The 72,089-nt window shown below is 42.4% G+C and overlaps 2 protein-coding genes across 2 annotated transcripts in view; one reads left to right on the plus strand and one right to left on the minus strand.

The window, feature by feature from the left end:
- Positions 1-13,963: 13,963 nt before the first annotated feature.
- Positions 13,964-48,538, minus strand: PAXIP1 (PAX interacting protein 1). Its single transcript, XM_027879779.1, has 21 exons — positions 48,345-48,538; positions 43,682-43,816; positions 41,986-42,029; positions 37,500-37,563; positions 36,389-36,502; positions 32,767-33,411; positions 29,373-30,090; positions 28,482-28,576; positions 27,442-27,537; positions 26,977-27,114; positions 25,532-25,653; positions 24,821-25,005; positions 24,645-24,688; positions 22,058-22,125; positions 21,598-21,700; positions 19,284-19,452; positions 17,722-17,822; positions 16,362-16,496; positions 16,203-16,278; positions 15,165-15,225; positions 13,964-14,729 (listed from the first exon to the last, which is right to left on the minus strand). Exons 1-21 carry the CDS (start codon positions 48,432-48,434, stop codon positions 14,714-14,716), a joined length of 3,219 nt encoding a protein of 1,072 aa, XP_027735580.1. The 5' UTR covers positions 48,435-48,538; the 3' UTR covers positions 13,964-14,713.
- A 21,686-nt stretch (positions 48,539-70,224) lies between these two features.
- The window catches only part of HTR5A (5-hydroxytryptamine receptor 5A), a 2,980-nt gene continuing 1,115 nt past the window's right edge, over positions 70,225-72,089 (plus strand). Inside the window, exons 1-2 of the mRNA XM_027879800.1 lie at positions 70,225-71,123; positions 72,082-72,089. The exon at positions 72,082-72,089 is cut by the window's right edge and continues 1,115 nt beyond it. Of these exons, the coding sequence (XP_027735601.1) occupies positions 70,386-71,123; positions 72,082-72,089 (746 nt within the window). The 5' untranslated portion in view covers positions 70,225-70,385. The remainder of the gene's footprint in view (positions 71,124-72,081) is intronic.

Here is a 72,089-nt window from a genome sequence, read left to right on the forward strand (position 1 = left end):
ATCCAGGGCTGCTGGGCTGTGGGTGTTACAGCCTGTACTTTGAGTACTAAACGAGCAACTACTCCAGTTGATAAAAAACAATTATGGATTACTCTGAAAACTGAAGACTCCCTTCTTTTTGCTAACAGGAGAACTAATAAGGGACAAGATACTTGCAGAAAATTTTTTTTCTTTTTCTTTTTTTTTTTTTTATGTTGAATGAATTTTTAATTCATTTTTGCAAGAAGAAGTCAGATGGGCCTGGTTTTGGATAGCCAGAACTTCTGAGGAAGAAAAACCGTCTCTGAATTCCAAATAAAAGCAAACAATTGCAGCGACCCAGATGTTCCTGTCCCTCAGAGGTACAGGGTGGGAACTCAGAGACTCCAGATGTGAAGAGATGCTCCACAAAGATGCACATAAACAGGATGAACCCACTGCTTCTTGAAGACACAAGTGCCAAGTATTCCCACCAGCCCTGGAATGATTCCTTCATTGTGATGCTCATTCTTGTGAAAATTGATCTTATTTTTTGAGTAAGCATAATTTATGGCATAGGCTATAAATTACAACTCCCTTTATATTAATTTTTTTCTCTCCCATTTTCATTTTGTGGTTATATGAAATAGTGATACATAGGAGGCCGTTCTTGTGTCTCTCAGCATCCTCACAGCTACAAAACTGCCTCTTGAAGCAGAATTGTTTAAAGTTATGAAAACACAGTTAAGGAAAACCATGATGTGACCTGCAATGTCTTCATAAATGACTAAGAGCAATCTGAAAAGCAGCAGCAGTACATTTGTACAGATGAAATTACACATGAATATGTTTTTAATGTTTTATTCATAGCTGCATCACTCTGATAAATTATAGGGTACAAACTGTGTGACAAGACGTAATTAGGAGCACTAGTTATTTTAATTAAGGTGCATTATTAGATATAGTATTTCAGATCCTCAGAGATGCAGCAGTGTGTCTCTAAAGGGCTGTATGCAAAACATCCTCTCAACATATGAGAAATCTTCTTCACGTGCTGTAACTCCTGTGCAAAACATACTAGCAGAGGAAAACAACTACCTCTTGTAAGTGTTTAGGAAATATTGCTTTGCTGGTGAACATGAGAAACAGAGTCTCAAGGGGGAAAATATTGCTGTAACTCAGGGGTTGAATAAGTGGCAGAAGAGGCTCTCAGCTTCTGACATAATCCGCGCTGATGGTGAAAAAGTTTTGCTGCTTGGTGACGTGGGGACACCCCTTGCTGGCCACAGATGTCTCACCTCTGGGCTGGCATCAGGCTGTGGTGAGAGGCAATGCAGGGAAAGGTGAGTCCTACCCAGTGACTTCAGTTCTGCCCACACAAGGGACATGTGGACCTGGTCTGGCAGCTGAGAGCTCCACTCATGGCTGACCCGGCCACCAGGTGCTCTGTGTTTTGTCCCTTCAAATGCATGTTCCCTCTAGATGAACAGGTGAGTTTTCCAGTGCTTCTTTTGCAGGCTTGGAGGGCACAATTGTATGTGCACATCTTTCTCTGGTGTCAAATAAAATTTCTGCCTAATACAGGCTGAGCTCAGAGCCATTGCCTGGGGAGGTGAGACACCTCTGTGCTTTTGTTTTCTGATGTTCCCAGCCAAACAGGTAGAGGAAAAGCTGCACACTCCAAAATCTACCCATCCACCTACATCTGGCTTTCCACCTGCTGAGCCTGCCCTGGTTGTTCCCTCCCTGCCTTGTCTGGATTTCAGCAGCTTTCCTGGGGTTGGCAGCTGCCGCCCTGCCTGTGTCCTGGCCCCAAACTGCCTCCCGTGCCCAGGCTGCTCCTGGGACAAGGGCAGCTGAACCACCTGGCACAAGGCATCTCCTCAGGTAAAGCCACTCTTGTATGGAATGATACTGCAAGGTCAGCTCAAATAAAGTGTCATTTACAGGGAGAGGTAATAGCTAAAAATGGAGCAGTTGTACCAAAAGCTGAACTTGGACAATCTTTTACCCCACAGCTCATTACTAAATCCATGTTTAGAAATCCTAAAGCCACAAAACTGAGCTCTGAAGCAGGGACTGGGAGGAGCCTGGCATTGGGCAAATGGGCTGAATCAGGACCCTGCCAGCACCCTCCTTCTGCTGTTTCTACAGAAGAGCTGTATCTCACCATCCCAGTTTTGGCCCCTAATCAGTTGACTTTGAGATGCCACACTGGGATGATGAGATTCCTCCTGGAATGCCCAAGGACTTTTTAACTCTTTTTAACAATATTTCAAACATCCTGTCATTTTAAACCACTTTGGGAAAGTTACAGTAGTTAATCATCTCTTCCATGAGTGGAAAAAAAAATGACAAGAACTATCTCTAGAGAAAGTTTCCATCCCTTAAGGCCAGAATCATTGCCGTCTCTTTGCAAAAAACATCAGAAGGAAGGAGATCTCTGAATTTTAATGCATGTTTCTGCATGTGATAAAGCCCATGTGAGAAGATGCCAGTGGGGCTGTTGCCTGTGTGATTGCCTGAAGATTTGTGTTCACAGGGGAAGGAGAGGACAGACAAAGGGTACAGCAAAAGTCAGAGATGTCCTTTATAATATCCACTCCCAGCACACACCGAAGCAGCACTGCCTGAGCTCCACGCTGGGTTATTGCAGAAACACTCAGCCAGTGCAATCCCACTCCAGCACCACTGCTCCAGCCCCTTTGCCGTGACCTTTGGAGTTGATTTGTGGATGTGGAAGAAGGAGCTGCCAAGAGCAGCCATCGAGTCCTCATCTTTGTTCCACTTTCATGTTTATAGTTAGTGTTTTCTTGCAAACATGGGTACTGAGGGACCATGCTGGCCAGCCAGGCATGAAGGCTCCCCACACCTGACACATGATATCATATAATCTTGACTCCCTCACCTTTAAAACCCGACCTGATTAATTAGACTCAGAAACCACAGGTGTCTGCCAGGTAGGTTCTGACACCCAGGAGGGAGCCTGGCTGGATGCAGGTCGAGGCAAGGTGACCTGCGGAGTGATTCTTGAGTTAAATAAACAGCAAAACAGGGCAGATGAGCTGCTCTCCAGGTGCACAGCCAGTCTGGGCAGCATTTGATTGTGTGAGAAGCTGCAAAGGGTCAGCAACAAACAGTATCAGGGCACAGGCAGATGGGAGCAGGGATTCGTCCCTGGGACCATCTGAAGGTAGGAATTATGCCTTAAGACAAGTGCTCTGGTAAACAGGAATGATCTGTGGTATGCTGTTACAATATCTACTCCAACTTTCAGCTCGTTCCACTTTCATTAACACTAAACCAGGAGTAAATATGTGCAAGTGGCTTTGTTAAAATGCAACCATGAATATTAGAAACAGAGGTCTGACGTGTGAGCATCTCTCCCCGATTTTACCAGGAGGTTTCTGCAGGGCAAGGGGGATTCCAGAGATCCCATGGGAGGAGGCTGCACCGCGCCCCTGGTGGGAGCACACGGCATTCCCCGGCTCAATCTCCTGCTCTAACAAAGGGACTAAAATCAATCGCACTGAAAAAGAGAAGTCAAATTAGGGCAGTCCATATTAATGGGCTGCTTATTAAACGGAGAGGAAAGGCTTTTCACAGCCACCTACGCAGATGCACACATCCGCAATTATCTTTTTAAATTCCAAATCAAAGCAAATTAGCAGTCTAGAGCTGAGCAGTAAACATGATTTGATTAGGCATTTCATACCCAGGATACAACAGGATTTTTATTTTTTTTTTCCAAGAACTCAATTACCATCATGATCCTGTGTTATGAAGAGCTCACTGCCCTGGGTGACAGCTCAGCACATGGGGTCAGCTTTTCAAAACTCTCCTTTAGCCCTGGCACACTGAGTGGATACTGAGACAGCAAGGGCTGGCAGCTCTGCAGCTCAGCCCTGCTGAGAAGGACCTGGGGGTACAGTGGGAGATGAAAAACTGGACGTGACCCAGCAATGTGCATTTGTAGCCCAGAAAGCCAACTGCATCCTGGGCTGCAGCACAAGCAGCATGGTCAGCAGGTTGAGCGAGGTGAGTCTCTCCCTCTGTTCTGTCCTTGTGAGACCTCACCTGCATCCAGCTCTAGGACCCTTAGAACAAGAAATACTTGGACCTTTTAGGCCTCTCCTGTGAAGAGGTGAAGAAACATTTTATGGTGAAACACTGGAACAGGTTGTCCAGACAAGTTGGATTCTCCATCATTGGAAGTGTTTTGGGCCAGGTTGGATGGGGTTTTGGGTAACCTGTTTTGATGAAAGATGTACCTGCCCATGGCAGGGGGGTTGGACTATATGGTCTTTAAGAGCTTTTCCAACCCAAATCAGTCTATGATTCTAAGAATAACACAAACTCCTTGGTTCTATAATTCTTATTTAAAAACCTGTTTCTGTAAGTGTGGCTAATAAGAAGAGCTTGAAAACATGCTTAAAGCTTAAGCCCGCCCCCCCAATGAAATGACAATAATATATTTTAAATGTCATAAAACCCAAATCAGCCTCTGGATCCTAAGGTCTCCACAGTTGCAAGTGCTGGTGTTCACATGACTCAAGTAAACCACGTAATTTCAGATGGTGCTTGCACAGACAGCCCCATCTGCCTGATGCTGCCAGACCAATAGAGAAGACTGAGGGTCCAGAGGAACTTTGCAGTGACTTTGTCCATCACTAAGGTCATGAGTTTGTGCTCAAACACTATATGGCAGATGAACCTAAACATGAGAGACAAGGGTGGGTCTTTGGGAGACTCAGCATACAAATGTTTCAACAGTTACATATGCAGCATTAGATAAATATTTACTGCTCATTAGCATTGAATTAATATATTCAATTCAGGGGGAAATTTGTGTCCAGGAAACATCACACACTTAGAATTGTTGTGATGGGGAATACATAGACAGTAAATCTGTTATAAGCCTGTCTGTAAAGAGCTTGCTTCTCACCGACTTTCCATTTACTCTAACCCGAAGCAGGAGGTGAGCATCAGGAACACAATGTTCTGCCAGGCTAAGCAGAGCCTAAGAAAATCAACAAACAAAACAAACCAGCATCAGCAGACTCATTACAGCCATGCCAGAGCACCTCCATGGCACAATTTGGTCCCTCCAAGCACTTTTTTCTGTGCTGTCCTAAAGAAAAACCCTCTTGTGCTCAGTGCTGCCTTTAACAGAGTGTTTGGCCATGAGGAGCATGAGGAGCACCAAGCCAAATGTGACAAGCACAGCTGGGAGGAGAAGTGGGGTGTAGATGACAGATGGATCACAGATGTGCCATGATGAAGGGAGCATCCTTGCCCTTGCCATGACCACAAAGCACAAATGATCTCGAATTCCTTGTCAGAAGCCACAGGACCCTGGGGCAGATGTTATTAGCCTTCTTTAATGCTGCAGAGTTATTAGCGTGAGTTTTCCTCCTTGCTGAAACTGGGATTCACTGAGAACTGGCAGAGCACAGAACCTCAAGGGAAGTCAGCAATGAAAACAGAGGTCTGGCTCTGAACATCTGCAGCCACAAAACACACATTTTGGAAGAAAATTGCCATGAAGGGTAAAAATTAATCGGGAGTAGTGAGTTGAGTTAATGCAGGAGGGTGGGAGCAGATGGCTGTGGCTCTGTCTGGGTCGCTCATTGTTAGGCTGCCCCTCTGGTACCTGGATAACCCCAGCTCCAGGCTTTTGGTGTAGGTCTAATTTTGAGGATAATCACAAGAGGTCAGTACAGCTACTCACATGCTTCATGTTAAACATGTGTTTTCACTCCCCAGGGACTGAAGTTACCTGGGCTTTCTTCATTGTATTCATTCATGAGCTAAAGGGCAAAACCCAGGGAGAGCAACTTCAGTCTTTGATAAGCATATTAAATTATCTCTCTAACAAATCTCTATATAGCACAAAAGGGCTTACTGCTTTCCTAAAACAAAAGGGCTTACTGCTTTCCTAAAAATCCAGGGAGCCACCACACTCACCACAGCAAAGCAACCCAAACTTTCTGCAGAAAGAAGTGAAGCAGCACTGAGTGCAACAGCTCCTTCAACCTCCTTTGTCATTTCCAAATTTGATGAGCAGAGAAGCCCAGGAATCATGTTTTTCCCACTATGAAACATAACCCGGTGCCAGCTGGTGTTTGGTATGGGTATTTCTCAAAGGGGAAGGAATAGATTTAAATATTTATAGGTAGAAAAAGAGTTCAGTTTCTGCCTTTATGTTTCCCACGCTGAGCTTAACAATTTCACAGGATGGTGCTATCAAAGCTCTCATTTTCCTGGCAGTCCTGTGAAGGACACACCTCTCCTTACAACTCCTTTTTCTTAGTTCTTAGAGGCTGCTTAGGACAGAAACTTCACCTGTGCTCAGCACGGCTGTTTTGCAGCTTGTATGGGGAGGGAGGGTGATAAATTTCTGGAGAACTATGTAACTGAAGGTTAAACAACTAATAACACCAGTTACATCACCCAAATAAATGACTGAACTACCCTTAAGTGCTGCATGATCTGCTCGTGATGTTGCTAGAGGTGCTACAGGACGGAGCTGGTAAGTGAGCACTTATGCCTAATGTGGTGCTTGGGGAAAAAACTAACTTGGAAAGTTTCTTTCCTTATTTGTTCTGAGTCTGGATAAACTGCAGTGTTTCAGCAGTTATGAAGTGATGCTGCTGCAAAACTGGAAACAACAATTCCTATTTCAGTTTCCCCACACTGAGCATGTTTGATTATAGTGGTACAAAATGATTTGTTTCTGCTTTGTTTTCTCAATTAGTTTCATATCAATTACTTCATTATTTGATACTTTAATAATTCATTTTGCCTTCCTAGTCGAAAAGCCCCAAACTGATTTCATCAAAATCGAGTTTCTTGCAATACACTTCAATTCAAATGGAATAATTTACTAATTTGCCAGCTCCCAGAGGCTCCCAGCCTTACAAAATCACACACACACACCTCCCCCCAACCCCCCATTTTTGGGCAGGGTACGTTTTCTTTCATTGCTCAGAAGCACCAGCATGAAATTTCCACTCCTTCTTGCGATTATCCCTGCAACTCTTTCAAAGCAAGCAGGGTAGGACTATGTCTCCATTGGATGCTCAGCTGTTCTAGCTGCAGGCTGAGGACCACTGGCTCCATTCCTGGGAGCCACCTGAGCACGTCCCATCACATCTCCTGCATTCCCTTGCCCTTGCTGGCCCAGCTATTGATCTCAACATTTCATTTAGCCCTTATACCTTTCTGAGTTCTTACTCCCTGGGTCTCACATCCACGTGAGAATGGGTTTTATAATGGCTCTGTAAATAGTTTATCATTTGAAATTATCTGCAGAGAAAGGCAGAGAAGCTCCAGCCCCTGGACAGGTTTTATTCTCTCACCCCCTTATTTCTCGTGAGCGACTGATGCTCCCAGGGGTTCCCACAGCCCAGCTCAGTGAATTGTGGAGCAAATATGTCAGAGGGGTGATGTCATTCACTCAATCAGTTGATGTCACCAGATAAAAGGGACAAGTTTTCAACCACAAAACCCTTCCTTCAGGTTCGGGTGACATTCAGAGCTTGGCCACTTTGATCATCTCTTGGAGGAAGATATTGTCTCCCCTTGTAAAGCTTTCTCTAGGTTTCTGTGTCATCACAGCTGTAACAGTGCTTCCAAGGCACATGCCAAAATGTTGGCATTTCACCACAAATGTATACAAATGGATCTTTGATGGAGTTTGCATTCAATCAGTTTGAATTTCAGGTATTTTGGTACCTTATAGCAAGGAGAATCAGAGCAGTTTACAGATATTCTTTTCTTCTACCTACCTTCTGTCCCCAAGATGGAGAGAGATACTTCTGTAATAACTAGACTTTATTACATTGTCTGTTCCATGGGAGCAGAAATGCAGGTCACAATAAAAAACTTGGGATGGTCAGAGAGGAAATGAAGCCACATCAGTCACTGCTGACAGAGAGGGAAAGGCTTCACAAAACAGACTTGTTGAGATGTTCTCTGCAAAGACACTCTGGAGAAGCTGCCTGGTGAGCAAGTGCTCCATTTCCGCTCCAGAGCCATGTCACGACCCCACGTTCATGTGTGGAATGGAAAGCTGAAGAGCTCAGATGGAAATGAGAGGGTTTAGAGACTGACTGGAGGCCAAGGACACAAAATATATTGCTTTTAATGCCCTCAGTAGCATTTTAAATATCCTGGATAGTTTTTACATTGTGCTGGGTCAGAAAGACGGTGGCACTAGGGAGGCCAGGTAAAGCAGGATACAGCCCAACAGCAGCTACAGAGTCTGGAAAGTTACATTTGTGGCTGTTGCAACCTTTTTAGGCAGAGGGAAAAGAAGGAGTCAGAGGTGAAAGCACTGTGGAATGAGAGGGGAAGGAGCACTTTACTGACCAACACACTCTCTGCTGGTATTGCCAGGGAGATGAGAGTCTTGCTCTCCTTCAGTTCAGGTAGAGTCAGATGGGTTTGTTGTGTCTGAAACTCTGCTGGAGAGGTGATTTAAATTGCCTTGGACCACAACTACTGTGAATTCTCCCCTTAGGTGATGTGAACTCGAACTGTCAAGCCCCTCAGCTAAAGGATGCTGGAAGAGGAGGAAGATTTCTGTGTTTTGATTCCCCCCTTTTCCTCCCAGAGCATTTCATTCACATCTGTAGAGTCCCTCCACCACAAAACTGCGCTTGTCTGTAGTATCTCTGTAGCCACAGCAACACTCAGGTTTGGGTGCTGGGTGAGTAACCACTGCAGGGCTCTGTGGATGCACTTCCCCAGAGCAGAACTGTCACTGCAGACAAAACGAAGTCACATCTGGTTTATGTCACACCTGTCAGGGTCTCAGAGTGCTCCTGACTTTTCAACTCCTCATGACTCATCTGCAATTCAGATTTCTCCAAGCTGGCCTGGGGGGCTCCAGTCTGCCTCTCTCCATGCTAGGATGGAAGCCACAACTGTCATGTGACAAATCACACTCTCCTCCCACCCACTCCTTTGAAAATATTTGTTTTAACAGAACATAGACAACTCTAAGCATATTTTTCTTAAGAGGGTTCCTCTGGGAAGGCTGGTTGACTTCACCTGGTGCTATCACTGAGCTCCTCTTCCTTCCTCTGCCCCAGCCTGACCTGACCTCTGCAAGGCTGGTGGCCTCCACCTCTTTTGGGCCCCAGGGTAAACTCAGCCTTCCCAAATGTAGCTCAAGTGACAAAGACATTTCTCTGTCTTCTCTCAAAAAGTCTCTTCGTACTGCAGGAAAGGACTGTACGACATAGTTATTGTCGATAAAAGTCTGAGATTTTATTAAATTTAAATGTCAAATCCCCGAAGCCATGAAAATGGTGAGGATGCATCACTGCTTATTAAGGTATTTTCAGTACCTGGAAGGACAAACCTCCTGTCACCAGAAATTGTCCCCAACACCCCAAGTTAAATGAAACTGAGTGAGGATCAGTCCTATAAAGCCACATAGAGCAGGGAGGGAAACTTCTGTTTCATCTCTTGAGGTAGCTGCTTAATTTAGAAGTCTATAGTTGACATGGTAATAAAATTTTGCCTCTTGAGCTTAAAATAAATTATTTTTTCTTTTTGGTGTAGCTTGCTACAAGGAAACACTCTGGGCAGACCTATTCAAAGCTGTGTCTTGTCCGAGGTGCTCCCTGCTAGTGATGCTTCCTCCCTGACAGCCACAGCCTGGTCTCCTGACAAAACACTGCTTGAGGATCAGAAGAATGTACCCTATTGCTAAAGGTGGGAGTATTTTCCCAAGCATCACTCACTCTTCACACTTGTCTTCAGGTTAAAATTCCCTTAGCGGACCTCTGAGCATCTCCTGAGGGCTCAGTCCTCTGGGGAAAGCTCCTGTATTCCACTGGGGAAGCTTCTCAAGCATGCCTTTCCCTCGGGAGGAGCTTATTGTTTTTCAAAGAGACATTGGATTGCTTTTTTTAAGGAAATGGCAGCACATTCCTAACCCACTCCATACTTAGCAGGTTGTATGGGGATCCTATTCTCTCTTCCAAAAAGCCTGGATGGGCAGCAAGTTCAGGATGGTGACATCATTCACATCAGAATGGAAGGGGCTGGGTAGGCACTGCTGGTCCATCTGCAGCACCAGCCAGGCTCAGGCATTTAGGAACCCTAACAGCTAGAAAGCTCTTTTTTCTTAAACACTACCAGACATCCTGAAGACTAAGAAACCAAGAAGAGGGAGGTGCCTGCAGCCTGCAGAATGAATTTTAGCAAATGAAATTATTGGGACATAAGCCTGCCTTGATTTCACAGCCCTAGAGGTGAAGTGAAGCATCTGCAACTTCCTTCTTAACACTTTTGTATGCATTAATGCTATTCCAAAGAAACTCTAGGAAAGCTTACCCCTATTAAACCCCAGAGTTACTCGTAAAAGTTTATTTGAGGAACCAGCCTGTCTCTTTCCTTGTGTTTTTCGTTTGAGTTCTCTTATTTCTGCTGCTGTTTCATGATTTTGCTCCTCTAGTATCTCTTCACTCCTGCTGTGAGCAGCACGAGGCAGGCAGAGGGAAAGAGAAGGGAAGTGGGGCTCCCTTGTCTGCCAAGATGTGAACTTTGAATTTAGCTAACCTGGGTTTTACTCTCTGCTTCACCACTCCCAGTGTAAATTTCTCTCAATCTTCATTTCCGTCCATTAAAAGGGTAATTCGTACCTAACATACTTTAGTCTATGTGCCCCCCCCCCCCCCAAAGTCTCAGGATATTTAAACATAAAACACATAAAAGTCAACAAAGCTATCACCTCATCTACCCCTTTTACTCTGAGGTGAGACAAACTAACTAAAATGCACTTACAATATGTTTGATGGAATTTTTAGTGGTAGAGCTGCCTAAAGATTAAAGCTGCACAGCTTTCCTAAAAACAATTGTTCAGGTGCTTATTGCTCCACTGAGAGCTTTCACACACCTTGAATTGCAGTTCGTCTTTTTATACATAGATCAGTCCAAGAACAAATTTGCACGAGTTGTGAAAGGCAGAACGAAAGGCTTCTGTACATGTATCAGCAGTACAAAGGAAAGGAAAAGAGAGAAAGAGGAAAAGAAAGAAAAAGAGAAAAAAAAAAAAAAAAAAGAAAGAAAAGGCAAGCCTGCTGCTCCCAGTGTGGCATGAGACCTAGAGATTAAAGACATCAAAAAGGCCGTGGTACCCAGTACCTGTTTTCTCTTCTAACAGTTTTGGGCTTCCCCACACAGTAAGACAAGGCCTTACTGGAGCAAGTCCAGCAGAAGACCATCAGTGTGGTCAGGGGGTGTAAGTACACAGTGCCCAAGGAGGGGCTGAGCTGAGTGTGCTCAGCCTTAAGAAGAGAAGGACTTCTGATGGTTTGTGAGGGGAGAAAGAAGGTAAGAGCCAGACTCAGCTTGGGGGCACACAGAGATGAAAGGAGCATCCACAGCCACTTGTGGAACAATGGATTGTCTGTTTAGATACCAGGATGGTTTATTTATTTCTCTGAGGGTAGTAAAAAACAGAAACAAGATACCCACAGAGGTTGTGGTATTTCCATCCTTTGAGTTACTGAAAACTTGACCTCCAGAGGTCTGATCCAGCTATAATTCTACAGCTGTGTTCTACAGTTCTACTTGATGACTCATGGCAAAGGAAGCTGCAGGGTGACAAGTGGAGACCATGCCTCCCTGACTTACAGCAGATCTCTAACTGATGGAAAGTCTTTGCCGTTACAGACATGTTCTATCTATATTTACCTTTAAAAATCTGCTCTATCAGGGCAGATTTTCTACAAAGAACACAAGTTTGTATTACAGACCTTATGCTTCTGCAAGCAACAAAACATTTTTCCTGAGCAGAGAGGACAGGATCAAATAAGACACTTCAGTATTACAATCTTCCACTAGGGTAAAGGCATGTTCCTAACAGCTTCCTTAATACCAGAACACTTCATCAAACCCTTTCTCTATCCCTAATCACACGCACAGTAACATCTGTGCAAGCCAGTTGGCTCTGGACAGCTCCTGTGGTTCTTGAAAGACTATTTCTTGGCAGGTTGTGTTTTTCACTCTAATTGAAAGGTTAATAAAATCAGTCATACTTGTATGTTAGCTAAATAAACACACTGTCTCCACTGATGATGAAACAGATGCATTACCACTCACGCCTCCCACGGGGTTCATTTGTTCCATGATCGCATTTGGTTTCCTTCAAGCTTCTCTGTGCGGTACCTGACAGCATTTTGGATGGTTTTCATAAGGAAATTTACCTTTCAGATGCTACTGCATTCACATGTCTCAACTCTAGTAGCCTTTGGCAAAGGTATTACAGATCCTCAACATTTCTTCACTGTGGAAAACGTGGAAGAAGCTAATTCTAAAAAAAGTTGAAACTTAGTGACCATAAATGCATTAAGGAGTCAAGCAGCTAATGTTGCTGAGGCTGAAACTGCCAACGCATCCAAACCTGGCTTCTCTCTGCCTCTCCCTCAGGCCGAGGCTCATCTTGCACCAAGCTGTTTCTCCAGGTCTCGTTGGCTTCTACAACCAGTCCTGCAAATTCACGCGCCTCGAGTTTGATTTCAGGAGCAGCTGAACTCCTGACACGTGCACGTGTCTCTTTGAAACCAGCATTTACATTTGAAAGGGCAACACATGGTTGGTAAGGCAGGCAGAAGACATGCTGAATGCACAACAGGCAGAAAACAACATATTCAGCTTAAGTTCTGTGTAGCACATTTCCAAACATTCAAAAGCTGCAACAGCTGGTCCTTGTATGAAAGGAAAAGGCACCTCACAAATCTTTCTGCAACCTGGTAATTGGTACAATGAAGAAAAATCTCAAGCCATACAAAGATTAACAGAGATTTAGATAATTTCAATATTATACTCTGAAGTGGAAAAAAAAAAGGTGTACTTATTTGTCCATTAAAAAATAGTACTTATGCAATGCATCTCTGAAGTTCTTTAGGGTGGGATTCATCTTACTTATTTTCTGTGTTCTGAAAGATGTAGGTAATTAAACTAGTCTGCTGAACTGTTAAGAGGTGTGGTCTCTGCAGGGCTCTTTAAGTTAGGTTTTAGGAGACGTTCTCTTCCCTCCACTGAAAGGGAAACCAGACTTGCCAGGTCTGCATATCCCAACAATTTAAGTGATTTGCACAACTCATCAACCGACAATTAACTCCCACTATTTTTAAAATTAAAGCTCAAAATCATGCCATGGACTTCCAACCTCAGGTCTCTACGTTACAGACTTTCCCTTAATCTGTATCGTAATGAAGAGGAAACTGAGGAAATGAAGAGGAAGTGGAGAGCTGAACATCACACTAGGAAAAGGCATAAAACATATATGTTTATAACATAAAACACTGACATAACAAGTAAAGGGCATTTGTGAAGAAGTACCATTTTCTCCCACACCTTTCTAAGCTTCAATTCACCCAAAACCATCTTGAGCCAAAGCACAACATTCTCATTTATCACATTTCGTCACCTTACCAAAAGTCTCGCTGGTAGAAATTTTACCATTCTCGTGATCCTCACGCAGCCCCTTATTACTTACGACAGAAAAGCCAAATCAGGAGTAGCTCAGGATATGGAAATAGCTGAGGAACCCGAGCCAGCAATAACCAGCAACAGGCACAGAACTGACCTCTGTGGGACGTCATTTATCTTGACAGTTACCACACTGTGTTCTTACAGCAGGAACTTGTCAGTCACTTAAGCTCTTTGTTGAACTGAGGCACTGGGAGAAAGGCAGGACAATCAGTGGTCCGGCACGAGATGGATTTACACTTTAGGCCACAGCACAAAAGAGAGATTTGAAATGAGCAGTTTTCATGATGAGGGAGTACAGATACTCACTTGTCTGTACGGCATCAGAGCTGAATGCCTTGCTGATCAGGGACTAAATGCTTTTAGGATCACTTTTTTATCTACTGGAGTCTAAACTGATATAAATGGTCAAGTCAGATTATTAGAACTGTTGTGTGTTTTAGAAAATACGACTGAATATAGATTTGGGAGACTGTTTTTTAATATTTATTTAGTAAAACTCACTATACAAACAAGAAGTTATCACAACAGTGTAATAGGCAGGGTTGTAGTTTCTCCTTCCTTCAAGCTGCTTCTTTGCTTCAGTAAAAACACATATATACAGTTACAACTATTTCCCTTTAAAGCACTGGGATTCATATATTAAAACATACCTGGTAAAATAAGCTTAAAATAATTTCGCATTGCTTGGAAAAAGATTTGAGTAATTTACTCTTACCAGAGTGCCATTGCTGCACAGTATTCAAAAAAATGAACAACCACTAAAATATAGAGTAAAACATTTAAAAGTACATTTATTTCAAATGTGGGCAAAATATCAATATAAAAGAAAATAGAGTATAAGAAATAAAAATAAAGTACAAAACATTTTCATCTTTGACATCCATAATTTAATAGATAGCAAGCCCTTTCATTTTTACATCCAAATTACACTTTTGGCTGAAGTACCATAATTTATTTTAAAATGCTTAAAAACGGGCTAAACATGATACCTAAACTGGGCTCTTTTAAAATGGTAGTATAATACAAAACATAGTAAATTATGTTTCAGCATAATAAAATTACACATCCTAAAAAAGATGCAGTTTATTTTTGCTTTCCTGCTTTAAACTGCTCATCATCCCTAGGAAAAAAACAGCTGGAAAACAGCATCCACAGGAAGTTCTAGTTGCTTTGTACAATGGCTGAACAGCTAGATATAAGGCTCCAAGGATTCCGAAGCAGTAAGGCATTTTCCTATCCATCAAGTAAATTTATATGTATGCTTGTTAAGGAAGAACAACTGTAAGAAAATGACTGCAAAATACAGCTTTTATAACGACACAGAGGCCTTCCTGGTCTCCCCACTGCATTTATCAAACAGGGTCCATAATTTTCCTCAGTAAAAAACTATTTTCCTCATCTGAAGTAACTCGTGACAAGCATTTTCCTTAGCGGCAATTTTTTTCCCTGCTGCTCAATATTCTATCCCTTTTCCTTTGTGATAACCCTGCCTCCCACCTCCCCTGAAGTATTTCCTATCAAAAAGTAATTCCACTTTGAATTTAAACTAGAGGTTTGGGTGTTAAACTACCCTCCTACCAAGTAAACATTATACATCCTAAAAAATTATGATTAATTTGTTCCTAATTAAAAAAACTTTTGGTAAATCACTCTTCCCTAAGCAGCAGACAGTCTTTACACAAAAAGGATATGATTCATAATCCAGTGTTTGAGTAAGTACTCCAGTCAGGACAAACTCAGCATTGTGGACATCTGGAAATATCAAAAATATAAGTTTACACCCTACATAGACATTCTGCCTCCTTCTGCAGGTGGGTCAGGAGGGGCCATTCTGGACCTTTCTGCCCTTCATGCAAAGACACGAGGGGTATTGTCCCACCACTACCAGAACCCCACTATGAGCCATCACATTTTTTTACTTGGATACAGGTAATTTTCTTCTTAGTAGCCAGTACAGTTCTGTGTTTTGAATTTAGGATGAGAATAATGTCGATAACACACTGATGTTTTAGCTTTTGCTGAGGAGTTCTTACCCTAAGTCAAGGTCTTTTCAGTTCCCTGTGCTCTGCCAGGGAGCAGGTACACAAGGAGATGGGACGGAGCATGGTCAGGACAGCTGAACCCAACTGGCCAGAGGGATATTCCACACCACAGAATGCTGTGCCCAGCATATGAACTCTGGGAGGAGTTGTCTGGGAGCCACTGATCACTGCTCAGGGATGGGATGGGCATCAGCCAGTGGGTGGTGAACAATTCTGTATTTGTGTTGTGCGGCACTTTTGTCACTAGGGGTTTATTCCCCTTTCTCTCTCCTTTTCATTAGTATTGTCATTACTATCAGTTTTAATCTATAATCAATACTATTAATTAGTATTAATAGTAATGACCATGGTGATGAATGTTATTGTCATTAGTATTAGTAGCACATTATCTTATCTTGTTTCAATTATTAAACTGTTCTATCTGAACCCATGAGGTATACTTTTTTTTTTTTTTTTAAATTCTCTTTCTCTCTAGTGTTGGGGTAGAGGGAGCCAGGGCACGTTAACTTAGTTGCCTTCTGGGCTGAAAGCACAGAACAGGTAATTTTGCCTCACATAGGACTGAAGCCCCAAGTTCAAGCCTACCCTTCCAGAGATTTACAGTGACCTCTCTCTATATATACTATTCATATATATATATATATATATATATATACTATTCAAATCACAATGAAAGCTTACACATACCTATGCCCCTTGCGAAATATTCTCGACATAAATGAAGGTCATTTTCACAGGAAATTAAGATTATCTCCGGCAAACTCTAAACGAAAGAAACTAATGGTAAGCTCAGAGGAACACAGGAAGGTATTGACAGTAAATTTTAGAAAGCAACACTCAACACACCTTATTCTGCTTATGCTCCATGAGTTTTCGAAAAGAAGGTTGTTTAGATAATACTTTTCCTCCTGCGCACTCCACAATAGCTTTCATGGTGGAAAGACTGGGACAAATTCCAGGTGTAATGTAAAAATACTTTCCCTAAAGAGAGGAAAAGAAGAACAAGAAAAAACACATTATTTTGTTAACTGATATGTGCAACACATGAAGTTTTATTGTCATGTGACTTCTCTCTTATACAAGCACGGGGCAGGCTTTGAAAGCTGGGGCTGGCTATGGGGGATTTTGGACACAGATTGATCATCTGGTCAGTTGTCCTGATGTTTTCCCCTGGAGGGGCAAACCCACAATTTTGATCAATTTGAAAAGTATAGGTGTGCCCATTTCAACAGCTGTAAAATAACCACCAGGAAATCTTCAAATGACCACTGTGGTTCCCAAAAAAACCCCAAAACCAAAAGTAAATGCATGTGGTAAGACACGTAAGAACAACAATGCTCCTTTGCTTCTTCAAGCGCAGGGACATCTCAAGTGTTACAAAAGAACTTTTACCTTTCAATTAACAGCCAATTTATTACTTCCTGACACATATTATCCTACTACTTTGCTCAGACTGCTACGGGTGATCAGATCATAAAGTAGATTATCTCTGCTTACCAGCTAGGAATAAAAAAATAGAAAAAACTTTGCTATTTACACTGCAAAATTAGGCAAAACATAGCGCTTAAACTTAATAAAAGATGTAGATTTTTACTCATTACAGGTTGAAAAAAAATACCCTTTTAAGGTGGTTTGCCTCAATAAACAGTCTGAAATTCAGTTAGGCTGAACAGTCTCTAGCAGCTCAGATCTCCAGATACCTCTCTGCACTGCAATGTAATTTTAACCTGGGGCATGAAAACATCCCAGCAAACAGCCTGGTGGATAGTGGTGTCTCCAAGAAGAATCAGATCAGAACTCCCTGAGACCGGAGCGCAAGCTCATTCTCAGACTCCCATTTTCATGGGCAAGAGCTCTGACTACCAGGCTGGTGTAAAAAAGAAAAGAGAAAAGAAAGAAGGTTCCTTCCATAGGTGACTTTTTACAAGTAACTGAGCAATGTTCTAAATTTTGTAAGGGAACAAATACTGTTAATATATTGAGCATGTTTTGTTCATACCTACAGGATCCAGTCACTTCCCTTATACCACCCCAATGATGCTTAGGCAGGAAATAGGCATAAAGTCAAAAATAAAATTTACAACAAATGCTTTCTGTTATATGCCAGTCTGTTATATTGCCTTCAGCTATAAAACCTGTGGTCCCAGTGCTGAAACAACCAGGCTGAAAAACTCCGAGTGTTTGAATGTCATGTTAAACTGCATACCTTGAACAGTGGAGCTACTTGTGCTCTCTTTAGAGACTCCTCTAAACTGAAGCAGAAAAGCACCTCAGCTTCAGCATCTCTGAGCACGAAGTTCTGCTCATCTGAAAAAGAAAGACTGAGGATTTAACACACAAAATACAAACATCCATGTGACCCAGGATGTGATCTGTGGGGGCCAGGTGGCTCTGAATGGAAAACATACTGTAATTTTAACATGATTACAATACCCCCTCTTTAATGGCTCCTTACAACGATGACCCCCAACTACCTGGAGAATTAAACTGTTTTACACTTGCATATCTAACAGTGATCACTGCACTATCAAGTCCCTTTTTCTAACTTTGGAGGAACCTGCAAACTTTCACTTGCTGAGAAACTGTCTTCAAGTCCTAACACAGTCTTCACAGAGAAATCTTTCCATTTCTTTCATTTGCCCTGTTATTCAGCCAATTTTTTCATTTTTTTTCCTTAGGGATAGAATTTCAATCTTTATCTTTCCACAAAAATCTATGTCAAACATATTTCTAAATCAAATGTAATTCAAAACCCCTAAGCTCAAAGAATAAAGGAAAAAAAATGTATTTTTATACAGGGAATAAATTGGTCCTTCCAAGGGCAATTCTGACAACCTGCAAGAGATGGTGTTAATACTCTTCTGAAAGACAAAGGGAACTAGTAGGACAATTTTTGTAAACAATTGCCATATTTTCCATCATTGTAGCACGTACAAAACTGGAGGCAGCCCATTAGCTACAAATCAACTCAATTTCAATAGACAAGTAAAGTACTTCAAGTATTAGATGAAAATAGTCATTTTAAATTCCCTGATTTTCTTCATCTTCCAAAATAGCTTTCAAATGAATTGATTTCTCAGTTCACTGGTGCTGAAGTAAGCAAATTGCCTTCTTGAGATTTATAAAAATGTTTGTGGTTTTATTAGCTAATTATCCTTAGATTTAAGTCTTTATGATGGTTAGGCAATGATGTCATATATTTTCTTCTTACAAACAAATCATATAAACAGCACAAAACGATCATACACCAAATAATCAGCTTTCAAGAAAGCTACATAATGGAACTACAGGTAAAAATCTACAAAATGACTACACAAGACAGAAGTACAAGGTTTAACAACATCTAATATTTAATCATCCTAAAGTAAACCTTTCAAGTATGTTTTTCTTTCATTTAAGGCAAAGAAACTGTATCAAATCAAATGAAAACTAAATGAAACAAAATGTTCTGTTGAAAGATAACTTGTTTAAAGAAAAAAAAAATCAAATCAATCCACAGCTTTACACAACCATAGTAACATAACCTTCTAACTCAAGAGGAATACAAACTAGCTGCTAAAATAATTATTTAAAAACGTTGCACATCATTCTTCAAGAGGTGTGAACAATGATAGAGCTGCTATAGAATTAAAATCTCTGCTTTCAGAAACTGAACTCTTTAGAAAACTGGTAGGAAACACCCAAGTCAGAAGTCAAAACAACAAAGTATATTTAAATATGTCAATGAACCCCAAGTTTACTACAGGAATTGATACTAATTTAACTTACCAACAAATTTCTGGCATTTGAAACACTCTTCTAACCACTCTGGAGTTACTATGTGCTTGACTACAGAAATTGCTGTCAGGAACTTGACAGTTCGGGTCACTTTACTGGCAATTAGATGGGTACATTTCTGGGCAGAGTCTGCTACTTCACCTCCAAGGATATACAGTTTCTGAAAGTTGTATCAAACACAAATTTAAATGAAGGAGTTGTTAAATAACTGGAGGAAAAACATAAATGCAAAATCATATCATCAAATAAAACTAAACTCCTAATGAAACAGCAAACACAGATTTCTGTATTACAGTCATTCCTTTACTAAAGCTGATTAATTTTGACAGAATTTACAGCCATTGAAAATCCAGGTATTTCCAGGCATAAACATCACCTGGCAAGACTGAAAGCTATTTCCTGCTTCTGCAGTTTTTTTATTATGGGTTGTGCTTTTTTAAAGCAAGGAAATAACTGTAAATTACAAATGAAAATCTTTTTTAAGTGAGACATGGTATTGAATTGAAGTAAGAAGAGTATTTAATAAGTTTTTTCTGTGGAAGGTGTAATAAACATTTGTTGTAGCTACAGCAAACCTAATTTTGCTAGTATTTTCTTTGAAAAGCATCTCATGCAAAACACATGTTCTTTAAATACACTAGTTCCCCACATATTTTTGATGATACTGAGCAACTAGTTCCTTGGTTTAAACTACCAAACCCAAACTATCTCATCACAGTTGCTATCTTGTCAATTAAGACAGTCATTATCTGAAGGGATAAGTAACAAAGCAAATCAGCTGGTGAGGCACATCAGATTACCACGGGTGTTAAGAGATAGAATGCTCCCTTTTTAAAAATTTCAAGAATGAAAAAATATTTGGACAGCTTTAATAACTATGCACTGTGGATTTCTGATTTTCTATGACAAACGTTTTGCACAAATAAATTAAAAAAACTCCACCAATATCTTAAAGTATAAATATTTAACATACTAGGGTGATTCTGTTACATCAGTCATTGGGAGTCCCCCGAGCCTAAGGGGTGTATTGGAAGTCCTGAGAGGCCTCTGGCAGCCCCCTTTAATGCTCTGATGATGATGAACACACAGGATAGACAGGGACAGTACTTTAAGCTTTTTTTTGCCGTGCTTGCTTTGATGGTTTGCATAAAGATGACACACAAAAGTATTACTCAGTGACTCAACCTCTCTACTGTTTATTTCCTTCAGGGCATGTATAAACACTCTGACAGTACACTGCACCCCTACAGAAGGCAAAGGCTGCTATTTCTATGTTCACCCCAAAACACTTCTACCTGTGAGTGCAAATATTGCAAGATTTCCGTTCTGATGTGCAAGGAACCCTTTGGGCACATAGATAAAAATACTGCCCCTCCATCTCAAGAAGATGAGAAGCAGCATCCAACCCCAAACTCTGCAAAATCTTGATGGCATCAGCACTGCCAGGTTTAGATTCAACTTCACAAGCCTTAAGGCTGATGTCAATTTTTTAGACTTGTGAGCCATAACTGTTACCAAAACAGATTCTCCATACAATTAACCTGGGACCAACATGAACAAATGTGAGGAGCTGACACTGGAACTTTATGGGATACACTGAAAAATATTTTCTGTCCCAAAATATTTAATATCTAGCTTCAAATGCAAACACTGAAAGGGGAAAAAAACCTCCCAAGGCCAACTACTTTAAAAAAAAAAAAAAAGTTTAAGTGTAATAAAGAAAGTATTAGATATTTCTGAGCACACCAAAGTGGTACATATTTCTAAGAAATGAAGTGGACGCAAACTCGGCCTCATTTACATCTCGTTATCTGAATGTTACATATTATTTAGAGCTAAGTTACGAGACAGCTTTATCATGGAACAGAACAAAACCTCAATAGGAACTTCTCTCACACCTGCCATAAGCTTTGTCATGAGATTTCTTTGAAGCATTTGGCACTACAGATAGCAACTCCACCAGAATAAACCTGGGTCTTATCCAGTACAATCATCACTACTTTTCTCACTTAACTCTGGTAATGAAATTTAATGATTTAAATCAAATGCAGAAAGGGCTTTCTTGCTTTTTAAAGCAATCACACAGAAAGTTAAAGCAACTAGCACAGTAGTATGAAGTAGTTAACTAAAGCAGAACAAATAAACTCACTTCACATAAACTTAGTTTAACCTCAAGCCCAGTAAATACAGGTTTTTATCCACACTAGATGGATATATGCTAATCAAGTCTTAGCAAAAATTCAACATCAATAAAAAATTATCAGATGTTTCAGTGTAGTGCACAAGAGATAAGCTTGAAAGTTACCTTAATGTACTGTTGCACTTGCATAGGTTCAAATCCTGTGAAGAGCACCATAGGTGTCAGCTCGGGGGTGAGTTTTTTAGTAGGTGGTGGTAGGTCTTCAATCCTACAAAATACAGGAAATACAGGAAAATGTGATGTTTGGGCCCAAAGCTGTGTAATTAAACTTTTGAAATCAGATAAGCACACTCCTGCCATTTTTGCCAATACAATGACCCAGATGAATGAGAATTAGGCAGGACTTTTTCTGAAGAAAAAACTACCATCCTGAGAACAGGGCAAATTCTCCTATTTCTGTTCTCTCCCAATTCTCCTACTACTTCACTCTCTAGTTATTGTTTTATTCCTGCCAGTTGAGTAGCTGGCAACATACAAAAAACACTGGTAAGTTATTTCAATGAAGCTGAAATTTCCGAGGAAAGTCAATTAAGGACTATGGGCATTGACTACTCTCTGTTCTTACCTCGCTCTTTTGGAAGACGGTTGAAGACTGGATTCATTTTGCTTTGGTTTTAAAGGCAACCTCACCCCCTGAAATCAGACCACGTGCATGTTTATATCAGAATTGAGCAGGGAAACCAACTTCTACTGTGAAAGAGAAAAGCTGTACAACCATATTCCAGACTATATTAAAGACAATTAAACAAATTAAAATGCTGTGACACATGGCACACATGCTGCTTACACAACCTGCCCTAGAGCAAAGCTGGGTGTTGACCAAAGCTTCTCCACAAACCTATGTAACCATGTAAGTGTACCCCAAACAAGATACTGTGGGACTTTTTTTCCTTTAAAGAACACTGACAAACATAAATGGAAAACCCAGTGAATTAAATGAGAAGGAGACTGAAAAGCCTGCCCATTTGTTAAAAACATGAAGACTACAATATTCTTCCTGGTGCTAAATATCATGGAATGGCAATATTCCAACAAATACTGTTTTAAACTCATGTTCCCTAACTACATAAACAGAAGCAGGATAGACACTCCCACTTCCCCAGTACCAGATCAGCCTCTAAAGCATTTGCCCAGGGTAAAGAAATACAGCTTTTAGACTCTCCTTGGCCTGAGAAACTTGAAACCACAGCTCCCAGGTGAGGAGTGTGTGACATCTATTCCTTTTTAACCTTCAAATCGACACCTGAAATTTAATTAGGGCCCAGGACCAGAAAAGACAGGCAGCATTGTTCCAGCCTTACTGTGAGGATGTTCCTTTGGGAGGAACAGGCCATAGGGGTTTGTTCCCTGCTCTCAGGGACAGGCATTTTTATGCCAGACAACTGCTAGTACAAGCAGCTGGAAAGAACAGTGCACACATCCACTTTTTGACAGACATTTCAACCATGAAAATGCAAGAGGTAGGTGGCATCAACTCTGTCTGACAAGACAGCCATCCTCACAAGAGGACCCTAAATCCCAGGACAAATAGAAATGCCTACAGTGAAGGCAATGAGGTACCTTGTCTGACACTTCCACATGCCCAGCATTTTCTATTTACAAACCATATTCTTCCTGTGCAGGCACCCTGAGGGCAGCTGGACAGGATTGTCTCCAGAAGTTCCTTTCAATCTAAGTTACAAGATTCCCACTTCACCTGGGCAAGAAGGGTCCCCATAAAGTAAATACAAAAGGGGAGGTACTAAATTAGGCATCTGACCCCTAAGGTCTCTCCTTTGGATACACAAGACAAGACATTGCCCACTACCTGGTCTGACAGATCCCCATGAAGAAGGCATGTGTACAGTTTTAAGATGAGCTCAACTGCAGTGGGGATGCAAAGGGTGGTGGTTAACAAACCCAAAACAGAGTTAGTTAAAAGCTATTTTAAATACTAATAGTGCATACTGAATCTCCTCAAGGCCTTTTTATCTTTCTTGCAACAGTAGAATGCATCCTTCTCCAGGAAAATATGAAGAGCACAAATTTTTAAAAGCATTTAGTTTTCTAAAAATTAGTTTCCTATGGGGCCACAAAACAATTCCACAGGGGTCTGTAAGAAGAACGTTTTAAACTTATGGTCAGGAACACATTAGTGGCTGTTTCTAAAGCTGACAGGTATTAAAGCAACAGTGTGCTGAATCCTCATTTAAAGCATTAGTACAAATTAAGAGTTACTAAGCACCTCTTTTCGCAAGAGTTTACAGAGTGACTGAGATACAAGTGATCCACTACACCAGAGGTGTGGGAAAATGTTTTTGTGCAATATAAAATGTTATCTGACAGTCCCCTGCCGTACAAATGAACTGAAAGTTCACCAGCCTAAACTGGAATCTACCTACATGAGGACACACTAGAAAAGTTATCAAGTATAAATCTGAAATGGGAAGAGAATTTACGATACAAAAAATGAAGTAGTTTTCTGCATATTCAGAACAGGCTGCCATTTCCACCTCATCTCTTACACTTTTCTCATGTTTTGCATGTTTCACAGATACCCTACAGGACAAAAATTAAATGTCTTGTATCTTTTTTAGGGCACAATTCTTCTTTGTTCATTTCCACTATTTCAGGATGCTTTTTAATGCATGGTGTATGCTTAAAGCCTAAAATACATGGTATATATTCCCCTGGTTTTAGTTCTTAATGTACATCAAAAAGATGACATAAAGTATGATTTAACTTACATTATCTATCCTCTTTAAAATTTAGTCAATATTTAACAAAATTCTTACTGATTTTGGGTGTTCTGTCTTAAAAAACCTTTATGTGGTCTCATTTTCACAGTGTTAGGTACTGACTCAAAAAACACTAAGCCCTTTATAGAGGTCTGATATAGAACTTGAAGAGCGAAGCACTAGCCCAAGATGTCTCAACAGCAACTTTGTTTTGTACACCCACTGCAATTTCTTAGTTCTGCAAGAGATTATTTCTCAGGTTTCTCAAAATAAAATAGAGCCAACATTAGCAGAAAGTACAACCAGGAGCTTCACTACAGGTCTGTGTAAGTCTCTCTGACATGTTGCTCACACCACATACACGTGTTCACACATTAAAAACACTAAGGAGTGATCTTATCAAAATAGCTGTGTGCATACAGTAATTCAACATACCATTAGAAGTTCTGGTGACACCTTTAATGGGACTCTCCAAGCATCTGTGGAATGGAGAACAAAAGAAAAATGAAACCGTTGCCAAGTTATTTGTAACAGAGGACACGCGCTCCTATTGATCAAACAGGCACTTATAAACACTACAGGGCCCAGGATTCTGTGACTGAAACTCTCACCCAGGAGGTTGAGCACCAGATGCTGACTGGGAGAAAGCGGATCCTGGAGGTTGAACACCGTGTAGCGGCTGTGCTGGATCTGCCGCAGCGCCTCGAAGTTTCCCAGCAGGATGTCACAGAGCCACTGCGCATTCACACACGGGATCCTCCACTCCTTGGCCTTCTCGTACTTCAACCCGTTGGGCCTTATTGTTCAGAGGTGAAGAGAAAGGGTTGTATTGCAAGGACATAGGTGAAACGGCAATTTCTAATAACAAACCTAAAATGCCAGTATTTCTATTACCTGCTCTAACTGTGACAGAGTAGACAGTCTGAAAAGTACTTTTGTTCTGTGTGCCAGAGCAAGTCATTAGAGGAGAATTTCTGCCCTAAATGGAGTCAAGTTAGACCCAGATTTACATTTTCCCTCCTCCAATATTTTAAAAAAGTACATATTTTACTTATAGTTGATGCAAGAGTCAGCATCTCTTATAAAATATTATAAAATAGCAAAGTTTGAAATTACTTTTCTTTTGCCTGTCTTCAGAAGGCCAAATTTATCAGACAGCACGTTGTAATTTAGTTCAATAAACAACATCACTAAGCTTATTGCTATCATATTGCAGAACTGACTAAAATCAACACACTTAAAATGAGCTGTAGCCACCACCTGACATGCAGACAAGCACTGCCTGTCTGTGAGAAGGTGAGCACTGTTGATGAAGCACTTACTCTTTGCAGATGAGAACTGTATTGCTGCGACACAGATAGCCCGTGTACTTGGCACCTGCTAGGTAGGCCATCAGCTTGAGGTCATCTCTGTCACTGTCAACAAATCCTGTCACAGAGATTATCTGCAGACAGAAAGAGACTGTTATAAGTACCTGAACAAGGATAGTACTTACAGAACACTCCTGTGGAAATGATTTTTCCATTACTAACATTGTTACATTACAGTGAATTAAGTGTGGTGCATCAGCATATACTGTATACAAACTGCACAATTTAAAAGTGATTTATTTACACTTTAAAATTTCAGGTTTCTAGCACTAGTGCTGACTCAGGAAGAATAATTTCTGTTTTTCTGGTCATGTTTTCCTCATTTACAGAGACTACAGTTTTTTTATGAAAGAGCTCAGAGCTAATTTGCTTCTCACGTGTCTCACTTCTTCCTTCTGCTGCTGTTTATATTCAGGCAGACAGAGAAATGCTTACACTTACTTGCTCTACTCTACTTTTTAAAATCTCCTAGAAGCTGTGCTTTACTCTGCCATGAAGCCAAATAAACTGTGCCAGCTGATCATAGGTGGTGAACTGTAACTCCACATCTTCCATTATTTTTAATCTTGCCAGGTTTCCATTGTCACAATTCTCTCCTTTTCTTTAGGAAAAGGCAACAATAATTTTGTTTAAATTATGTTTATTACATTACATATTATATTTACTACTAACCACTGTGTTCACATGCATGTTGTTATATTCTAATTTTCCCAAATCTTTACTTCTTTTTATGTCTTTCCAAAAAGGTTACCATCCCATATGTCTGCATCAGTACAAAGAAACCCAATGCCAAGACATATTTTGGGCACCTTGTTTTATACAGCACAGTGCACTTTAAGATGCATCTGAATGAACGAAAGTTTTTCAACCCTACAAAATTCCACTTCCCCAGTTCTCCTCATTGCACAGGCTACTGGAAGTGTGGCCTCCTATTCTCTGATTAGCAGCACGGGCTTCCTTTTTTGATATTTGCTAAGCATTGGCCCAGAAAAATAAAAAACCCTCAAAAAACCCTCTCAAAATATTGGGTTATGGGACAGGCAGCACATACTGTTAGATGTGCTGTTAGTAAACAGCTATGCAGTTTGGATTCCTGCCACCTTGCTACGTGCCACTCATGCAATCTTTGCCCCTCAGTGTCTGAGAGTAACTCACAAAGGCAGGTGTTACCCCCTCCCCACCCTGAGCTCAATGAGACTGGCAAAGCACTCAAATCACCTGGCAGCACAAACCACACCAACACAGCACCTGGAGATTAACAGAAGCTTTTCTTCCAAGGCAAAATAAATGTGTATTTTGCTTTGAGTGAGCAGGTTCTAGCTCTGTTTTAGAACTGCTCATGTAATGAAGCAGGCAATGAAGCAAGTGTTCTTTAGAAGTAAGCTTTTCCTTCTTACATGTTGAGAGCATGGCTTTCCTCCCGGTGGAAATGCCACTGGGAAATGAAGGGCTCGATGAGGTGGGACCATCTTCTTCTTCTTCAAGATTGAGTTCAGCCAATGTGCTGTAATACATCTCTTCCTTTCCCTTAAAGCCTGTGAATGCACAAACAGCTTTTAAAACCCAAAACACACATTCACTTTACTTTACACTTATTTTACAACTCAAAGCTTTGATTTTAACTGTTTGCTCTCCTCTACCTTTTCAGGATCCCCCTTCTCAGAGGGTCTTTTTTAGTGGAATAAGTTTGCTACATTCACTACAAAAGTCTGTACACCAAAACCCACAAATCACAAAAAAGCACGTAAAGAAAAACTTTTAACTTCGTACTTGAAATCTAAGCATGAAGCACACAGAGAATTTTATTACTTTCCAGCAATAAAATGAAAGCATGTTCCAATACAGGTTACCAGTTTGCTTACCTGAGCATACATGTTACTGACTTGGCTTTCACACAGAAGGTGAGTACATCTGCTTGTGAGAGTAGGGTCCACTGTCCCACCATGGGCTTGGATGATCTGGCAAGAGAGCAAACCCAGAACTTCTAATGTATAACAATTTTTAAATTACCTTAAGAAACAAAAAGTCTGAAATGAAAGTCTACTCTTTAGGACACTGCCACCATTAGCACCATTTCACTGAAGAGTTACCCCCCAAAACTATCTTAAGAACATTTTTGGAAACAAAAAACAAAATTAAATATGCAGCTTTTCTCTGAACAAAAAGTCTATTTTTTAGAATAAATGGAGAAAAAAACAAAATAAAGATTTATAAACAAACAAAAAGTCTCACTTTTTTATTTTTTGCAGTATAACTATTAAACAATTTTTCATGAACTATTCATTTCTATCTCAGCAATAAACACAAGTGCTGTTAAAAATGTCAACAGCTTACTTGATTATGCAAAATTGTAGGGAAAATTCAACTATAAAATCCATCAGAAGTTTCTGAAGAACATCAAAGTCCTCTTATTTAGGAAAGGATACAATCAGATTTTTCTGAAAAATAGAAGTTGGCAAAAAAATAGAAACACTCTATTCTTCCATTGTATTCACTCAGGTGGATACCTCATAGGCTAATAAATGCCAAAATTATACGCAAAAAAGAGTCTTTTTACACAATGAAGTTAAAGACAGATAGTGATGCTATATTACATTTGCTGAATTACAGCTGCCTGATTAAAAGCGTAACTAACTGGGAAATAATTAAGGTTGAAACTTATTTAACTCATGTTCTGACTGAAGATTTAATTCAACCTAAAGGCTGCACACCTAAAGCATTTTTATTACTTTTTCTGGTCAGCAGCAGTTGAAAAATGGATTTTAGATTGTAACAGAAGAATTACACCAAAGGGTGCCTAAAGAAAAGTGAAGAGTGCTGACCTACTTCCAGTGATATCTTTTCAAATCTACGTACTATGACATTATGTTATAGTTTTTTTAAAAATACAGGAGAATCTTACCCGTTTCCAGGTTGCTAACAGCTGTTTGTCAGACATCTGTTCTGGGTAATCAGCAATTGCAAAGACACAGCCCAGTAGGAAATAATCTTCTGGAACTGGAATAGTTTGGCACATAAAAGAACAAACAATTAAATACTTGTAAGTCTGAAGAGTTCATCTCAGAACATATTTGCTACACTAAGCTTTTCCTATTACTAGATTATAAACTTCGTTCAATTTTAAAGTGCACTTCCTTGAAAAAAGTAGGACCCCACATTTCAAAGCTGAAAGCCTTAAAGGCACAGTTCAGCCCGGGGATTGATTTTATTCTGGGTATTTTTTTTTTTGCCTGGATGAAGGGGGGCTAAAGGGGAAGAAGGAAGGGTCACCAAAAGGAGAACATAAGACAACTTCCTCGTTCACAAAGATTAGCTATGAATAGCCAAAATAATAAAAAATATTTCAGTTCTACCAGCGTGGACAGAATTAAAAGCAAGGTGTGACAACTTTCTGACACTGAAGCTTCATTAATATACTAGTACTTTCAAAATTTTACCTCTCTTTTGATATACTGTTTGAAAGTTCTCCCCCTTCCTCTCTTCCAAATGAAAAAAACATTCAAAACAATTATGGTGTGCACACACTAACATTGCACTGGTAGTGTAATTTATGTGCTTGTGGCATCAGGTACGTATCTGAAAAGAGGACGTTCTCAGTGCTCTCATGCTTTTCAGATTGCCAGATCATCCTTAGTTATTACTTAAGTATTAAAAATTAGTAAACCCAGTTCTGAGCCCGGAATGGCATTCCTTACAATCCCATCCTGCAAACACAGCGCTACTTTTTGACATTCTAGCCCACATCATGTCCTTAGCCACTTTTTTCCAGGATCAGAAGGCAACAATTACTAACTCTCCACTGCTGGATCGTGCCCAAAAAGCGGTTGCTGCTGCAGTTGTTGCTGTTGCTGCTGGTGGTGTTGTGGCTGCTGGGCTGGAAGCTGATGCTGTAGTGCTTGAGGTGTCTGCGTCAAGTGCTGTGCAGCCTGGTTCTGCATCTGCTGTTGCTGATGCTGTTGGTGCAGTCGCTGTAAGTGCTGCTGCTGCAGTTGCTGCTGCTGATGTTGCAGCTGTTGCTGTTGCAGCTGCTGCTGCTGCAGGTTCTGCTGCTGCAGCTGTTGCAGCTGTTGCTGCTGCTGCTGCAGCTGTTGCAGCTGCTGTTGCAGCACATGCTGCTGCTGGAACTGGAGCTGCTGCGGAGGGCGGTGCAGCGGCTGCTGCGCGTGGAGCGGCTGCTGCGGGAACTGGAGCTGCTGCTGGGAGAACTGGTGCTGCTGATGGACTTGCTGCTGCTGGGGAAACTGGTGAGGCTGCTGCTGCTGCTGGAAAGACTGCTGGGGGATCTGGGGTTGCTGCTGCTGCTGCTGCTGCTGGAGCTGCATGAGTTGCTGAGGTTGAAGGTGTAAAAGAGGATGGTGCTGTTGCTGCTGTGCTTGATGTGACTGCTGCAATAAATGTGTCTCTGGTGTTAGTTTCACTTGACTAAACAGCACCACATTTGGATGTCCCTGTTGGCTATGATTTACTTGTTGTTCTAAACTTTTTGTAGGTGCTGAAAGTGATTGTAATATCTAGAAAAACAAAGATTAGTTTTGTGACCTTTTGGTTGTCATTCAGTTTTAAAACTATTTAAAGAACTACTGGGAAAATACAATTCCTAAAGCAAATGATCCCTATGCTTAAATACTTTGGGAATTAAACACAAATCTTTGACTGCTAATAGCAAAATTAAAAGACAGGACTTACACGAAGAAAAGCATGGAGCTGCAAGTGGCTCCTAATAAAAGGCAATGCCTGTTTTAGCAAAATTTAAGATTCAAACCCATCCCTGTAGCATTGATGATTTCTTCAACAGCATTGTGAATCTTAACACTTATAGGAATAATTATACTGATCAACTGTAATATTAATTAAAAAAAACTAGTCTATTAAGAATTTAGTTCTACAGTCTTATTTTCACTTAAAAATTGTTAATGATGCCTCCATTAATTACTGCTGTTTTGAACTAATTCAGGACTATATGGCTTTTTAAGCAGAATTCCAAAAAACAAAGAAAAACATTGATCTGCTGAGCACTAATGTTTCTTGGGGAAAAAAAAAGAACCTAACCTACCCATACTTCAGAATAATAGATTTTAGGTTCATATAGAGTGCTGAAGTAATCTGGAATTTAATTCAATTTTTAGATGTACAACTCACTATTAAAAGAGAAATCATTTCACACTAAGAAGACACAAATTACCAAGTGAATTCCTAAAGAATCAGAAAAGGGAAACTTAGGCTAAGTTCTAATAGATTAGGATGAGTGCTACATATTTATTAAAATATTTTAATATAAACTACCTATTAGAAATGAGAAGGAGCGACAGGAAATTGTAGACTTGCCATTCATAAAGCCTTTTAAAAATGAAATCAGCTTTGGTGAATCCCATTTCAACATACACAGTGTCACCTTCAGCAACGTGCATGTGTGAGAGAGGTATCAAAACCCATCACTAAAACACAAAGCCAATTAGCTGGATCCTCTCAACAAGATGTCCATCAACTCTCCACCAGAGGTGGCTCAAGTGTTTTTACAATGAACATTAAAATATCTCAGGTGTCATCCAGAGTAATTCTGATGTGGTTGGTACAGCACACACGTAGAACCACGATTATCAATGCATTGCCCACCACTCATGTCCTGACAGTGTAAGCATTCATTAACTAAAAATAACATTCAAAAAAAAAAAGAATGTTTCCATGGCATGGTATGAGGTGCTCTTCTCCACTAAAAGTCCCAAAAGTCAAAATTACAGAAGCTTCGGGACATTCAATTCAAAATAAAGGGATAAAACTTTAAAAAGTATCCTAGGGCTATATTCAGAAAATAACTTTGTATCTGCAAAATGCCTTATTATTACAGATCTTGCCATTCTGCAGAAATTTGAGGTTCAAATTAACCACTAACTTTCCAAGAATGTGCACTGAGACTCGCATTCACGCAGGACAGAGGACAAGGGAAGTTATAGGGCAAAAAGGACTGGTAATTCCTCCCTCTAGGAAGCTGATCCAGAACTGTAAGATGCAAAGCCTTTCTCCAGGTGCTGGAGCTGGCACGGTGACCTCCACAGCAGCCTGATACAGTACTTGCTACAAAGCCCTTGCACACCAGAGTCCAACTGCTACTCCAACAGTTGGAGAACAGAGTGTAACCAAACCACAACCAACTGCCCTGGAGCTCTGTAAATACCACTGACAGAGAAACACTTGCAAAGGGACATCACCAAAGTCTGTTTGATAGCACAGTGACTAGGCTGTAGATGTGGTACTCAATGCTGGCGGTTCTGCTCAGCCCATGCCCAGAAGTCTCAGCCCTTAAACAATTCCAGGCAATAAGACTTAAAATAAAGCCTGTACTTCCACTTCATATTCAGAAATCATACAGACAGCAAAGGACCAACATTTCTGAGGGACTCCACACCCCGTGTTTCAGTACTGGCTGGAAGCCACTGTACTACTCAGGCACCTTTCAGAGTTTTACCATCAGGTGAATATGCAAAGAAAGGCACCCATGCAATTGCTTTAATGTCTAACATTTACCAGCACTTACTTTTCTCATGCTCCCTTCCCATAAACATCTAAGGATTTCAATGCTGCAAGTGCAGCATGCTCACTTGCTTTTTTATTTCCTTCTGGAAATAAATTCAATACAAGAGCTGCAGTTATTTCAATACACAAGTGGCACAAGACGGTGTAAGTGAGGACTTCTGCATCATAATCCTGGCTATACTATATAACAACTTACTGATGCCCAGAGAACAACAGTCTAGAACTGAATCTACTCTGGGAACAACCAATTTCACAGTTTTAAGTGTTTATAGCACAAATAATTCCTTGAACTGACTGAAAACCTTGAAGGGTATGAAACCAGGTTTCCTGAACTAGCAAAGTAATTCTGAATTAACACTTTTTTCTTTTTGTTCTTACCAAGAAATCATTACTGAAACTCTAAGCTATTCTGTAGTTAAACGCAGCTTTACTCTTCCAAACATTTTCTCCAACTGCATTCTCACTTCTGTTAAACTGCTAGGAATGAAGTTACTTATTATGGGGAAGTTACGAATTTGGCTACAACTCCAGTACTTTGGGTTCTTAAGTTTTAACTATGGACACTTTAAGAACTATAAAAGGAAACGAAAGTTCTTGGATACGATAGCTCCTAAGAAAAAGTCCAATAGCTTATAAATGAAAAATCCAACACTTACATGTGCTACATTTGATGGTCTATTAATCTGCTGAATATCAGCACTATTAGTAATGTTCCTTAACGTCCGCACGGCTGGACTCCACGTGGCCATCATTTCCTGTCGGTCGGAACTTTGGGCACCTTGTACTGAAGCCATGAGGTTGCCCCTCATATCTGGAGGCAAAATGTTACCTGGCACTGGTGGGACATTGGCACACAAATTAATTAACCCGGAGTCTTTCCCTTGAGGCAACCTACGCTTTGCTGCAGATGCCTGTGGGACTTCAGCTGGTGTCCAATTCAAATTCCTCTCTTGCTTTTCTGGAGAGGAATCTGAAGAATCATCAAACATCAGTTCCCCTTTTGCCTTGTCAGCAGTAGTAGGTTTTGGTGAGAAAGCTTGATCACCCAAAGGTGATCCTTCTCGAGAAGATGCTGGGCTTGATAGTTTTTCATCAGTGCTAGCTTCATTTTGGGAGTCTTGTTCTTCATTTTCTGCTTCTTCCTCCTCTTCTTCCTCCTCCTCTTCTTCCTCTTCATATATAATCAAACGAGGATGATAAGGAGTCTCTTCTTTTTTACCCTTATCAGCTATAGAATCCAGTACCCAGTCTGGGGTCACAATTTTAATGCTGTCCCGTTTATAAGCACATTCATATTTTTCCTGAGGGGAAAAAAAAAAAAAAAAAGATTTTATTTAAAGAGAAAAAAATCCAAATAACTTTTTTTGAGTGCAGGGCTAGAGCATAGAGAGGGAGATCACAAAAGGCTGTCCAAAAACAGAGAATGATCTCCCCCAGATCAAACACTACACTACTGTGCAGAATCACAAATTCTAAGAGATTAAAACAAAATTCTCCACATTTACGGTATAAAGGACTCAGAAGGCACAACTGCAGAAGGGGATGTCTTCACTTGCACAATTGTTCTCTAACCCAGTCACCAAAAGGTTTGAAAATAATGAAATTTGGTTCTGAAAAATCATCTAGAACTCCTGCAGCTAGGAACATCAACAGTCAATACTAAAATGCAGGTGATTTTAGGTGGACATTACGGTGAGTTTAAACAGAGTTTATACTTACATTTTGTCCACTAAAATAAAACAAAGCAAAACAAAACAAAACAAAACCCAAACAAAGTGTATCCAGGGAGAAAGTCAGAATTTAATAATAGAGACAAATATTTACAAGGTGGTCACTGAAAAAACAATGCATTTCAACAGGAATACAAATCAGTCAGGTATTTCCCATACACCTTCTCACAAGCTGCAAAGAGTAATGTTGCCCTCAAAGACAAAGTTACACTTCTGTCCAAATATCACCTAAATCAATTTCAGTGCAAGGTTATGATGTTGACAAACTAGAAAATTTTATCCCTCCCTCCTTCCTTCTCATTTCATCATTTGAAGATATATACAAATCTTACGGAATCAGTGTTGTATTTCTTTGAACATCTTTTTGATGGAAACTTCTCACATATATCAAAACAGCAAGGGAAAAAAAGGAAAACTTTCTTTAGAAAATTTGAAACTAATTTCAGGATCTAATATTTAGAAGTCATTGAACTGGGATTTTCTTTGTATGTCAAACAATATAAATTAACAACAAGCACATTCAGAGAAAACTTATTTAATTTAATGATTCTCTAGAGTTATTTCCTACAATGAAACTGTCATTCATACCCCATAAAGAGATTAGAGATGAAATTGAGTTTGCTTGCCGACACGTGTTTTTATTCATTCTTTGTGGTGAGAATTATTAACAATCTTGTTTTATCATCTTGTGTCTAGTCAAAGCAATCATTTAAGTTTTCCCAGTGACAAAACTGTTCTCGATACAAACTGCAGCAGATTCCCTTGTAGTAGTGTGTCACAGCAGCAGGACTAGAAGCACTTTAAGTAACCGTCCCATAAAATTGTTTCCATTCAACGATTATGTGAATTAAAATATTTTTATCCTACAGATAGGAAATGCTAGTTCATAATAAGCTAATAGAGACAACTAGGGTGGTGTTCAATACACCCCTCTAAACAGTCCACAGGAAAAAGATTATGTGCTTAAAAAAAATCAAAACAACCCACACACACATCCACCACAAAAGCCCCAACCCTACAAAGGCCCTTACATTTTAAAGAAGCAAGCATTTCCCACGTCCACACTTTCTCTTCTCCCAGTGCCAGCCTGTTTTATTCTAATACATTTCCCTATGTGTGCACACAGAAATTTACTGTCATTCTACTAGCCACATGTTTTTGTCTTAGATAGTTTACATTAACTCCAAAATATTAAAAGGGTCATTGGTGGGACAATAATATACTCAATTTGTATGAAACAACATCAGGAACTTGACAAAGTTTTACAGATATAGGTAAGGAGGTACAGAACCTGATCTTAGAGTTACTCATATTCAAGTAACTAAACTGTGTCACACCCCTTCCACTGATACAAAATTTAAAGAAAAGGTGATGGAAATGTGCTCATGCTCTTAAAGGACAAAAGGTAAAACACAAAACCCAAAGCTTGCTCCATGCACCAGATGAACGAAAAGCATCCATGCAACCATTTGTAAGTGAGCTTCCATTCTCTTTAAATATTTTCAGTCTCTGAACTAACACACTAAATCAATTACAAGTATATTTGTTCCTCAGGAAGAGGAATACCTGAACACTTCATGAAGTTTGAGTGAACTATTTACAACCAAAGCATTACTGGCATTGTAGCACAGGAGGCTGGTCTGATGTGCTCAATGCTGCCTTTAGCCAGTTACCTGATCTTTCTGATTCAGTTTCTCATCCTGCAAAAAGACAGCAGCATTTGACTCCCTACCTGGGAATAAGAAGTCAAATGATGATACTTAAACTAGAGGAAGCTGTGGACTCCCCCAAGGGTAGAGAGGCCTTACAGAGATCTGGATAGACCAGAGAGCTGGGCAATCACCAACCACAGGGAATTTAACAGGAACAAGCATCAGATCCTGCACCTGGGATGGCATAACCCTGGTTTCAGGAACAAAGTGGGAGAGAAGAGTCTAGAGAACAGCCCTGCAGAAAGGCATCCAGGGGGTTGGGTTGGTGGTTGAGTATGAGCCAGCAGTGTGCCTTGGCAGGAGAAGTGGGACAACTCTGTCCTGGGTGCATCAAGCACAGCACTGCAGCTGGCTGAGGGAGGCATCGTCCTGGCATGCTCTGTGCTGGTGGAGCACACAATGATAAACACAAAAAAAATCCTGTTCCTCCTTCTGCTCTCTTCATTCCTTTCTCCCTCTTATAACACTGAAATGCATTCTATGCAATTTTGTCCTTCATTTTCTTCACTGATTCTGTGTCTACAAATTTACAAATCGCAAACACTATTGACTATGGCATGTCAAAATTAGGTTAACAGAAACAGAACAAAGAATAAAATTCCTTGTTCAAACAGGAATTTGAATACTGGTAAGAAACTGAACAACTTTTGAATTAATCACACTTAAAGCCATGCAGAAAATAAGTATGCACTGAACAGCTGCAATGCATAATTGTGCTGAATTTAGTTGTTAATGAACAGTCTTCAGAACTCTAACTTCAGGAAGCTGAAAAATTTCTGCTTATTTGAAAGCAAATGAGAGCTACAAGAAGAACCGCACACGTAGTAAACTCTTACCCCCTTCGGCTCAGGCACAATCAAATGAGTACACTTCTTATTGAGGCTCAGCTGGCAATTCCCTCCATAAAAAGTAATCAAAGCCCACAGTGTACTTCGGTCTTCAGACGAAACCTTTAAAAGGAAGGTAAAAAAGCCTTTTAGTTCTACACAGCCAGCTGCCTTCAGCTGGAAGAGTTTTACTATAATCCATGACATACCATTTACAAGTCTGGCTAATGTATTACCTATCACTTTCAAATACCAAATTAGCATGGAAGTTACAGAGAAAAATGGTGACAAACAAACAGAACAAGAAAAAACCCTCTATAATAATTTTTAACCTACATGGAGAAAGAAAAAACACTTTTCACTCCTGTAAAACTCAACACTAGTATATCACCCTCCACTAGAGAAAAAAAGTTAGTGTTCAAGCAAACTGGAGTTATTTATTTGTGTACAAATTCATGAAACAGAATTTTAACACGCAGACCAAATAAACAGCCTGTGTAAAGAACCAAAGTATTTATTTCTTACAATTTCTGTCACAGCATGTCCTTCTCCCCTGCTAAGAAAGCCACATGCATTGAAGACATTACCAATGAGAATTAGTGACAGTACTACAGAAATAACTGATTAAAAACTCTAAAGCAAACACACACACATCTATTCCACTAGCACCTGGCTCTGATCCTGTGTCTGCACTCACACTCTGGTGACAGATCTACAGAGCTGTCCATGAGTACAAGCCATGGAAGCACCACCCCTTCCACTTGTTCAACTCACTGGCATCCCTGTTTTCAGTGCATTAGTAGTAAAACATGTTGACTGAATATTGTGTTAGTGTAGAAAGAGAAAATGCATAATAGGAGCAAAGACTTTGTAGTCCAGTGTACTCTGCATTTGAGAAGCATCATAAAGCTGAACAGAAGATAAATTACTGACTGAATGTTCACAGTTTGAACTGTTCATGGCCTCATTTTCAGTGAAAAACTGTCAGGTGATAATTCACCTAACATACAGAAAAAAAGTCACAGTGCAACAGAAAAACTGTTCTCTCTCCTCAAAAAAACGCAAAGCATCACAAACATACTGTACATTGGAGTAGACTGAAATATGGTTCACTTCTTACCTGAGAGAGACAAGCAGTGACTCCAAAAAAGATCTGACATGATTCTGGAGAGAAGCCATTTACACTGGAAGGCAGATGTCAAGGTTGCAAAATAATTAAATGAGAGCTTCCTGAGGGACATTAGAAGGAAATTAAACAGTGAGCATAGTACTTCTCACATATTATCAACTATTTGACCATTTAAAAACTTTTATCTTTAAAAACATGTTGCCTGTTTCCAATTCAAGTTGTATGCATCAAGAAAAAACTGAGGTACAAACTCAAATCAGGACACCTCTAACACTGTGACCGATTTTGGTAACATCATAAACTTGCCTCTTCCCAGAACATCTCCCTCAGCCCACCTCAGAATGCTTTGCTTACGGGAGTCAGAAGAGTTTCCTTCTGTTACCAAATACTTACTGGCCATGCTTAAAAAAACAGGAGAACCTGAAGAGGACAATATAGAAGTATCAATGTTAGACAACATTAACACCAAATTTAATTGTGGGACACGAACTCAGGGTCTAATAATGCCTTTATCACTGATCTGGATGAGGGGATCGAGTGCACCCTCAGTAAATTCACACACAGCACCAAGTTGGGTGCGAGTGTTCATTTGCTGGGGGGCAGGAAGGCTCTGCAGAGGGATCTGACAGGCTGGGATGATGGGCTGAGGCCAAATGGATGAGGTTCAATAAGGTGAAGTGCTGGGTCCTGCACTTGGGTCGCAACAACCCCCTGCAGCACTACAGTCTCATGGAAGAGTGGCTGGAAAGCTGCCCAGTGGGAAAGGACCTGTGGATATTGGTCAACAGTGGCTGAACACGAGCCAGGGTCTGCCCAGGTGGCCAAGAAGGCCAGTGGCATCCCAGCCTGGATCAAGAGTAGTGTGGCCAGCAGGACTTGAGCACTAATTGTGCCCCTGTACTTGAGGCTGCAGCTCGAATCCTGTGTTGAGGTCTGGGACCCTCAATTCAGGGAAGACATTGAGGTGCTGGAGCATGTCCAGAGAAGGCCAATGGAGCTTGTGCAGAGTCTGGATCACAGGTCTAACAAGGAATAGCTGAGAGAGCTGGGGGTGTTTAGCTTGGAGAAAAGGAGGCTCTGGGGGACCTTCTTACTCCCTACAGCTACCTGAAAGAATGCTGTAGCCAGGTGGAGGTTGGTCTCTTCTCCCCAGTAACAAGCCATAGGAGAAGACAAAATGACCTCAAGTTGTGCCAAGGGAGGTTTAGATTGGATATTAGGACATATTTCTTCACCAAAAGGGTTGTCAAGCATTGAAACAGGCTGCCCAGGGCAGTGGTGGAGTCACCATCTCTGGAGGTATCTAAAAGATGTGTAGATGTGGCACTGAGGGACATGGTTTAGTGGTGGACATGGCAGTGCTGGGTTAACAGTTGGACTCGATGATCTCAGAGGCCTTTTCGAACCTAAATGTTTCTATTCTAGGATTGTTCTCCCTGTTCAGAGTGGCTCAGACAAAAGAAAACAGGGTTAGACTGTAGCATGGTAATGGGGTTAAACTCCAGAAACACAATACTGAGGCACTGCGAGTTGACTGGGGAGACACTGAAATCTGCACTATGGGAGAGGCCTCGTGAAACAGGAGAGAGAATGGTGTGACAGCAGTGAGCTGGGAAAGACAGACGAACCATTTGACTTCAGCAACTTCCCTCCCTTTTCTACACGTCCATCTGATCTTGTGCTTAAGATCCAGGCACATCTTATAAGAAAAAAATGGCTACGGAAAGATATGTACGTTGTGTCACAAGTACACACTGAGATATTTAAAAAGAAACAAAATTATTTTCCCCATGATGTTGGCAGATGTACCAGCAACATTCAGGTTTTGAGACCTGGAAGTCTGAGACTCTGGTCAAAGCCCTGAGCACTTTAAGGCTTCATAGATTACTACTATTGCCCAGAATATTCCAAGAACTTCAAATCCAATGAACAGCCTAAATTTCAGTGTGTTGCTCTGCATCTCATCTAAGGTAGAAGTTCAGTACTGGATCTTCAAGAAGTGTACATTTGTCTACTCCCTGCCTTAATATCTGCCTCTAACACACAAGGGAGGAACAGGAGTGAAACAATAACAAGCAGCAGAGCAATTAAAAAAAAAAAAAAAAAAGAGGGAATGCAGGAAAACTCACTTTTCCCCCTGCCATCAACACAAGTTCAGAAGTGCTCTGCCACTCTTTTATATGTTACAAGACCATGAAAAAATAAACCTTCCTCTTTCTTGCTTTTCCTGCGAAAAAAGTCCCAGCCCTCTTTATGGCATTACAGCCAAGGTTTTCACACATCAAACTCCTTATCCTTCTTCACGAAGTCTGCTTCCAGCTTCATTTTTCTGCCACTTCCCTTCAACTGCAGGTTAGCCAGATTTTGCAAATGTCAGACAGCAGGACACAGGAGAACACTCTGCCTCCTGAAGTTCCCCCTGGTGAAAACAACTTCCCCTAAGAAACAGGCAAAATTACTATGCTTTTATATTGTATTATATATTTCTACATTAAACTTCACCTTTAACAACTGATAGGTAAATGCTCACCAAATACCAGATGTGGTAAGCCAAGGTAAAATCCTTAAGGTTCTTATTAGATCCATATGTCTCACTGACACAAGGTGTTCCCAAGACTTTTTTCTTCAGAAGTTCAAAGACCACTTCGAGCATTACATCTCCAAATTATAACATAAACAAGAGACAAAAATGCAGGATACCAAACTTCTGCCTAAACTGGGTCCAAAACCCATCAACTGGAAAAACTAAGCTATTCCTATTAACTCCTATTAATTTTTTCATTATGGTAGTACCTAAATCCCTAATGACAGGCCGGATGTCACTGCACTCAAAGTCATAAAGTGCCTGACACAGAACAAAACAAAGTTAAGACTTAACAACCCCTTTCAGTGAGCACAATAAGGCTCAGAATAAAATCTAAACCCACTGTGTTTTAAGGACATGAAGTGCTAGAAAAGAGAAAGTCAAAGGTCCAAGGAACTCATTTATTGCTGGCAGGTGGACAAAACTTCCTTCCTCCATGCAACTCAGGAACATGACACTACTGAGACCTGATCTTTTCATTTGGCCATTCCCACATACCCACAATAAAGACTTCCTGAGCAATAGCCACTGAGGGCTACATTCCCACTTTTATTGCTACAATTTAGTTATGGACTGCATCACTATTTTGGTTTATCTGTTTATTTCTCTTCTGGGTATATCTAACAACGTCAGCTCTTAGAATACCCTTCTAAAAACCCTATTTTCAGCTGGAAGACAAATTTTCTAGTAGTGCAATTTCTCTGTGGGAAAGAACAACATCAATAATGAAATGTTAGGTTACTTAAGCCTGAAAGTGTAGCTAATTCCACGCTATTTTTTGTCACAGTCCAAAGGAACCGGGAGAGAAGGTTTACAGACATGTGACATAAGCAACTGTACACTCCCACCCTGATGATGACAGGACAATAAACGCATTTATTATGTCCAGACACAAAAGACAAAAATCACTAGCCTAGATCACACCAAAGAGACAGAGAGATGCAAGGTCACACACCTTAAAATACCAGGTATAAAACAGGAATTCTGAGTCACTGAAGCACATAAAGACCTGAATTCCCAATCTGAACATCTGGATTTTCGCATCTACCACCTTTTGTTTTCCGTTACAGACACAACTAACTGTTACCTCATTCCAAAATGAGATCTCATGCCTGGCAATATTCCTCTCTAGTCGTGGCACTGTTTGTTGCCATCACCTGCTTGTATCTGTACTGAAATGTATTGCTCTGTTTAAGCTTGTCCATATACAGAATATCCTGAATGGTTGAGAAAAAGATGTTCAATTTTTTTTTCTATAAAAATGGTCACCATTCCTGTAATTCCAAGAAAAAAACTGCCAGGAACATAAATAAAGATAGAACAGTAATAACTGACAAGAAGAGTAAGGAATGAGCCATCCATATGCAAGAATACAGGCTCCAAACAAGTTAAGAAACACAGATCTAGCCAAACATGAGAAAGGGTCTACAAAGGCAGTGACAGACTATTCCAAAAATGCAAATACTAACACTGTTTATAAAATGTTATTTATAATACAGTATTAGGAGTTATTCCGTATTTATTCCTTACTTAATTTTGCTAGAAAAGGCGGAATAGGTCATTCCACTCCGAGCCATCCTTTGCCTCCTTAGTGCACCCCAGTGGTTTTCCTGGCGCCTCAGGTAAACAATGTATCACCTGCCAGTTAAAATGTTTTGAGTCTATCTGATAATGGTTTTCCTGCAAGTGCCTATGAAGCAGAAAACAGCCACAGGGACAGAAAACTGCAGTACGACAAAGAAGCTCCAACACACTGCAATCTTGGCAGGCAAAACACATCCTATCATTTCAAAAATTTAAGCTGTACCTACGTGAAACAACATTTAATCCCTTGATGGCATCTATTTTAACGTTACCTACAGAATTAATCCAATTTTGAACTTGAAAGGATACGGCAGAAGAGCTCCACAGCGAACAGACAAGATCACCCAGGAAGGCTGAAAGAAACAAAAACCACAAGACGTTAAAAACCGGGTCTACATGTACAAAATATGAATTACCTTCCAAGTTCATACTATAGCTGGTTTCAATATGTAACGTTCAGCTGGAAGTCTAAGTGTTCCACAGACACTATAGTTAGTCTACAAAAAAAGGCCGTTCTCATTTATTTGTAAGAGTTCAGTTAAAGACAGCTCAAAGGTTGAGCCGCAATATGGGAGCTCCTCATTTACGATATTTATACATCCTTTCCCCTTCTTTCAGAAAAAAATAATTAAAAAACCCCCATGTATAAAACCTTGTCTTACTCTCATCATCGAGGAGCCAGGAATCATAACCTTACACAGAAAGTTTCTGAAGACAGAGCAACGCTGGCTGTGAGCAGTGATGGCCCCCACCCGACAGCATTCTGGGACAGAAGGGCTCAAAGGGACACACGGAGGTGGCAGCGAATGGAGATGTAGGATAGTGGTCCCAGTGCAGCAGATAAGGAAGAGTGGCATCACATTCAGGATGAAATTACTACTCCTTCTCAAAAGACAAGTAAAAAAATATACTGTGGCAACCAAGTTTATGGTGTCACAGTTCTTGCTGTTCTCTTTCCCTTATGAGGCAGCATACAAAAAAAGAGCCAAAACCATTTAATTCTTAACTTCTCAATCCTCAAGAATTTCTTTTCCTTATTCCCTATAACCAGCTACTTTTGCCTCTGGCTTCCATTCCCTTAACACTTAGTCTAATCCTCTTGATTACAGATCATGCTGTGATGTTTTCAGGTCAAACTAAGTGACATTAGTGACAGACTTGCTCTCATTTGGCAAATGAGTTAGCAGTTAGCAGCAGTTCTGAAGAACATTGAATTATTTCAGTAAATGGTTATTAGAAAGTAGGAAGTTCTCTTACGACACTGATGTCCTTCCTTCACATGACAGTGGCAGCAAATCTTGTTTGTAAGGTTAAAACTATTCCCAAAAACACTTCAGAAGAGGTGTTTTTTATAGTGGGCAGGCCCACTATAACCATAAGGTCTCCAGGCAAGCACCTTTCATTTTTCTAAATTAATTCATAGTTCTACACTCTCAGGTGAATTCTCATGACATAACCTATCAAAATTCTCTACTGCCATCTGTAACCCTGTTGAAAAAATAACCCAAAATCAAGTACCCAAAGGTACTAGCATTGACATTCTAGTGTTATTTCTTCCAAGCTCTCTCATGACTTCCAGAGTGACAAGTTCACATTTTTAAACATGAAGACCAGAATTTTTCACTGGAAAAAGTCCCCCACAACAAGGTAGTAACAAAACTACTGGTAATTCCAGTATGAGGAAGAAAGAAAAAAATAATAATAAAAAACTCTTTAAAAACTAAAATTAAGAGTGAAAAATCTATTTTTCTACAAGTTCCTATAGTTTAAAATCAGTACAGAAAACTAAAAAATACCCAAACCACTGACAGATACATAGGAACAAGAGAAAGGAGAGAACAGAATTGTAACAGGACACATCAGTCAGGATAGAAGTTTGTGCAACAAGAATAAAAGATTTTTTGATTGTACATTTCATGTGGTCATCATCCATACATGAATATTTTGTTATAACCATGAAGTACTCATGTCAGCACTTTGACAGTATCATGGTTAAGTCGTTCACCTTTACCACAGGGAGATCAAAAACTTCCCGAGATTCTCCAACTTCCGGATTGTCCCCATCTTCTGAAATGATATGTGAAGCCAGTGCATTGTAAGAAACTTCCTTTGCTTTACCAGCTTTCAGAAGTTGAATAACCTAAACCCAAAAGAGAACAGGGAGAAGTCAACAATTTTTAGCACATTTTATTTGAGAAAAACGTCACTGCAAAAAGACACCGACGCTGGAGGAATGAACATGAGCTTCTCTCTTGGTTGTCCTCCTGTAGGTGGTCAGCACTCTTTCTCAAGTTCTGAATGCATCCCATTTAAAACCTGATTGACAAAGGTTTACACCTCTGCCATATTTTCATCATTCAATGCCAAGATTTACTTTCCAAAATAATTCAGGCTTTGCTAGAAATCTGGAAAATTTCAACACTTTTCAAAAACATATATTCCTCAAAAAACATCTGAAAACAATTTTCTCTCAGGTAAGGTGTGAAAACTCTTCTTCTCACTGTTTGTTTTTGCATATGGTTGCTCTGGAAGTGTTTGAATATTCTTTAAAATAAGTGGTTGAATTTTAAGGACTATTTGACTTGGAGAAATACAAAAAAAAAGGTCAAAACACTAAAATACCAAACAAGTAGAACAAATGTCCTCTAAGTTATTACCACAAAGAGCTGGAACTGATATGTCTCACTCCACTTCTCTGTCCTCAGAAAATGCAGAGCACCTCACAACTAACAAAACACAGCTCACTCCTCATTTTGCATGGCCCATTCAGCAAATGCTGGTTTAAGAGTTCACCACTCTCTCAGCTCTGCTGTAGAGATTTATGTGATGAATCCCATCCTGCCCCCCAAAGACCAGACCTTCATTTGAACAAAAGTAACAGAGTAGGTAGTGGGGAGTAGAGGGGAGGAAGATAAACATGTTTTATAACATTAGACTCTAGAGTTCAAAAGCTAAAAATGCAAATTAGGATTATTTTTCATTTTCCTCTTATTATTCAGGAATAATGACTTAGCATAACCAAACTGGTACGATGCTTATCCTCCAAAACCTGCCAGGGGTAAATGCCTACCCCTGAAAACCTGCTGGGGACATTCCCTTCAAAACAGATTGCTCTCCCCACAAGAGTGAACAGCAGAGAGCAAGGCACTGCATTCATCAAACAAAATATTAATTAATTGGTCCTTAAGCAATTACTCCCTACTCTGTAAACTCACCAGGACAGAAAAACACTGAAAAAGAGACTCTCTCAAAACGTGGCATCAGGCTATGTTATAAAGCATCTGTGCTATGCAGAAAAACAAAGATGGAAAAATCACCACTCCAGGAGGAGACAATTTCAGCATCTCCTGACTGAAGTATCTGACTTTAAAATTCCACTAAAGAAAAAATATCAACTTTTCCTGAAGTGGATGAATATGTGATATTACCAAATTACAAAATAAATACTCCAAAATAACCAAGAAACTGATCATGAGCTTGCTGTTCTTGCCACCACAGCCTGGAACAGGAGACAATGTTTTCATTTTACACACCAATCTCGTAAATCAGGAGGCGCTTCCCTGCATGAAATCCAGTTAACCACAAGGTAACACAGGACACTATCACTCCAATAGATAAAAATAAAGCCCTTTTGAAAATAGTAGGTATTTAAGAACAGCCCCAGCACATGAGCTCCTTGCCTCACACAGCTCTCCCTGAGTTACGATCCCATTTGACTGTTTATTTAGGAGAAGTCTGAAAACAGGAGTGAACATCACGAAAACTGAGTGTCCAAAATCTGACAGTGTCAGAAAGAAGCTGCAACTAATGTGCTGGAAGTATGAATGTTTTCGTATCAAAACAATGTTGCATTGAAGAACTCGTGCAAAGAGTCTGCTTATACAGAAAGGTACACTAGTTTCAGCTAAGAAATTTACACACTCCAACTATGACAGAAAAAATCATGTGATTATTTCATAAAAAGGTATTTTCCTAATTCTGCTCATGTCAACTTCAACTCTCCTCTCAGGACAAGTGACTTCTTCAGATTAAGAAGTGCCTGGACTGGAAAGTTATGCCGGCACAATTAAAGAACTCCACTTACACTGGGATCAACCACATAGCTGTAACCACAAAACAAAATGCTGAAAAGCCCTAATATGAACATTGTAAAAATCCTGTCCTTCAGGTCTTGGTTTATACCCATTAAACGAAATTTCATTTTAGATGGGTGCATATAAATTTTATCTTATTCTCTCCCATTAAAATCTGTGTTGGATGAAACACGAGGAATTGTTCAAAACTAAAAAGTAAGACAATAGGCATAAAAGATAAATAGAACAAGAGATAACCAGAACCCAAATATCCTGTTCAAAGTCCTTGTCCTGCACTGCATTACATTTATCTCTTTCTGAATGAAATAGTGATTTTAACTGGTGTTCCCAAAGCATGATGGTTTGAGTTTTCATCTTTTAGGAAAGCAGGAAAAGGACTTATTAAAAAAACAGAATAGCAGCTGACATCTACTCATCACCCCTGGTAAGGTGTGAGCAGCACAGTGCACATCCCAGTGGAATGGATTTAAAGTTGAGAGCCAGCAGCCTATTTCTCCCTCATTTGCCAAAGAACATCTAGGCACAATTCCAGACTTTTGTTTCCCTTACAATTGATGCTGCATATGCTTTAATAGGCAGTGGGTATGCAGTTATTCACCTGAATAAATTATTTTTTTTTCTTACTCTTGGATTTGTTTTGATTACTGTGCTCACTAGCGCTAGGCCTGTTTTAATATTTATTAAGGTAACTGGTTTCCCGTGAAACCATTTGGAAATTTAAGCTGATCAAAGTGAACTTCTCCCCAAAAGATGAAGGAGGAAATTTCTATTCAGAATCAAGCTGGCATCTGCTTTTGTATGAAGAAGCAAAAAGCGCTAAATATACTTGTAATTTTACATCAGTGATGGGGCAAATTTCACTCTAAGAACTGTTTGAGTTTGATTCAGAATTTCTGTCTCAGCTCAAAACACACCCAGTAAATGCTCCTCTTGTTCAGGTGTCCCCAGGGTAACACAGGGGTGTCCTGGTCTCTGTTGGGACAGAGTAATTTCCTCAGCAGCTGGTACAGGGCTGTGTTTTGGATTCAGAATAGGAATCATGTTGGTAAGACACTGATGTTTTGGTTTTTGCCAGGCAGAGTCTATCCCAAGTCAAGGACCTTTTTTGTGCGTCTCATGCTCTGCTGGTGAGGAGGTACAAAAAAGAAACTGGGTGGGAGCACGGCTGGGACAGGTGACCTTAACTGGCCAAAGGGAATTTCCACACCACAAAACATCATTCCCAGTGCATAAACTGAGGGAGTTACCTGGAAGAGGCAGATCTGGGCTCAGGAAGGGGGGTCTGGCATTGGTCAGCAGGTGGTGAGCTACTGCATTGTGAATCACTTGGTTTATTTTCTATCCCTTTTTATTACCATTATTATTTACTATTACCATTATATTTTATCTTGTTTTCAATTATTAAACTGTCCTTATCTCAACCTACAAGTTTTACTTTTGATTCTCCTCCCCATTCCACTGGGCAGGGGTAGGGGGTGAGTGAGCAACTGTGTGGTGCTCAGTCGCCAGCTGGGCTTAAAGCAGGACAAAGGCTCTCCACAAGAGCTGTATTTCTTTTATCATAACGGGAATAAAAATCATCTCAACCTGTCAGTGCCAGTGTCTCCAGGTCACTTACAGGCCTACAAGGCTCAGTGAGTGCCAGGGCACCAGGCTAAAGGAACCCAATGCCGAACTAAGACTTTATTGCAGCAAATACCAGACAGAGGAGCGAAGACTCCAACTTCAGTGAGAAGTGCATGCAGTAACCTGCTTGCACGGAGCTGCTGTCCTAAAGCTCAATACGGTTCGATTCAAGCACCTGTCTAATTGGACACGCCACAGAAACTTTGTTTAAACCACGTTCGCCCAGCGCGACCGGGTGTCATTCACTGCAAGGCCACCTGCACCACCCAGGGCAGGGGCAGAGGGCTGGACGGACACTGGGCAGCCCCTTCTGCTCCTCGTCCCCCGGGGAGCCGGGCAGGAGCTCGGAGATGCGCCTGAACCCAACCAGCACCACCCCGGGCGGTCCTGGGGCGGCACCAGGGGCCGCGCCGAGGCGGGAAGGTCCATGTGGGAGGGGAGAGCCGGTCCGGCCCCCAGTGCAGAGCCCTCCCCACGGCCTATGCCCATGTCCCCGTGCCCGTGCCGACCGCGGGCGCAGGGAGGGGCCGTGGCCGGGGGCGCCCCGCAGGAGCGGCGGACGCTGCCCCCGCTGCCCGCCCGGCCCGGCCCGGCACAGGAAGTCCCTCCGCCCGCTCCTCCTTCGCTCAGGCGGCGGCGGTGGGGCCTGCGCGGCGGGGCCGCGGCTCCCATGGCGGCGGCGGCGGCGCTTCCCGCGGGCACGGCCGGGACCGGGACCGGGATCAGGATCCGGGCCGGGATCGGCAGCGGCCGCTCCCCCCCTGCTCTCCCTCACGGCCCCTCACGCGCTACCCCCCCCCACTCCCGCCCTTTCCCCGTGAGGCGGCGCGAGCCTCGAGCCCGCGCGTGGCAGGCGGACGCTCCCACAGTACCCCCCCCACGGCGGGGGGGGACCTGGAGGGGGGTTTGAAGGAGAAGGCGGGAATAATCCGAGGGATGACCCGGTACCTTGGGGTCGATGTCTCCCACCACGAAGAACTTGACATCTTTGAACATCTCCTCCGGGACTTTCAGCTCCTCCTCGTCGTCCGCCAACATGGTCCCGGACGGCAGCCCCGGGCGCTCCCCCGCGCCGGCTCCCCGCTGATCCCCCACGCTCGCCGTGAAGGAGCCGCCGGGGCCCGGGTCTCTCGCGTCCCCCTCCCCCCGCCGAGCCGCCGAACCGCGCGAGCAAGGCGCGCGCTGCGGGACACACCATTCCCCGCCGGGACGCGGGGGGGGTGGAAGGGAGAGGGGAGTGCCGCCAGCACGAAGCGGCCCCCTCCGCCCGATCTGCCACCACCGCTGCCGCAGGAAAAGGCCCGCTCCTGATCCACGGGCTCTATCCCTGCTCCTTCCCCTCTCTCCGAACCGGGCCAGGAGGCAGCATCCAGGCCCGGCGCGCCCCCCGCGCGGGGTGCAATGGACTCGCCGCGAACGACAGAGGCGGGCAGCGGGGATACCCGGCCCCGCCCATTGGCGAGAGGCACGGGCGGGGGGGGGGGGAAGGGAGCGAGAGCCTCCGGCCCCGCCCCCCGGGGCAGGTTCGGCCCCGCCCCGGCTCGGCCCCGCCTCCTCTGCGACAGGCCCCGCCCCTCAGTCCCGCCGTGAGGGGGCGGGGGCGATGGCGGCGGGTCCCGCGGTTGTGGTGTGTGTTCCAGCACCCACCTCACTTATGAACGTACTGGCTGCTCCCGAAATCACGGAACAGAGTCGCCAAGGTTGGAACAGACCCATAAGGTCACCGAGACCAACCGAAATCGGGCGTTTTTCCCTCACAAGCTGACTCAGAGCATCCTTCTACGTTCACAGTGAACCATCCATGCCTAGAGGGGGATGTGCCTTACCTAACTTTAAGATAACAGAAAACAGAAATCACCACTTGTATCAGTTATAGAAATGAGCGCTTTCACAGCCTGATTCATCTGGCATAGTTTAAACATCCCTGCATTGACAGGGGTGTTTATAACATAAATATAAAATATTGTATGTTATTATATAATATATTTTATATTAATATTGTTATTATTATAGATATTATTTAAATATTGCCCCCATACTCAAGTGTGATGGTATGAGGTGGCATTGAAAGGCTTACCGAAATAAAAATACAGGACACCTATTGTTTGCCTCTTGCCTGCCAAGGCCTGTCTCACTTTCCCAGGAGAAAACTGGATTTCTTTAACTTGTGTTACTCTTCAAACTACGGCAGAAAAAAATCGGTTTACATTTAATTTACATACTTTTACTTGATATAATTTTACTGGATAAAGTTATGTATCCAGTTTTATTTACGCAGTGTTCTGCAGGGAGTTGTATAGTCTACAACATGTAGTATACAAGTTCTTAGCTTCCTTCTCACCCTTTTCTCACCCACCTTTCTTCTGCTCTCCTGGATCTCCACATAACATCTTTCCCTTTCTACTCCAGCTATGTAAGAAATACCCAACCTATCACCTGTTCTTCCCCTACTCCAGAAACAGATTTCACCCTTTGATTGCAGATTTTATTGTTTTGCCCACCCTCCCAATTAAAATCTACTTTTTAAAGTTAAAATCCAAGTAAAAAGTCCTTAAACTGTTATATGACACACTTTTTTTTTTTTTTTTTTTTTTTTTTTTTTTTTTTTTTTTTTTTAGTGCAGGAAAAGAAGTAGAGATAACCATCTGCTTTTAAATCCATTTTTCCCTTTCATTCAATAATTCATACTCCCTTTCTATCTTTTCTAATAACCCTTGTTTAGAGTAATTTTCTTCTGTCCATGTATTTCTTAGACTGTCCTTGAAAAACACTTCTCTGAGCCTTGCTTTCCTTTATAGCCCCTCTCCAGGCCCGTAAGTCCAGCCTTTGCTTTCTTAGTTCCATAATTTTCACTCTTTCCAACTCCATTTTTGATCCATTTTGACTTCTTTGCACTAAATTAGAACTACTTTGACCAAAATCTTCATTCACCTGCAGCGAAACATTTTTCTTATTCTTCTTGATCTATTAGATATCATTTACACCATTGCTTCCCAAGTGTCCCTTCCTATTGGATTTCATTGCCTCTGTAATGATCTGCATCCTCCAGCACTGGTAATTTTCACCTCTTTTCTTTGATAAATATCACTGTCTCTCAGGTCTCTGTTCCACATTTTTCTCTGAGTTCTTTTCATGTCATTCATTACTTGGCTTCATCTTTCTCAGTGTGATTTATAAATTGCCCCTTCTCACAGGAATTACTTTCCTTATATCTAATCCCATTCACTGTCACATATTACCACTCCACACAAAGAAAACCAAAGCTTTGTCCTTCAAGGGGTTTGTCCTCTTGATTTTCCTCCTTAGACTATTTTCCATGTTACTGTAATGAGTTCCCCTGGCTTTCCTGTCCTTTAGGTTTTCCATAGTCATATCACTTTTGGTTCTTCACACAACTCTAAGATTACAAGTATGTCAAATCAGGTGTTATGCTAACACTGACAAAGAGCACAATGCAAACAACCAGCACACATTTTTCACAATAATGCCCCTTCCCAAACTTTCAGATGGAATTCATGTGCTATTGCAGCATTGGGTGGGACAACCTTGGATCTTCCATTTGTTCAGCTAGTCAAATCAGTAGAGTATAAGATGAACTAGGTATTTTTAATCACAACAATTTGAAAATTCTCTAGCAATACAAGTCAGATTATGGTGGTAAATCATTGAAATTCACTGCAAAAGCAGTTTTCCACCAAAAAACAAACAAACAAAAAACCACAAAACCAAACCCCAAGCCACATAAAAAAAAAAACCAAACAAAAATCCCCCAACAAACAAAACCAAAACTAAACCAAACCAAAAAAATTTATTAAATTAATTTTAATTACCCTTAAGGGTAAGGGTAATTGTCCTTTTCAACTAATTATGACCTAAATCCAAGAATGAAGCTTAATTTCATCCCCAGTATGGAAGTGTAATGGAATGTGAAAAATAAAGAAGAGATTGTTTAAGAATTAGCTAGAATAGGTTTACCAAAAGAAATTTATTTTATAAATTTTGAACAGTATAGAAAAGATGAAGCTTTTGTGGCCCTGACCTAGGATGTGCAGTGTGAACATTTGGGTCTGTCCTTCTCTTCCTGACTGGATTAAAAGCAACTTCACGGAGGCAAAAGGTAGGGATGGCCACTGGATGCCTCAGTCCTCTGGATGTTCTTTAACCCCAAAGCCTTTGATAGAAATAGGGAAAATGAGACCATCGCATCCTCCTTCCACCAAATGAATAAGCCCTAAAAGCAGCTCCTGGACAGAGCCCTGGAGCTGTGCTTGGTGAAAGAGGGAGGACTTGGAAAACCTTGCCCGAGCTCGAGCAGATGTCTCTAGGTTGACCAGCTGTGCAGGACAGACAAAACAAAGGTGTTTCTGTATGTGCCATGAAACAACGTGCAGCAGCAGGTCTACAGAAAACTTGTCTGGCAGCAGCTTAGACACCTGTCGGTTTTAGTGGCCCCCGAGAAGTAATTTTTAGATCTCAGTGTTGGATTATGGGTCACACAGAGTGGCTGTTGTATTATCAGCAGTGATACTAATCTTCATACACAGGAGTATCTTTATTTACAATTTTTTTGGCTTCAAGATGACCACCCCCAGGAGTAAAGAGTACTCATGAGTACTTTTCCCCCTTACTCACAGATTTTCCCCCTTAATTATCTTCTAAATAAGCAGTAGAGTTAAATTAATGGACATATGTTTTTACTTCTTTATGTATTTCACAAGTCACCTGTCACAAAGTTATTTAAATTCTAGTAATTAGACTACTTCTAACAAAAATTAATAGCTCCAATTTCTGCATCATGTGTGTGATCTTGTTTACAAACCATAAGAGCAGAAAACTAGATTGAAAAAGTGTGCTATTGAACAGGAGGAACATGCTACTGAACAAGAAAAATACCCCCTGTATTTGCCAGAAACAAACTGTGGCTGCTGCTCACACGTCAGCACACAGAACTAAGTCAAATCAGGGGATGGTCTCACTGCTTAGTCAAAGCCAGGTGTACAATAAAGCTCTCTCCTGTACCAGACCTCAATATGGGTTTGTTAGGTTATGACATAAAGCTCATCTGCACAAGCTCAGAGCAACAATGGAAAGAGGAGGAGGCCAAATAATACTCTGCAAGGCGCTCCCAGGCCCTTCCCAGGGACCATCAGCCCATGAAAGGCCTGTCTGCATAAGGCAGAGGGGTGGGAACCCAAACCAAGGTACCACAAGGTACTTCCGTTCTGTCCAGGACCAGCGGGAGCAGGATAACACCATTGGTGCTGTCCCTGTTGCTGTGAGTGCTCTGGAGGTGTCTGTGATGTCTGTGGCTGGCCACGTACATAGGTGTGTATGTCACCTAGATGTGTGTGTGCCAGCTGGGAATACAAGTATAGCCTCACTCCTGGTTGGACCTGGAGACACGGAGCGGCAGCAGCCTCATCTCAGTCCTGTGGGATTCAGGACAATACATTCTCTTCCAACTATTCATTCCTCCCCTTCACTTCACCCTCTTTCAGACAGCTTTGCAGCCTGTCCCTGTCACATCACTGGGCCTGTGCCCACCTTGTCACATGGGATGCTCAGTCACATGGTGACACGTCCTTGTTTCGAGCCAAGCCACTGTTGGTAGGTCTGGTCACAGCACACAGGGCTGAGAGTGGTTGAAAGGAACTTTTGCAAAAAAAAGGTTCTGAGGACGTGGCAGAACTTTAGTCTCTCCTAGAAACACCCAAGAGCAGACTCTTACTTTACATAGCCCCTCTGCTGTGATGCAGCCACAGTATAATTGCCATGGGAGCAACCACTGGGAAGGGTCAGTTATGCCTTAATACTTTTATTTCTGAGTTTAGTTACTCTGCTGAACAGACTGAACAGAGATGGTGCACATCACAATGGTCCACAATGATCTGAACAGCACATTATCTGTGCTATGAACACACACAGTGCCTAATTTAACTGTGAGAGCTCTGTGCATAAGAACTTTATGACCATGCTTCCAGGAAAGCTGTGAAATAATCTAATTTTTGTAATGGGCGTTGCTTGCATGTAGTGTAAGCCCACTGAGCTGACAAGATTTGTGCAGACAATTAGTCTTTGCTTACATAAATGCCTTATTTGTGTGCACAAATGATTATATGAAAAATTCATACACACCTACAGTATCATATTTAGGCATAATTGCTTGTGAAAAGACAACAGCTTGATTTTTTTTCTTGCAGTTAATTAAATTCAGAGCTTAGATTAAATTGTATATTTGTTTTACTCCAGTGAGCTCCAGAAGGCTTTCCAAGTCCTTTGTTAATAATACATACTTGTTTGGTAGCAGCTGGCTCTCTAGATGTTACTTTTCCAATAAAATATATCTTCACAAAGTATCCAGTGTTTTACAGAGAGCTGTGTTAGTTTCAATGTGCCTGGAAAGTTGTTGAGAATCCCAGAAGGCATGCTGCCTGCATTATCACCATCCCCATTTCTTAAAATGAATAAGAATCTGTTTTTTTAATCTGAATCAAAATGTGCAAAATAGGTACACAGAGGGCTCTGCTTTGGCTTGAGCTGTCTCTGCATTTTTCCTCTTTCCTTCAGTGGGACTGCTTGCAATGGCAAATATGATTTATAATTAAAAACTTTCTTTTTATGTGTACAGCAACACAGAATCCTAGAAGGCTCCCTTGGAACTGATGGTTTCATTTTCAATTCTTTTCTAGTTCCAGAACTGCACTGAGAATCCCTTGTCATTTGCTTGACAGTTCTCTTTTTTAATATAATAGTTAATTTTTTCTTCCTTTGCAAGTGCCAGGTAGCAAGTTATACCTTTACTATAACTGTGCATAAATGAGCAGGGGAAGAGAATGGTCTCATTAGAGTCTCATTTTAGAGTCAGGGCATTTTTTATCAGAAGTGAGACATAGTGTTAAAGGAGGTATACTCCTTTGTATTACCTGCTAAGGAATGTCTTTGGCATATTATCCCACAGGGAAAGGTGTACGAGATGTCATGTGCCACGTTGCAAGGATAAAAAACAGCCCTGGGTGTGCCTTTGTCAAAACAGAGCTAGTGGGCAGGTACACAGGGCAATTGCACCAGTTACACTTCACTGAAATCATTCCTGCTCCAAGACCTTCTTCAACAAATGTGAAGAAATGACATTATTACATTTTGCTTGAAGCAGATCTACTGGGAGGTCTACATTAGAAACTGCTACAGGAATTAAAGATGCAGACTGACGCAGGACTCATCTAAACTGCAGTCTCTCCACACATACAGGTGAAAGGAGCTGCTAGCATGGATGGGGAGAACAGGAGGAACCCTCACTCAATCCTTCTCCTTTAAAACTTCTACAGACAATTTTCTCAATACCTTGTTCTAGTGTTGTAAAAATTCCTTATTAGGAATATCAGGTTAGAAGTCTCCCTTAATATCATAGAATGGTTTGGGTTGGAAGGAACATGAAAGATCATCTAGTTCCAACCCCCAAATATCTGATCTATATCTCCTGTTCTGTAAATGAGCCTGAATATTGCCTTCTATCTTACCTTCAGACTGCCAATAACCATTTCTATATAAATTACATACATATATACGTACATACCTATACACATATAACATTATAATACTTTCTTAATGAGTTCTGGATCTGATTGCATTACACCAGGAGAGAAGAATGCAAGTACTCATAGTGGTCTGCAAAAGAACAAATTATTTGCCACAAATAAAATGTGATATTATAATTTATAGGCTTTCTTTGCATCTCAGAAGTCTCTGCTTCTACTCCAGTTAAGGTACCTACCAATTTCTGTGTATTTTCTGAGTTTCAAAAAATATGTTTGTGAAACATGGTGGTTAATTATCCCTGTAGCCCTTCTTTGTAGCTCATCAAATTTACTTCATTTACAGGCATTCCATTTGGGTAAATTAGTACCAGCAAAACAGTGGAGAATGAAAATTTTCCTTCATTCATGCAGGCTTGAAAAAAGTTAATGAAATCTGGAGTTACTAAAATATGTTTTTCCAGAAAGGATCAACCTGGGCCTTATTTGTGCCAGATCTTTATTATGTGGTCCCTCCCAACTCGGAATATCCTGTGATTCAAAGAATGATAACACTTGTGCTTCTTTTTAGGTTGTTAACGGATAAATGCAGAAAAAGACAACTTAAGTTAGTGGCATTGAAGAACATGTTACAGAGCAGTGTGAAGAGTGAGCTTGGGTACTGCTCTGAGATGATCTCCAGTTTTCATTTATGGCTTTGTACTTATGACTACAGTGAAAACACTAAATCTGTGCTGATAAAACATTTGTATCACATTGCTCTCCTTCTCTATGTAGTCCAGAAAGTTAAATATTTGTTTTACTCATCCAGAAAGAAGAATAGAGAGAAAACACTTGCCTGAGGATGTGTGTCTGTGCTCACAGAGAAGTTTCAGTGTCTCAGGGGTGCCCTGCTCCGACTTTGCTGAGAACAGTCTATTAAAAAGGGTTGTTTTTTCCACAGGTCATTCTCCTGACTCAGTTAATTCAGTGCTGGCCCAGTGCAGGCAGTGACTCAGGGTCCCTGCTCTGGAACAGGAGATGGAGGGCAGCAGCTATGCAAGCCCACCTGTGCCACCAGAGAAATCCACATGTAGCCACGGGGTCTTAGTGCTAAAACCAATGAAAAACATTTCTGCCAGGAAACTTTCCCTGACTGCCTTAAAAACACAGCAACTGCATCATCTTCGGAGCAGTTCCTCCAGCTTACGGAGCGTAAGGCCAGAGGGTCACTTCCACATGGAGCACTGGAAGAACTGATCATGCCATTGTTTGTCTCTAAAAACAGCCACAGTCCAGGAGCGTGTTTCTGGTTCATGGCCTTCCCAAATACTGAAGCTTAAAGCAGCACTTTCAGGGTATCTGAAAGCTGTGCCTGCACACCCTTAAAATGCAGACATAGACATGGTTATCTGCCTGTGCTATGGTGCAAACAGAGAAGCTGATTGTATTTGTCATACATTTGTGGTTGCAGTTTTGGGAGGCTCCCAGTGCTTACACATGGATGTGACTCCACTATGCAGACTAGTTATTTTTGCCAGGTTGAACTACCACCTTCTTTTTCTGTGGAAGGAACTTGATTTTTATTTCTCATATATTTTCAAAATAAATGAACAACTTACACTGATATCCTTGAAAAATATGTTCTGACAGCTTTCTGGTAACAGCCTGGAGGCCAGAAGAAACCAGTAGATCTTCTGGCCATCCTTTCTTACAATTTGCCCTTAAATTTTGCCCCAAATACTCTTTCTATGAGCTAAGCTAATATTGAGTGTTGATCTGAAGACATCAAGAGATGAAGTCACTGCTGCTCTCAATTGATCAACCTTAACAGGACCTCAGAGCCATCTTAATTAATTAGAGTTTGATATCTAGTACTCTGCCCCTTTAGCCTGCCAAGAAGAAAACCTTACGAAGGAACACATTTGTTACTTAGGTCCCTAATTGTCTGCCACACTTCAATTAAAAAAAAAAAAAAAAAATTATTGGTTGAGTATCTACAGTATGTCTGTTTGAATGATCTCTACTATTCAGTACTAATCAGGAGCTGGCATTCAAACAAACAAGTGTCACTGGCAAGACTTTCTCGTTAGAGCTGAGGACAAATGCATGCATACTGCTTATACTCTCGGGCCAGTCCTGGCTCTAACTTTTTTTTTTTTTTTTTTCTTAATTCCAGGAAGCTTTCAGGGAAATAAAGATTCTGTAAGTCCCTAAATGTTTTGGATTGTTGAAAGGTATGCTCTGTGACATGCTGGAGCTCCCTCAGTAGGAGTATATACTGGACCAAGAAAGCCTACAGTGGATTTATGTTTCAAGGTCTACTCTTCCATGAACTGGCTGAGGCCAAGTAAGGTTTAAGTTCACCTTGTGTCTTCTTCAGTGTCTAGTAAGGCCTTTCACTTCTGCCATATCCCTGACACCTCTACAGCCCAGTCAGATATGGTTGAAACTGCCTAAGTATTGGGGTAAGGGAAAGAGCGCCATACCACGCACAGGGAGCTGTGATCACATCAAACCTCTTCAAGACACCGGGCTACAAAGAAGCTGCTTCTTCTGATTTTGGCATAGTACAGCCAAACTTGTTAGTTCTGTGTGCTTGAAGGACTGTCCTTCTCCTGAAAGGACCATCCTAACCCTTAAAAGACCACTCTCCTCCCTCATCACTGTGGCTTCTGCGATATTAATGTCAGCGCTGCTCATTTTTCATCTATGACAGTGGGTTAGATACAGCTTTAACCTTCGAAGAAGCCACTGAAAACTTCTCTGGGTTTATTCAGAGCTTGCTAAATTAGAGCAGCTTCAGGATCCCAGGACTTGCCACATCTGAATCCTCAGTGTTGCGAATGGAAGAAGAAATTGTGGCATGAGGCAGCAAGACCCAAAGCTGTAATGATCTTCCTTCAGGGAGTCAATTATAGTTGCTGTTTGCCTTATGGCTCATGTAGGTGATTACTGTGTGAGGGCCAGGATACATTTGTTTAATGTATCCTTGAACTCCATTACCTTTTCCACTCATCTTGCTAGAGCCTTATCTTCAATTACACTCCTTTCCATATGCCCCAAGCTGTTATTTGTTACAAGACCAACCTGACCCTCTTGTATCCAAAATGTCACTGAATTAAATCAAATTTTTATACTTTTCAACTTGAACAGTTATCTCTCGATGCACATAACAAACAGATAATGAGATCTGCATTTATTAGGCACAGTGGAGCTCGCTGATGTTTAACTATTAGGCAGAACCATCTTGCTGGTCGCAGTTACAATTACATTATTTTTCTCTGTGGCTGGATAGCCGGCAATTGATTTAACTCATTCTGAATATGTAGTGCAGTATTTTCCTTAGTGTTGTTTGCATTCTAAGAACTGGATACATTTCTACACTTTTTTCCTATAAGGGAAGGGACTTTTCCATAGTTACTTTTTTTTTTTACAGTCTAAGCTTTTTGCCTCAAAATTTTTGGACAATTTTCCCAAGCTTTATCTCTGAGCCAGGGATGCTCCAAAATCCCATTCTTACCTTCAAGCATATCCTCAAACCCTGCTCATTTGGATAGGGCTAAAGCACATGCTTGAAATTAAACATCTGTGAATGAGGATGCGTTCCTGAAATAAGTCCAGCTAAAAAATGACCCACTGGACACGTTTCAGTGGGTGCCATACCCACCATCTAGCAGTAGTGCTCAACACATTTTGTGCTTTACACGTACATGCTCATAATTTACGATTCACACAGGGTTCAAAGTGATTAAATGGTAACAGCACCAAAGTGGGATCTAATCAGTGCAAATATTTAGGTCCATCACAGAACACAGGAAGATCTGCTCTCCCCAGAGAAGCCTACATACCATGTGGCTCTCCTCCAACTCACACCTTCATAAATAATGCAGCTGGTAAATATCAGAAGGTGACATCTCCTCACTGGTTTTTTGTGCATACTCCTGCTCTGATTCAGTGCAAGAGAAGGAAAAGTGACATGCAGGGAGGTGGGTCTAACTCCCTTTGCAATTGAAGGCAAAAAGAACAACAGCAAAATGTCATCATTCACTATACCTAAATTTATGGGGGGTAATTTCTCATAATAGGCTGCCTTGGTTGCTTACTGAGCACACCTTGGAGACTGGTCTTACTTTTGTACAGCAAAAGCTCACCCATGTCTGTCTTCACTCAAAGGGATAAAGGATATAAAAGATACTAGAGGAGTATTACTATTCAGATAAAGAAAAGAAAGTTTGATTCATTTAGAGATGTCTTTTTGAGATTTATCAAGCAGTCCACAGGATTTAGATGTCTACATTTTAGACACCTCAGTTTTAGATATAAAAAAAAATCTTATTACATTTCAAAAATAATAATCCTCCTTGAAATGAATGGAAGGGAAGCATAGATTGCTTCAGAAAACCTATTTCCTCACCTATTTCACTGTCCACAGAAACCAGCTGCCATAAATTTCTATAATAAATGCTAGGCACACGGATGGCTAACTCTGTTTGCACAGCCCAAGCCTGTGCAGTAAACCACACCTCTGTAAAACAGTCCAGTTGGGTGTTCAGCAGGATCTGTTTGCAGGATTCACCCTAATGAACCCTCAGTGGTTCCCCACAACCCGCAGTGCTCTTTTGTAACACTTGCCATTAATCTGAAGCTGTAATGCTGTGTTTAATGGGGCAGGTCTCTCACTGGGCAGGAGGGATTACCTGGGGCAAGGATGTCAGGATTTATGGTTCCTTACAGTCACGGCTGTCATAAAAACAGAAAACCTCCTTGAGATGGTGAACATGCACTGGGAGGAGGCCATTTGTCTCTGTGCATCTTCCTCACGGCGTGTCAAGCCCAGGACTCCACTTGCAGCCTCCCATCAAGGCGTGGTCCTGCTGCAGAAGGAACCGTGGCAGGAGAAGGACTGAGCACCAGCAGCCAGACTGGCTGGAGTGATACCAAAACAGAAGGGATGGGAAGCACAGGTGCATGTGGGCAGCTCTGGAAGACTCAGACTGGCGCTAGGAGTCAAAGCCAAGGGACAGGAGATGTCGCATGTGCGAACGTTGGATAAAACACTTTAAAACACGAAAATGTTGGGCTTTGCTTTTGTGGGTTTTTTTCTATTGAATTATTGGTCATGATTACAAAATTGGATTTATAACCCTACTGCCAAGTCAGTTGCTAGTGGTGATGTAGTAAAAGCTGCCCATGTTAAAACTCTTCTAGTGCTCAGTAAAGCACAGAAAAAAAGGAGAGGTAGGAGCATACAGTGAAGATGGGGAAACGTGTGGAGGAGGAAGGATGCTGACAGTCTGCCCAGAAAGCTTTGAAGGTGAATCAGGCCAGACGAGGAGCCCTTTTAAAAAACAATTATTTCTTTGTTTCCAAAATGAGATTCAGATTTTAAATACATGAGCCATCGTCTGTACAGGTGAATTTAATGAAGACACCCCAAGAGGTACACTCACATGAGACCCTGAATAATTCAGAGGTATCAAAATGGAAGATTTTTACTAAATTTACACTGAAATTCTGATGAAATCATACAAAAAGTTTCAGTTGAAACCTCAAAACAGAATGTAACCACAGAAGAGGTAGAAAAAAATAGCTACAGAAGATGAACTTACAGGAGCCACCGGCTGACCACGTTCAGCCAGGTCCATTGGCTTTCAGGTCACATCCTGAAATCTCTGCAGGGACAAGAATTACTCAACATATTGCATCTATCCAAAGGCACCTGAAGGCAGGGAAGGGAGGGCTCTGGAAAGAAAGGAGAAACTCCCTGGTGGCAGATGCCAACAGCTCCCTCCAAGCCTGGTGGCTTCACCCTTAGACAAAGCCCAGGTGGGCACACAGCTGTACCCCAGGGTGACCCAGAGATGCTCAGGCTCTCTTACTGGATAAGTTTCCCCAAACCCAGCTCTTGAATGAGCATATTCCCAGCATCACACGTCATATTGCCAGGGTGGGAGCCACACTGGGCCATCACCTCTGAGCTGCAGTCTACCAACCTTGATTCATAGACCAGCAACCAGAAAAAAAAAAAAAACAGCTATTTTATAATAAAATGTATTGCTAGACAATTAAGAAAAGTCTGGCAACATTTTGCTGTCAAAGCAGTGAATACTGGTTGTCAAACATTATGATGCCACTAATATAAACCCTTGTGAAAAATAGAGAGACATTTAGACACATTTATACAACCACTTTCATCCCATGTGTTCAGAGAATTTTATAGCAGTAGCAAGAACACTGCTTGATCAGGTGGCTGCTGTGGTAGAAGGAAGCAGAATAAAACATTTCTAACATGATACTGTCAAATTCTACAAGAGAAATTATGTTTGGGGACTGTTAAGAATGGCTGTCTTTGTACAAATAGCTTGAGGACTTTGCTGTCATGCCTGTGATCCAGAGGCAAGCTCTTTATCAGCCTACAGGAGATGCCTACAAGGACATGGGACTAGACTCAGCTGCAGACAGAAAGTGTGTGGTCACATCCTACCATCTGACTTTTTCTAACTTTTAAATAATTCCTTTGTGTGAGCTTCTCACTCACTGAAAGAGCAACACAGATATGAAATATAAATAAGAAAAATTCCACAGGTTTCCCATTTTCTCTAGTGACCAGTCATGTTGCAGAGCTTGAAAATACTGGGGATTTACCTTACTTAAATTAAGAGCAGTTCTGCTGATCTGTGTGACCTGAGCAGGCAGGAGCAGGGAAACATCCAGCTACTCCAAAATATCAGGGGGAGGAATATTCCACAGATGGAAGGAAGCAGCACCTGAGACAGTCATCAGGGGTACTGAAGCTGAGAAGGCTGTACAACTATGCCAGTGCTTCCTTTGGCAGGGATGTGGCTATTCATGGATCTCCAGGGAAGAAGGCAAAAACCAAAGGTTGTTGGAGTGGAAGAAAAGACATCCCTCGATGATGGCACCAGTGGTTTAATTTTTGCACATATTACCAACCAGTTACAATAACAAAACCAGCCTTGAATGCTAAAGTTAGTGGAGGTTTGGGAATAAGGAAAAAACCTACAGAAACAGGTTGCCCAATGGGCATGAGAACACACTGACGAGGAGCCAAAGAAGTGTAATAGGGATGAAAGCAGGTATTTGGAAAAAAGTTGAAGAATTTCTTGCCCAGAAAACTGTTTAGAGTGTTTTCTGTTCTCATTTTAATAAATAGATCCTAAAATGTTTTGCCTCTGGAGCTCAAAAAAAACGCTTCCAGACTACGGATGGATTTGGGTCAATAAAGGTTCAGAAACCTGCCACTTGCAGGGAAGCAGGAAGGTAACCTGGAAAACACCACAGAGCAGAAAAACTCGTGTTCAGCTTCACACTATCACAGACTTCCCTATAGCTTCACACCCATACAAATTATCTGCCACAATGCACGAAGCTCAAGGTAAACAAATCCCTTCCACAACTCGGCATACGGAAGAAAGGTCTGAGCTGAAATGGTAATTGAGTTTTAGAGACCCATCCATTTGCTGTCATCATGCCATCTGTCTCCCTGGCAGAGTCCTGACAGTTTGCATTGGCAGCTTTGATTGCCAGAGCTCATGTATTAAGTCAGATTTACCTAGTCTTCCCACACATACTTTCTTATTTTTCTATGGCCTTGCTATTCTGGATTATTCACAGAACTGCAGGATACCCCGTACTCCCAGAAGCATAATATATTTTGGTATTTTTAAACTTCTTTTTTTTTTCTTTAAATCAGAACTATGGGTAATTTTCTACTGCGGTTTGCAAGCTACCTGTAGATACCGAGTCCATCAGAGTCTAGAGAAAGATGACTTCTCATGGACTGACCATAGGCAAAGGAGATCCCAGGTGCTCATATATAAATGTGTTAAACATTTTCTACTACCAGAGTAATAAATGAAAACTGTAGATGCCTTATGAGGGCAGGACCCCCCCCCAGGCAGGCTCCCAGTTATTGCATTACTGTCATAACTACTCACTGCAGAGCAGCTTTGACTAAAGGCCACTGTGACGCCTGCTGTAACTCTGCTGACTCCCTTGAAATTACACAGATGAATAATGTTGTCCCTTAAGGCAGGAAAAAAGCGATAAAATTATTTACATTTCATTTCTTTACACAGAGTGCAACTTTAAGTGCGGCGGTGAATGATGTGGGAGTCCCCCTCAGACTTTATTAAAACTACTCTCCAGCTGGTCCTCTGACCATGAACATGTTTTTCACTACGCAAGAACAAAGGGTTTATTTCCAGCAGGAGTTTATTCATGTTGGGCAGAAGACAGATAAGCACTCTTGGCACTCAGCTTACTGAGATATGCACAGTACTGCAAGGTACCAGCGTCCATCCTTCCTTTAGGCCTCAGGGACTGTGGCCACGTTCAGGAAATACAAGCACTCACTCACTACTGAATTTACATAAGAGAGGACTATGCTCTAGCCAAGACAGACACGCAGAGAGGCAGCTCTCTTGAACAGCTTGTGTTCTCGTTCTGCTTTGTTCCTATTGTAGAATTTAACAACACTTCAGCTATGCCACTGAAGTCATTGTCCTGGTTTCAGCTGAGATAGAGTTAATTTTCTTCTTAGTAGCTGCTACAGGGCTCTGTTTTGAATTTACTATGGGAATAATGTTGGTAACACACTGATGTTTTAGTTGTTTCTAAGTAGTTCTTCCCCTAAGTCAAGGACTTTTCAGTTCCCCATGCTCTGACAGCGAGCCAGTGCACAAGGAGCTGGGTGGAGGCACAGACAAGACAGCTGACCTGAAGTGGCCAGAGGGATATTCCATACCACAGAACACCATGCCCAGTATATAAAATGGGAGGAATTGGCTGGGAGCACCCATTGCTTCTTGGGGATGGGCTGGACATAGGTCAGCAGGTGGTGAGCAATTGTGTTGTGCATCACTTGTGTCTCTTGGGTCTCATTCCTCTCCCTCTCTCTTTTTTTCCTTAGTAGAGTGGTATCATTAGAACCACAGAATCATAGGATCATTAAGGTTGGAAAAGACCTCCAAGATCACTGAGCCCAAGCTGTGACCAATCACCACCTTGTTAACCAGACCAGAGCACTGAGTCTTATGTCCAGTCATTCCTTGAATATCTCCAGGGATGGCGACTTCACCACCTCCCCATGCAACCCTTTCCAGTGTTTGACCACCATTTCCATTAAGAAGTTCTATGTAATGTCCAACCTGAATCTCCCCTGGCACAGCTTGAGGCTGTTCCCTCTTGTCCTGTCACTTGTTCCCTGGGAGCAGAGCCCGATCCCTACGTGGCTCCACCCTCCTGTTAGGGAATTGTAGAGAGACAGAAGGTCCCCCTGAGCCTCCTTTTCTCCTGGCTGAGCCTCCCCAGATCCCTCAGCTTATCCACATACAAATAAATAATTACATAATATATATAATACAAGTACATTATTATTATTATTATTGTTTCAATTATTAAACTGTTCTTATTTATTTAAATCCATGAGATTTACTTATTTTTTCCAACTCTCCTCCCCATTTGAGAGGGGAGCAAGTGGCTGCATGGTACTTAGTTGCTGGCTGGGATGACAATCATGCAGGTGGTGCCTTCCTAAAGGAAAGCTTGCATGACCCAAACTGGATTAGACCTGCCTGGGGAATAGTTTTCCAGTCATACAAATAAAAAACCAACAGGATTTCATCTCATTGTTTTAATTTCTGTCCCAAGACAAAGAGACTTTTTGAAGTTCTTCATAAGCAGCTGAAGGAAAAGAACCCAGTTTGGCAAACAGGTCAGTCAATGGGATGCTGTGGGAATGTGGGGCACTCAGATCCTCCTTGTTCCTGCTCTGACATACTCCCACAATCCTGCTGAGTCTCCCACTAATACACAACAGGATTAATCTCTGCTTCTCAGTCAGTGGGAATTGCTCCACTTTGCAGTAAGTAATTACATATTACTGGGAGGGAAAGGCTGACTCCAACTTTTAGTTGCTCTGGCTCTTGGCTGGGATGTTAGAAAACCTCAGGTAAGTCCACGCTCTAGTAAGTATGTGCTTATTAACCAGCTTCAAAGCCACAAACCTGAGAGATAACTACCCAGAGTAGCTGCTTGGCCGTGGAAATGCTTACGTGAGTTACAAATCATCGTGATCCAAGCTCACAGCCTGAGCTGCAATGCTTTCAACCTTGGTTGCCTATGCCCCAAGCACATGCTGTCTTGGACATCTGGAGAGGGAGGGAATCACTCAGTCTTCCTCCCAACTACAGCTGCTACCCTGAACCTGAGGCAGTTTTTATGGGATGAATTGGACAAAGAGACCAGTTTCATAAAAGCTGGTGAAAGTCCATGAAGAGTTCTGATTCAGCATTTCCCTGCCTCCACTCCCAAAACAACAGTCCTAACACCATGGGATACTTGAGCAACAGGTGAGATACTATGAGAGTCTGATAAATGGCCATCCTTGCAGATGAGGTGGATGAAAAGCTTAACCTGAGCTGGCAATATGCTCTTGCTGCCCAGAAAGTCAACCACATCCTGGGCTGCCCCACAAGCAGCATAGTCAGCAGGGCGAGGAAGGTGATTCTACCCCTGAATTCTGACCTTGTGAGACCCCACCTGGAGTGCTGCATCCAGCTCAGGGGTCCCCAGCATAAGAAGGACATGGACCTGTTGGACCAAGTCCAGAGGAGGCCACGAGGATGATAAGAGGGCTGGAGCACTTCTCCTATGGAGACAGTTGGGGTTGTTCACCTTGGGGAAGAGAAGGTTCTGGGGAGACCTTAGAGCACCTTCCAGTGCCTAAAGGGACTGCAGGAGAGCTGGAGAAGGGACTTTCGACAAGGACATGGGGTAACAGGACTAAGGGCAAACTGGAGGAGAGTAGGTTTAGATCAGATGTAAGGAACATTTCTTCCTCACTCTACTGTGCACGTGGTGACAGGTTGCCCAGAAAACCTGTGGATTTCCCCATCGCTGGAAGTGTTCAAGGCCAGGATGGATGGGACTTTGAGCAAACTTGTCTAATGGAAGGTGTCCCTGCCCCCCTGGTGGAAGGGGCTTGGAATGAGACAATCTTTCAGGTCCCTTCCAACCTAAACTGTTCTATGATTCCATGATCTTGGTTTCAGAAGACTAGAGCAACATCAGAACTGTGGATGGGCTCTGAGAGTATGAGAACAACCTCACAGTCTGTGTGTTTTAACTGTGTTTGTGTTTGAACATTTTGTTACAGGAGAGGAGTGGGTGATCTGCGTTTGTGTTCCAAGGCATGGCTGGATGTAGTGTGAGGCTGGACTGAGGCTGGTTAAATTAAATTTAAATGATGAATACCTGAGGCTTAGAAATTGCCACAACAGGATGCATTTACTGAGCAGTCTGGCTGGCAACTGAGCAGAGCTTCCAGTGATGGTGTGTATATACAGTGAGAATATGTGTTCTTTTAATCCTTGTTTAACCTAGCAGCTCCGCCTACCCTGTAGACTGAAATTCTCATTCTCTCATTAAGCATGCTCAGCAAAAACTCCTCCTGAGCCATCTCCTCTCCATCTTCTGCCTGTTACAAGGGCAGAGCTTCAGAAGGTCTGCAAAATCTTCTGATTGTTAATCTACAGATTAACAGTGTAAGTCCGTTCACCCTGTCTCCAAGAGCAGATACTGCTTGGATGTGGCACTGATTACTCTGGGAATTCCCTCCTATTCTCCAAACATCAGCTACATATTTTGAATTGGAAAATATTGCTCCAGAAAACTAGCAGCAAGCAGTATTTGATGTCTTTACCGGTGGGAATTCTGCTAAATCTAGGGAAGTCCTGTCACTTTTAATTCCTCTGTCTCCATCAAAGGAGTATGTGAGATAATCCTGACTTTGTAGCATAGAACCTTTTCTCAGAGACTTTCACGGATGTGATCATTCCACAAACAGTATCCACTTGCTAGAGATCCCAGCCTTCCACTTGCTTTATAAATATCAACAGTTTGGAGGAAACGACTGGCCTTATTATTCTGTGTAAAGTAAACAGCATTTTGTGCTTAAAAATAACAATATTCAGTCACCTCCAGAATCTGGTCCATTCAGCCAACATGTCTAAAGATTGCAGAATCAGAATTGTGGAATGATCTAGGTTGGAAGGGATCTCTGAACATAACCTAATTCAACCCCCATTAAGGAAGGCCCAGCTTCAAAGTCAGATCAGGTGACTCGCAGTGCTGTCCCAGATGAATACTGAACATCACCAAGGATGGAGATTTCACAGCCTCTTTGAACTGGTTTCAGTGTTTGATCACTCTCCAGGAAAACATTTATTTCCTCATTTCTAATTGGAAAATGGAATCATACAATGCTTTGGGGAGGAAGGGACCTGAAAGATTATCCAGTTCCAACTCCCTGCTGTGAGTAGGGACACCTTGCACTAGACTAGGTTGCTCAGGGCCCCATCCAACCTGGCCTTGAACACTTCCAGTGATGGGGCATCCACAACTTCTCTGGGAAACCTGTTCCAGTGCCTCACCACACTCACAGGAAAGAATTTCTTCCTAATATTCAATCTAAACCTAACCTCCTTCAGCTTAAAGCCATTACCCTGAGTCCTATCACTCCATACCCTCATGAACAGTTCCTCTCCAGCTCACCTGTGGCCCCTTTAGGTACTGGAAGGTGCTCTAAGGTCTCCCCGGTGCCTTCTCTTCCCCAGGCTGCACAACCTCAACTCTCTCAGCCTGTCTCTATAGGAGAGTTGCTCCAGCCCTTCAGGCATCTTTGTGACCCTCCTCTTGGAGGACTTGTTCCAACAGCTCCATGTACTTCACATGTTGGGAGCCCCCAGAGCTGGATGCAGCACTCCAGGTGGGGTCTCACCAGAGACGAAGCAGAGGGGCAGAATCACCTCCCTCGACCTGCTGGCAATGCTGTTTTTGATGCAGCCCAGGGCACAGTTGGGTTTCTGGGCTGTGAGTGCACATTGCTGGGTCATGCTGAGTTTCTCATCAACCAACGCCCCCCAGTCAATACCTGATGTTGTGACTTTCATTGATTGCACCTCATCTGATCACTGTGCATCTCTAAGGAGACTTTGCTTTCACCCTCTCAACACCCATCCCTGAGGCAGCTGGAGACAGCAGCAAGATTTTCTCCTTAATCTTTGCACTTCCATATACCTACATATATATGTCTACATTCTCTATTTCCTGTTACTACTCTGATTCTACTCTAATACTACAACCATTCAACTCCAGAATCTGCCAATATATATTTTTTAAAGTCAAGTAAGTAAGATACTGAAAATATTAATAATTTTTCATGAGAACATAATCTAGTTTTACTTCTTCAGATTAAATAAATTTTATTTTCATTTCCCTTTAAATGTAATTTTTGTCTATTTGTTCCTGAAGAAAAAAATAAAAATGTATTTTCAGGAGCTCATATTCCATAATTTGTCACTGATTCTATTAATTCTGGGTCATAGGTTTTTCTGGGAAGAGCCCACACAACAAAAAGCTCTCAGTCCTGGCAGTTGCTAAGTGTTTTGATCAATATAATGACAGTCGAGGATGTTTTGCACCTTGCTAACCAGGAATTTGAAATCAAGAGGCTTTGTGAAAGCCTGAAAACCCCATTTGTACTTTAAGTTGCAAGTAAAAAAACTACTCATTCCAAAATTGTCAGTATTCTCGTGTATAAAAGATAAAACAGTAATTCCTCCCCTCAAAAGATGGCAGTTTATTTCCAAATCTACTTTATAGTCTCTAAGGCTACATCTGTTCCAGTAACTACGACAGGCCAGATCCCCAGCTCTGAGAATGAGTAGCAGCAGCACAGAATGAATCCAGATGGGGAAAATCCCCTCCCACCAGAGCAAGGTCCTGGACCTGTTTTGGATACACTGCCTTGCATTTCACATGGTAGCACAGAGAAACAAGTTGCAGCACTAGAAAACATCTTGTTTCATTACCCCTTGTTATTGTTCCTTTGCCATTTTTCATCAAAAATTCCAGAGAGATTCAGAAGAGGCAGCAGAAAGCACCATTTTTTTTTTTACTCTCCATATACAACAAGCACGGAATGAACTGGGTACTCCCTGAACATTTCCTCTGCTTGGGTCTTCTCCCCAAACTCTCTGAAAGTGCAGTTCCCTGGCAAATGCCACTGTCACCAAATCTTAACACGGATGGCCCTCCTTCCTTCTCCCCCCAGAGATGCAGACTGTGAGCCCCACGTCAGTGCCCACCAGCTTCTCACACCACTGGAACTCCACAGCTCTTGGGACTCGTTATCCCGGGACTGTCTGGAGAAGCCAAGTGTCAGCACCGGTGCAGCCCTGCCAAGGCTTGTGGGCTGGAGCTGGCTGACATCCCTTCATAGAGCTGGGACACAGGGAAACCTGCTCCGTGGGTTAAAATTCTGACTTCTGCTACGAGGCCCAGAATCCCACCACTCACCACAAGCAACGTGCCAAAAACCAGGGGAAACGCTCCAGCATTTCATTAATGGTTAATGTTATTAATTGAACGATTAATAACAGCAGCCCAGTGAATGATTATTTCTAATAAAAGGCCTGACAATTGCTAACAAGTTAGGAAATGCCATCACAGAAGTTCTCAAAGAAATAATCCCCTGCCACATTCCCCCTATATAGGATAACCAAGATTACTAACAGGTTTGCTGGGAGCAGACCGCAGCATAACTGGGAGCTCGGAAATCTCCGCGGCGCCTCACTATCACATTTTTAGAGGAGCCTGGGGACAATTTCACAGGGATGCTAACTTTCTGCGGCTGGTATACGGAATACGCCCCAAGGGGGAGAGAAGCCGCCCCGAGACAAAGCCGGGGGTGATTCCCGCTCGGCGCGGGCAGCGGGAAGCGGGCGGGCAGGAGATGCACAGCGGGCAGGGGATGCACAGCGGGAAGCGCGCCGGGGAAGGGGCAGGGGACGGGCAGGAGCAGCGGGAAGCTGGCAGGGACAGCCGGCTGGGGCAGCGGCCGGTTCTGCCTCCCCGCTCGGCCCGGCGCCGGTCCCGACCCGCGCACGGACATGACTAAGCAGGACCCGGCCCGGCGCGGCCGCTCCGCTCCCCGGCCGTGCCGCCCGCCCCGCACCCGCGCACGGCGGGGACTCACCTGCCCGCCCCGGCCCCGCCAGCCCGCGGCTCCTCCGCAGGGGCCGCCGCTCCTCCGCCCCGCTCTGGCCGCTCCGCCGCCGCCAGCGCCGCCCCGCTCCGCTCCCGCTGCTCCAGCCCCGCTCCAGCCCCGCTCCAGCCGCGCTCCAGCCGCGCACCCCCCGCGCCCGCGGAGCCGCCGCCTCCCTCCGCCGGGGCGGGCCGGGGGCTGCCGTCAGCCGCGGCTGACGCAGGGCTGCTCCTGCCGGGGATGAAGCCCCCGGTGCCGAGCAGCCGGGAGCCCCCGCGCCCGGCGACACTCGGGGCGGCCGGGGACCCCCCGCGCCCGCGGTAGGGCGGCGCTTCCCCCCCCCCCCCCCCATTCCCATCGCGCTCCCGCCGCCACCGCGCCCGGAGGAGCCCGGAGCAGCCCGGCATGGAGCGCCCGCTCAACCTCAGCTGCTTCGCCGATGCGACGCCGGACACCGGCAACAGGAGCGGGTCCCCTGCCGGCCCCGAGGGCGGCCAGGCCCATCTCTCCGTCTTCAGCGTGTTGGTGCTCACCCTGTTGGCCATGCTGGTGGTGGCCACGTTCCTCTGGAACGGGCTGGTCCTGGCCACCATCCTCCGCGTGCGCAGTTTCCACCGGGTGCCCCACAACCTGGTGGCCTCCATGGCCATCTCCGACGTGATGGTGGCAGCGCTCGTCATGCCCCTCAGCCTGGTGCACGAGTTGTCCGGGCGGCGGTGGCGGCTGGGCAGGTCACTGTGCCAGGTGTGGATCTCCTTCGATGTGTTGTGCTGCACCGCCAGCATCTGGAACGTCACGGCCATCGCCCTCGACCGCTACTGGTCCATCACCCGCCACCTGGAGTACACGCTCCGCACCCGGCGCCGCATCTCCAACATCATGATTGCCCTCACCTGGGCACTCTCTGCCTTCATCTCTTTGGCCCCGCTGCTCTTTGGCTGGGGAGAGACTTACTCAGAGGACAGTGAAGAGTGCCAAGTCAGCCGAGAACCTTCCTACACCATCTTCTCCACCTTTGGGGCCTTCTACCTACCCCTGTGCGTGGTACTCTTTGTGTACTGGAAGATCTACAAGGCTGCCAAGTTTCGGATTGGGTCTCGGAAGAGTAACTCCATCACCCCCATTACACCAGAAGCCCTGGAGGTAGGTCAGCTTGGTTGTATTTTGCTTGAGTGAAGGCCTGGCAGCAGCCAAGCCCTTGCAGAAAGTGGGGAAAACTTGGAGCTCAAGTGTGCAAGCAAACAGCATCTCCCATAAAAGCCTTCTGAATCTGGGAGGCTTCCAAGGGAAAGTTGACTGCAAAGCTTGCAAGCCCAGTCTTTTGGCTCCTTCTGAGCCCCAAACTGAGAGCGCGCAAAGTGTAGCTAAAGCAACTCTGGGCCAGATTGTGAGTCTGAGCTCCACGTGGGTGAATGGTGACTCACAGATGTCCCCCCGTGGAATGCTGAATCAGTGCTTGCCAGCATGAGTAAGGGGTCACTGTCCTTCCCATGGTGAGATGAGGTGAGGGTGGATGGATGGGGTCCTGTCTCCACAGGGGATGATAACCTGGCAACCGGCTGTGGCTTTGGGTAGACTGTGAATTTACTCAGACAGAAGACACACGTGCAGAATGTCCTTGTGAATCCTTTCTAATCGTAGCTGCATCCTGTCAGTTCATCCCAGGCCGGTGACTGTGCACTGTAAAGATTTCTTAGGGGGACAAAGCAAATGTATGCTCATTTTCTTGCCTCTCCTACCAAGGACTCTTAAACTCAATGGGTTCAGAGAAAGCAGGGAGACCTTTGTGCACAGCATGTGGGTGTGTGCCTGTTCTACTGATCAGATTCTAAGTGGGGAAATAACATTATTGCTATCCTGTGTGAGCAATCCCATGTCCCTATAGATCACTACTCTTTCTAGTTTCTAGCCTCACTTAAAATAGTCTCCATTACCCAGAAGAGAGTCATACAGCCACTCTCCCCTCAATTAGAGTGTGACATAGATGGCCAGTGTTTCCCTGGGAGCCCTGGCCACTGCTCTCACTGTTTGGCTCTGTAACTGCTGTGTGGGATCAGCTGCCTGAGGTACACGTTGTGCAACTTGTGTTTGTGTTTGGCAGGTAAAAGA

Source organism: Empidonax traillii, unplaced genomic scaffold (assembly GCF_003031625.1).
Source record: "Empidonax traillii isolate 1590-97213 ecotype Southwest subspecies unplaced genomic scaffold, ASM303162v1 scaffold58:size1836614, whole genome shotgun sequence".
NCBI classification, from domain to species: domain Eukaryota; kingdom Metazoa; phylum Chordata; class Aves; order Passeriformes; family Tyrannidae; genus Empidonax; species Empidonax traillii.

Bases quoted from the DNA above. Each gene is read 5' to 3' on its own strand.
- PAXIP1 (XM_027879779.1), bottom strand. From the start codon at position 48,434: ATGTTGGCGGACGACGAGGAGGAGCTGAAAGTCCCGGAGGAGATGTTC. The intron at 30,091-32,766 runs GTAAGTGTTGGA...TTGTTTTTCTAG, and splicing joins GACCATCAAATGTAGCACAT to ATATTACAATCACTTTCAGC. The intron at 21,701-22,057 runs GTAAGAACAGAG...TGTATTTTGTAG, and splicing joins CCGTCTTCCAAAAGAGCGAG to GATTGAAGACCTACCACCAC.